Source organism: Populus nigra, chromosome 1 (assembly GCF_951802175.1).
Source record: "Populus nigra chromosome 1, ddPopNigr1.1, whole genome shotgun sequence".
In the NCBI taxonomy this organism is placed as follows: Eukaryota; Viridiplantae; Streptophyta; class Magnoliopsida; order Malpighiales; family Salicaceae; genus Populus; species Populus nigra.
The window spans coordinates 45,594,907-45,662,354 of record NC_084852.1 but is presented as its reverse complement, the minus strand read 5'-3'; the positions used below and the strand labels follow the sequence as shown (position 1 = coordinate 45,662,354).

The 67,448-nt window shown below is 35.1% G+C and overlaps 12 protein-coding genes and 1 non-coding gene across 20 annotated transcripts; 4 read left to right on the top strand and 9 right to left on the bottom strand.

Moving 5' to 3' along the window:
• Positions 1–2,397: 2,397 nt before the first annotated feature.
• On the bottom strand, positions 2,398–4,411 carry LOC133681117 (GATA transcription factor 1-like). Of its 2 annotated transcripts, none has more exons than XM_062104224.1 (2): positions 4,035–4,411; positions 2,398–3,409 (listed from the first exon to the last, which is right to left on the bottom strand). In XM_062104224.1, the coding sequence occupies exons 1-2, from the start codon at positions 4,224–4,226 to the stop codon at positions 2,822–2,824; spliced, it is 780 nt and encodes a 259-aa protein (XP_061960208.1). In that variant the 5' UTR covers positions 4,227–4,411; the 3' UTR covers positions 2,398–2,821. The 2 variants fall into 2 exon arrangements, with proteins under 2 accessions (XP_061960208.1, XP_061960209.1); XM_062104225.1 differs by lacking the exon at positions 4,035–4,411 and adding an exon at positions 3,652–4,028.
• A 4,110-nt stretch (positions 4,412–8,521) lies between these two features.
• Positions 8,522–14,053, top strand: LOC133683716 (protein PAM71-homolog, chloroplastic-like). Of its 2 annotated transcripts, none has more exons than XM_062106794.1 (10): positions 8,522–8,735; positions 9,547–9,706; positions 10,376–10,559; positions 11,940–11,987; positions 12,359–12,455; positions 12,564–12,727; positions 12,923–12,988; positions 13,298–13,374; positions 13,470–13,574; positions 13,666–14,053. In XM_062106794.1, exons 1-9 carry the CDS (start codon positions 8,606–8,608, stop codon positions 13,534–13,536), a joined length of 993 nt encoding a protein of 330 aa, XP_061962778.1. In that variant the 5' UTR covers positions 8,522–8,605; the 3' UTR covers positions 13,537–13,574; positions 13,666–14,053. The 2 variants fall into 2 exon arrangements, with proteins under 2 accessions (XP_061962778.1, XP_061962777.1); XM_062106793.1 differs by having other exon boundaries at positions 8,527–8,735; positions 13,324–13,374.
• An 833-nt stretch (positions 14,054–14,886) lies between these two features.
• Positions 14,887–15,963, top strand: LOC133680855 (uncharacterized). 2 transcript variants are annotated; one of them, XM_062103868.1, is made up of 4 exons: positions 14,887–15,348; positions 15,430–15,487; positions 15,580–15,701; positions 15,792–15,963. In XM_062103868.1, exons 1-4 carry the CDS (start codon positions 15,049–15,051, stop codon positions 15,852–15,854), a joined length of 543 nt encoding a protein of 180 aa, XP_061959852.1. In that variant the 5' UTR covers positions 14,887–15,048; the 3' UTR covers positions 15,855–15,963. The 2 variants fall into 2 exon arrangements, with proteins under 2 accessions (XP_061959852.1, XP_061959853.1); XM_062103869.1 differs by having other exon boundaries at positions 14,890–15,348; positions 15,451–15,487.
• A 661-nt stretch (positions 15,964–16,624) lies between these two features.
• Positions 16,625–20,193, bottom strand: LOC133680854 (beta-glucuronosyltransferase GlcAT14A). The gene is made up of 4 exons (XM_062103866.1): positions 19,562–20,193; positions 19,347–19,422; positions 19,129–19,244; positions 16,625–17,318 (listed from the first exon to the last, which is right to left on the bottom strand). Exons 1-4 carry the CDS (start codon positions 20,133–20,135, stop codon positions 16,801–16,803), a joined length of 1,284 nt encoding a protein of 427 aa, XP_061959850.1. The 5' UTR covers positions 20,136–20,193; the 3' UTR covers positions 16,625–16,800.
• A 1,901-nt stretch (positions 20,194–22,094) lies between these two features.
• Positions 22,095–23,165, top strand: LOC133682348 (hydroxyethylthiazole kinase-like; the record flags this gene model as incomplete). The annotated part of the gene is made up of 2 exons (XM_062105653.1): positions 22,095–22,241; positions 22,436–23,165. Coding segments are annotated over 2 exons (537 nt in total), but the record flags the coding sequence as incomplete, so codon positions are not given.
• Positions 23,166–23,453: 288 nt separating this feature from the next.
• Positions 23,454–24,469, bottom strand: LOC133698740 (dirigent protein 16-like). Its single transcript, XM_062121777.1, has one exon. The coding sequence runs from the start codon at positions 24,377–24,379 to the stop codon at positions 23,636–23,638; it is 744 nt and encodes a 247-aa protein (XP_061977761.1). The 5' UTR covers positions 24,380–24,469; the 3' UTR covers positions 23,454–23,635.
• A 1,579-nt stretch (positions 24,470–26,048) lies between these two features.
• LOC133698730 (dirigent protein 18-like) lies at positions 26,049–26,987 on the bottom strand. The gene has a single exon (XM_062121767.1). It carries the CDS (start codon positions 26,924–26,926, stop codon positions 26,168–26,170), a length of 759 nt encoding a protein of 252 aa, XP_061977751.1. The 5' UTR covers positions 26,927–26,987; the 3' UTR covers positions 26,049–26,167.
• A 1,296-nt stretch (positions 26,988–28,283) lies between these two features.
• Positions 28,284–28,355, bottom strand: TRNAT-UGU (transfer RNA threonine (anticodon UGU)). Its single transcript has one exon. It is a non-coding gene; the product is annotated as a tRNA-Thr (tRNA).
• Positions 28,356–36,358: 8,003 nt separating this feature from the next.
• Positions 36,359–41,169, bottom strand: LOC133680853 (chaperonin CPN60-2, mitochondrial). Its single transcript, XM_062103865.1, has 16 exons — positions 40,925–41,169; positions 40,608–40,632; positions 40,349–40,480; positions 39,725–39,884; positions 39,232–39,503; positions 38,885–38,989; positions 38,663–38,749; positions 38,403–38,573; positions 38,250–38,318; positions 37,951–38,028; positions 37,719–37,814; positions 37,464–37,563; positions 37,277–37,380; positions 36,952–37,057; positions 36,780–36,858; positions 36,359–36,686 (listed from the first exon to the last, which is right to left on the bottom strand). The coding sequence occupies exons 1-16, from the start codon at positions 40,960–40,962 to the stop codon at positions 36,584–36,586; spliced, it is 1,725 nt and encodes a 574-aa protein (XP_061959849.1). The 5' UTR covers positions 40,963–41,169; the 3' UTR covers positions 36,359–36,583.
• Positions 41,170–44,508: 3,339 nt separating this feature from the next.
• LOC133680850 (NADH dehydrogenase [ubiquinone] 1 alpha subcomplex subunit 13-A) lies at positions 44,509–47,707 on the top strand. Its single transcript, XM_062103863.1, has 3 exons — positions 44,509–44,831; positions 47,023–47,094; positions 47,197–47,707. The coding sequence occupies exons 1-3, from the start codon at positions 44,617–44,619 to the stop codon at positions 47,339–47,341; spliced, it is 432 nt and encodes a 143-aa protein (XP_061959847.1). The 5' UTR covers positions 44,509–44,616; the 3' UTR covers positions 47,342–47,707.
• Positions 47,708–48,605: 898 nt separating this feature from the next.
• LOC133680849 (laccase-17-like) lies at positions 48,606–51,402 on the bottom strand. Its single transcript, XM_062103862.1, has 6 exons — positions 51,088–51,402; positions 50,778–50,929; positions 50,438–50,682; positions 50,188–50,316; positions 49,114–50,085; positions 48,606–48,978 (listed from the first exon to the last, which is right to left on the bottom strand). Exons 1-6 carry the CDS (start codon positions 51,202–51,204, stop codon positions 48,848–48,850), a joined length of 1,746 nt encoding a protein of 581 aa, XP_061959846.1. The 5' UTR covers positions 51,205–51,402; the 3' UTR covers positions 48,606–48,847.
• A 933-nt stretch (positions 51,403–52,335) lies between these two features.
• LOC133692432 (uncharacterized) lies at positions 52,336–59,566 on the bottom strand. Of its 5 annotated transcripts, none has more exons than XR_009841890.1 (8): positions 59,250–59,566; positions 58,080–58,335; positions 57,202–57,320; positions 56,869–56,965; positions 56,223–56,498; positions 55,216–55,553; positions 54,183–54,629; positions 52,336–52,868 (listed from the first exon to the last, which is right to left on the bottom strand). XR_009841890.1 is itself a non-coding variant. In XM_062113388.1 (7 exons), exons 2-7 carry the CDS (start codon positions 58,228–58,230, stop codon positions 54,414–54,416), a joined length of 1,197 nt encoding a protein of 398 aa, XP_061969372.1. In that variant the 5' UTR covers positions 58,231–58,351; positions 59,250–59,566; the 3' UTR covers positions 53,962–54,413. The 5 variants fall into 5 exon arrangements, 3 of the variants coding, with proteins under 3 accessions (XP_061969372.1, XP_061969355.1, XP_061969381.1); XR_009841891.1 differs by having other exon boundaries at positions 52,336–52,865; XM_062113388.1 differs by lacking the exon at positions 52,336–52,868 and having other exon boundaries at positions 53,962–54,629; positions 58,080–58,351.
• Positions 59,567–63,830: 4,264 nt separating this feature from the next.
• On the bottom strand, positions 63,831–67,185 carry LOC133681168 (cytochrome P450 78A5-like). The gene is made up of 2 exons (XM_062104327.1): positions 66,116–67,185; positions 63,831–64,595 (listed from the first exon to the last, which is right to left on the bottom strand). Exons 1-2 carry the CDS (start codon positions 67,160–67,162, stop codon positions 63,972–63,974), a joined length of 1,671 nt encoding a protein of 556 aa, XP_061960311.1. The 5' UTR covers positions 67,163–67,185; the 3' UTR covers positions 63,831–63,971.
• Between the last annotated feature and the right edge of the window lie 263 nt (positions 67,186–67,448).

The following is a 67,448-nucleotide window of genomic DNA, read 5'->3' as shown; positions in this document are numbered from 1 at the left end:
AACTTTCACATAGCCGTTAAATTATCCCCTTACAAAATCCTATACGATTCGCTCCACCTATCTACATTCCCTACTTCCCTAAAGACCCCCCCCCCCTAGAAACAATAGACAATTACCTCAATAAAAGGGAATAAATGCTACAGATAATCAGGCAGAACTTGGTCAAAGCACATAATAGAATGAGGCAATTAGCAAACAGAAAGAGAAGTGACAGTTTTTGAAGTGGAAGACTTGGTCTATTTAAAACTAAAGCCCTACAAGCAGTACCACAGCACAACCAACAAAGTTATCAGCTGAGTATTATGGTCCATATACAATTATCGAGAAGATTAGAGAAGTTTCTTATAACAAGTTAAATCTTCCTTCCTCATCGACAATCCACCCTGTCTTCCATGTCTCCCAATTGAAGAGGAACCTGGGAAACAAAATGTTGCACACTAAATTGCCCGATTGGCCCAAGGAACCCACTCTGCACCCTTAGGCTATCTTGGATCGAAGACCAGTCAGAAGGGGTCAACAGGCTGCAACTCAAATCTTAGTCCATTGGCAAGGGTTGTATCTCCCTCTGAGGCAACATGGGAATTCATTGATGAAGTGAAACTCAGATTTCTATCATTCAACCTCGAGGACAAGGTGTTTCTGAAAGGGATTGCCAACAAGAGGAAAACAAGCCGAAGGGAATATTTGAAAAGAAATGACCGTTGCTAAGTGAATAGTTAATGGCAACGCACCGTATCAGCCCAATCCTTCCTTCTATTTATGCGCACTGTTTCAATAACAAGTAAATTACCTGTACTAAGAAGAATGCTAAATTAGCATTCAATTATTCTGATTAATTAATTGCTCTATATATGCTATCAGTCGTAACAAAATGAATATCGACAAAAATAAATAAGAACAAGAATTAATCCAGTTATGGGTTCTTCTCCTCCCTCCTCTCCCTACCTCTCTCCAACTTCTCTGGCATCTTCTTCCTTCCTCTCTTAACTTGGCTAACCAAACACGAGCACAATCACTCCACTAGATTCAACCCAGATAGGAGATTTCTTAATTGAGTTTTCTCAAAGAGGTAGAACTTTTACACGTGCTTCAATAGATTCTACCAAGTAATTGTGTTATCGAAGTCTGCTCTTCCTTTTTTCTATTTCGATTGGAGTTTAGGGCAAAAGTTCCCTACTTTCTTTACCCCTGTGGTTTTCTGCAGCGGCTAGCTAGTGTCCATCATCAATCATTGTGTTAACTTATTAGCACCAATTATTTAGTCCCTTCTCATGATCACCGGAAAAAATCAGCGCCCTCATACAGTACCTCCCATGTGGCATGATCAATCCAGCTACAAGCCAAAAGTTCAGTCCCCTGTTAAAATATAGGTGCAGTCTCTCCCTTATCACCAGAGGAATGTCATGACAAATTCAAGTTAAGGAAGATTAGTGATCTAGTCATGTTCATTAATTAAACAATGACACTTCTTACTCTAAATCCAAGATTTTTTCAGCGACAATGCCATAACTACGGTGGACGTCGCAACAACCTGACCCATGTGATGTGAATATGCCGATTATTGAATTATTGCTCAAATCATTGCAAGGATGATCTTTCTAACATTCCAAATTGCTCTCATCTCATATTGTAATGACAGATTTGATTGAAATTCAATCAAATCTGTCATTCCTTAGCAAGATCATCCCAGATCACCTTTGTGCTTGCAGTACAAAAGATAGAGCTCGCATGCAATCTTGATCAGAATAGCAACTTTCACAACCTGAAATTTCTTATATCCTGCTGTTAAAACCCTTAAATGGCGGCCAAACCTCACATAGAATCACTGCCGCCTAACATTCCAGCCTTGGAAAGGTCGTCTCCACAACATAACATGGAACTCCGAGTCTCATATCAACCAGTTCATTTCGGGTGTCAAAGTCATCCAAACAAAGCGCCCTCCCTGTCATCAGAGTCATTTATTTACAAACAAAACCTCCAAAGCAATAGCTTCTTGGCGGCACCTGCATTCAGCTTACTACTTGTAGAACGCTTTCCATAACCTAGAAATTCGAAAGTAGAACCCCCGAAGAAGGCAAGAACAAGAGCTCAACTAGGGATCCATCTTTGGTCAAGCACATTCTGTAGAGCTCTCCAACCATGATAGATTCAGGGATCTGAAACCATGATAGATTCAGGGATCTGAAACCATGATAGATTCAGGGATCTGCAACCACACGACAAGCACATTCTGTAGAGCTCTCCAACCAGTTCACTTGAACTATATATTTGCATACAAGTCGCCATTCAAATTGAGGAAACAAAAAACAATATCTGACCAAGAATTTCACTGAGAAAAAGAACCACGAAGAAAAAAACTACAAAATCAGTCATGTCGACTACAATAACACAGAAAACTTCACTGCAATACCCATGTCTGTATTTAGGAAACTCAAGGAGGATTCTCTCTAAACAACCAATTTGAATTGTGTTACAGCTCATAAAATTGCCACTAACCATAAGAAATTAGTTAGTTCAAAGCAAGCACAACCTAACCAAAAACCTTGCTCTTGCACACCGCACTAACCCTAAGTCTCATCATATCCTATCCAAGCAATACAGCAAAGAATTAAGATACGAAAAAAACAAATAGCACGGCCTTGCTTTCTATTTCTAAGAACACAACCAACCAACCAAACTAAAAGTCAAAATTCCCCTGTAAATTTCCTCCAAAACAAACATCATCACTAATCACCTATCCCATCACACCAAGCCCCCCCTACTCCCTAACCATGCTAGTAGTAAAATAACTCTAAAAAACAAAAATCGAATTGCCACTATCCTACCCTTTATCCATCGGCTTCGCAACAAGTAACCCCATCATCTGCTTCTGCCTCCTCATCTCCACAACCTTCCTATGCGAATTCGAGTGCAATTTGCTGGAGAACGTTGGACTATTTGCAGGTCGGTACTCAGGCACCAATCTACCAGACTTGTATCTCACCCCACAAGCATTACACAATGTTTTAGGTCCATCTGGACCTGCCCGCCATTGTGGAGTCTTTTCAACACCACAATGCTGACATTTTCTCCCCAATTTTGCTACTGACACAGCCGGTTTCCTCGTTATGAAATTTTCCTGACTCCACCAACACTCTTGCTCTTGGATTTCTCGAGGGTGTCTATGGTGGCGCTTGCTACGAGCCTTGACAGGCACGCGAAGTCGACAGTAACTCATAATAATGTTACTATTACTGCTATTGCCACTGTTGCTGGTGCTGCTAGTAGTGCTGTTTTCGAGCACGGAAACTGGGCTGTGGTGCTTGGGAATGCTGCCCGGCTCACCGGAGAGGAGGCTACCGAAGCAAGTTTCGACTGTTGGGAACGCATCTTTGTTCGATAACCATTCCAGCTCTTCCTCTGCAAATTCCTGGGATAAAGCGAAAATGTCAACAAATAATCAGTAACTCAAAAGTCAGAACCCCCATATTTTGACAACATAAGAATGTGTCTGAGTTGACTCAACTGGTCAACTCAAGGACTCGGAATTAAACATGGTAAGAAAATTATAAGGATGCTGGGGGCCATGTTGTCTTTTCAATAGGAGTGGGTGCGTAACAAACTTGCAAGACTGTAAATGACAAGGATAAATTTATTGGCTACAACTACAACCTTGTGAAAATACAGCTCATAACGATAAAGACTACAAGTTGGCATTAAATGTCCAAAACACCCTTCAAACTGCCGTCCTGTTTGTGAATAGAGAGTCAAGAGTTCAATGCGGTCAAAATTCTCCTTTGCAAAACTGTTTGAACAAAAAAATTCAACTTGCACCATCATTCGAGGCCATCCAGTTTGACTCAGCTGAGCCACATCATACCGAGTCAAAAAAAACTCGGCCGCTATCCCGGACAGAATCGCCCGAGTCGACTCATAACAACCCTGAACCGAGCCGAGTCAGACAGGGTCTAGCCTTAGAGAGGGCGAAAACCGCCAGAGGCCGCAACTTTCGGCCTTAAGAACCCATAAAAGGAACACCCAGATAAAAAACTTACAGGTAACGAACTATGTTCCAAAACGTTGAAAGAAGCCGGGTGAAGGGCATTAGGGTTAAGGGAAGGAAGTGCCCTTCTGGATTTTTTGCTGTTCCTCAGGTGTTCTTCACCATCCTCTTCCTCTCCTATATCAGAACAGAAGTCCAAAAGGTCATCCACCATGAAACAAGCAGCCGTGTCTAGAGACTCCATTTCTTCGAAGAAAAAGAAGAAGAAACCCAAAAAGGATTTTGTTTTTGGTTTATTTTCAATAGAGAGAGGGATTTTTGGTGTTTTGAGGGAGAGAGAGGAAGTCTCTCGTTTCGTTTGGCTAATATTATCTCACGATGAACTCGAGGATTTTTCCTTTTTTTTTTTTTCTTTATTGGTGGGAACGAGGGGACTTTTTTTTTTTTTTTTCTCGTGTGTGTGTTTATTTCTTCTTTTTACATTTCTTAATCATTTGGGTTGATTTTGTAACGACTAGTGGGTTTGGTTTGGTAGGGTAAGGTATTCATTGTTTTTTTATTTTTCAATAAATATATTAAAAAAATATTTTTTAAAAAATATTAAAATAATACTTTATTAGATTAATTTTTAATATTAACCTATAAAAAAATTCAAAAAACAAAAAGTATTATTTGAAACTAAGAAACAAATTTCAAAAAAATTTAAAAACATGGCTAAACAGAATCACATTTAAGATCTAAATAAATCTTCTATGCCCATTTTTATAAATAAAAAATCCTTTGAAAAAGTTATCACACTCCTTAAAATAAAAAATAAAAAGCAACTAAACGATTGATTCCGTAAAATGATTTGAAATTAGATTAAAAACAATAAATTAGCAGGTTAAGTTAAAAATTCAGGGTGACCTACTAATCCAATTCACCTAATTATACTCTGATTAAAATTCAACCTTTTGATATATATTTTTTTTATCAAGACAGCAGAGTTTTAGTGTGTGTACGCGCGCGCGGGTGTTTGTGTGAGGTTGACTCTAAAATGTGTTTGTTTGTGAAGTAATTTTTGTGATTATGATTTTAAAAAGATAAGTGTAAAAAAATATAGTTAGACGTGGTTAGTTAGATTTAGATGTTTGTTTAGTAAAAATTATGATTGAGATTTATATACACCAAAAAACATGTATAAAATATTTGGTTGTGATTGCTTTTTAAAAAATACTTTTTACTTGGAAATGCATAAAATAATTATTTTTTATTTTTTTTTGATATCAGCGCATCAAAATAATCTGAAGATATAAAAATATAATAATTTGAAGTAAAGAAAACAATAAAAAAATTCCAAATTTTAAAAAAAAATGATTTTGAAATACAAAAACAAATAAAATTTTACGAAACTCGGTTAAAAAAACAAGTAAAAACTGTTTTACAAAAACTACGTTTCAAACTTAATTTTTTAATAGGTTTCGACAAATATGAAACGCAGTTTAATATATTATTAAATACCTAACTGTATTTTTTACACTGTAAATACAAAAGCTAAGGCTAAATAAACACATCCTTATCATGTAAGATATCGATGAAGTAATTTTTACATAAAATAACGCATTTCTATTTACCTCGTATAAAAACAAAAGTATGTACAAAAAAAAGGAAACATGCACGTTCAAGGTGATAAGCATTGGCATTGGAAAATAAAAATAAATATAAATTTAAGAATCATGAAATTTATCAACAACCAACTGTCCTTTACAATTTATATTCCCTACGCGTCTAGCTGTGCAGTAAAGGTGTCGTTATTACATATTCAATGTAACTGGCAAGGGAGTTTGCTCCTTACACTATCATTTAAGACTTTGTTCTTAACAAAGTTTGCTAATAAAATAATTTTCAAGAATATATAATTATATCTTAATCAAAGAATATTTTAGTTTTGATATAAAACTATATTCCTAAAAAACACATTAAATTTTAATGCTTTCCAGATTAGCTTTCAATACGGGCATAAACGTAAATAAGGTAAAAAGAAAGTGCGTTAGAGTAAGAAAAGATGCTTTTTGATAGTTAAAATGATACGTCCCTGTTTGGATTGCGTCCAGGATAAAGGTCAAATTTTATTTTTTTTAATATTTTTAATTTATTCTGATATAATAATTTTAAAAATAATTTAAAAAAATAAAAAAATATATTATTTTAATAAAAAACACTTTAGAAAAAAAAACACTAAAAAAAAAGATGGGGGGCCGCTTACGCAACGGGCAGGCGTAAAAGGGGACGGTCATTACAATGCGTGAAATGCATGCCTTCCAATAAGGTCCGCCACCCACGTCACTGGACCAATTACATACTGACACGTAGAGACATGGAAAATGAAAAATCCCCCAGCTTTTGACCTCCCAGACACCGCACGTAGCGGCGATGATCTTGTGATCCCTCGACCAGGCACCTGCTCTGTACTAGGTACTGCAGTTGAATGGGTTTAGTGATGTACTTAGAAAGAAGTTTACAAATAAAAAAAAATTAAAATTAATTTTTTTAATAGTAAAGTAGAAGTTGTTTTTAAATTTTTTTACTTCAAAATATATTAAAATACTATTTTTTATTTTATAAAAATTATTTTTAATATTGAGACATTTTAAAAATAAAAAATAATTTAAATTAAAAAAATACAGTTAAACTGTAATGACACAAGTACAAATGGTATGATTCTGAGCCCTTTGATTTGTTTTTGTGGGACCCTTTTGCATGTGCATAGAAGGGGTCCACCCATTGCGCGTTACCCATTTGGGATGATGACAGGTGGGTAAGGAGATGGGGGTTGTCGTGCTCTTTCTTTCATGAACGCGAGAGTCACGTGCTATTAATGAGAATCACTGAAAAGCTAGAACATAAAAATGATATTTGTAAATGCAATGGAGATTTTTTTTAATAAAATATTATTTTGTTTTGAAATGTATTAAATTAATATTATTTTTTATATTAATATATTAAAAAATTTAAAAATTCTACAAATTTTAATTTAAAATAAAAAAACCTAATTCTTATGAAAAACATGTTAAATATCAATTCTAAACGCTCTAGAGATTCAATGAATTGCCTCTGTTTTCGTTTTTCAGAAGACTTGGACTCATTTCTCTGGTGCTGCACGGATGTAATTACCAAATGTTAACTTTAATATTTGAAACTAAACCCATCTTATTAGTTATATAACCTTTATCGGAAATTGCATTTCAAACCATTTTTTTTTATAAAAAAATATTTAAGATTGTTTTTATATTTTTAAAATTATTTTGATGTGTTGATATAAAAAAATTTAAAAATATATTATTTTAATATATTTTGATACAAAATATACTTTAAAAGCAGTTATTATAATATTTTCAAACTCTCCCTGATGTGTCCTAGCCAAAGAAGACAATTGAGGGTTTTTTTTATTAATACCTAAATTAAAATTCAAAATAATTACTCAACCAATATGAGGATATAAATTTCATACCTGAACATAACTTGATTGGGTTTTAAGTATCCATCGAAGAACTATAATTAAGAGTTGAATTCAACTCAAACCCTGAATATTATAATTAATTAATACATATTTACCAAAATTTTCGCTTTTATTTTTTTTTTAAAATCCTACAAGACTTGGGCACTTTTAAATTTGATTAAAGAGGGCTTATCACGTTGAAATAAAGGGAAAAGGAATATTAAGAAAAATTCCGTTTGTATCAAAGTGCTTTAGGTCTCCGGTGGCCTGCCTGCCCACACAACTACTGGCATATAGCCCAATGGACTCGGCCACCTTATAACTTTCAAGAGATCCATGATGACTGGGGCCCAAGTACCATGGTCCTCAATTTATGTCCTCCTCATGTCCCGCGGGCTTCCTCCTGTATTCAAAGTCATTCTTGACGCAACTAATGTTAAAAATATTTTGATATACTAATGTTAAAAATAAATTTTAAAAAATAAAAAAATATTTTAATATATTTAAAAAAAACATTTTAAAAAATAATCTGTAATATTAAATAAGAATTTAGTCAATCAATTCTCAAATTTTCTTTTTTCTTGAATGCATCTAATTGAAATGAAGATATGTTTTAAGACCACGGTTCTAGGAAAAAAAAAATAAATCTCAATTAGAATATGAATTATTCAAAAATACCCTCAAATGGTGAAAAAATCCCTATTGTACCCAACATAATTCAAATTTATTAATGTATGAATTAGTAATAAATCTAACATAATCAAAATTAAAGTAGAGCCCACATCGAAATTTATCAAGACCAATGGGCTTTCCTCAATCGAGCTAGAACTTGAAAAGACTGGACCACTAGGCCTATTCCATTCAGAGTTCAGACTCTTTAGCCGAAATAAATAAAGCCTGGATATCCAACGTCGTCGTTTTGTGATAAAATTTATCATTTTATCTTATTAGACACGTGGCATACAGTACAACGTCCACCCTGTAAAAACACAGAAACAAAAATTCAGCTGAAAGTTTTTACCGTTACACTGATTACAGCGGTAGAAGGAATGAAGAAGCTTCGCATATATAAACCAATCTCCATCGAAGACTAGAGGAGCTAATATGAGTCTGTGAAATTTTTTTTTGAAGAAAAGGTGTAAAAGATGCAGGGACTGACCCTTTCAAAAACACCACTAACTTCAAGTGGTAGCAGCACCAAACCTCCATTACTGCCTTTGGTGGATTCATTACCATGTTTTGCTGGCATTTCTAGAAAACCCATTTCAACTTCGTGTAAGCTTTTCTGTTTATTCATTTCCGTATCCCTTCGTGCTTAAAAAATTGAATCTTTGTTAAGAGGAAATGATAAATCTACTTACTTGACTGGTAGTTTCTGTTCTTTTTCAAATGTGTGTTACCAATTAAGTGTTATAAAGTGGAATTTTGGCTTACTTGCTGCGCTAAATAGTTTAGCTGGTATACCTAGGAGAATGGATACACAGTGAATTTTAGTGGAGCTTAATTAGGTTAAGAAACAAAAATAGCTTAGATTGTGCAAAGCTTTTATCTTAGGATGAGGTAGAGGATAAGAACTTAGCTTGGGGATACTGGGTTTATTCTGTTGTTTTTATTGTCTTGTTTTTTGGATGTTTGCTGGGATTAAAGGGTGGGTGTATGAATAAATGCTGGAACATAAAGGGTGTGGAGTTGCAATTGAATGGCTCCATCAATCATGAATATTTGATGGTTTTGTTCATCTGAATGAATGATAAAATGTAAAGATTCCAACTAGCTAGACCCTATTGTAACATGAATGTGCTTCAATGTTCATGTTTTGTCTCCTGTGCATTGTGTGCTATTAAGTAAAACTCTCCAACTCATACGGTCAGGCTGAAATAATATCGAGGTATAATTGTGGAGGCTATTGAGTGCCCCCTTTGGGTTTTAAAGTAGTTCATGGAGAAGCATTCTTCGTTGATGCTTGTACCACTAAAAATTGCCATGCATCTTGTTAATATATTTTTATTTCTTTTGTATGTATTTACATCATTTCTATTGTCAGTTATTTTGGTGTTGAGTTAGTGGGTAACATGTTCTTTAATAGTAAGACGCAGAGAGATCTCAAAGTTGAATTCCAGATCCGGCACATTCAGAGCACAAGCATCCAATGTTGGTATAGGATCTGGGGGCTATGAAGGCAAGGAGGAACTAGACAACCAGAAAAGTTTTGTCAATGGTCCACCTGGTGATAACTTACCTGAAATGTAAGTGATATGAAGAAATACTGATTCTTATAAAGCTACAATCTGGTAAACATTTGTGTTGTTTAAGCCATTATGATGCACTATAAATTTCTCTTCTGGAGATATCCAGTTTTTATGGCACTGCCAACTTCATATAGACATCTATGATGAGTGATTTTGTATTTAGCAACATTTGCATGCACAAATGGAAGGAGAATCCTTGAGTGTTTCTATTACATAGTTACTCTTTAAAGTGGAGCCGGCAACCGTTTTCAGTTGAAGAAGTTATCTAAATCTGATTTATGAAGATTTTCTGTTGGTACTGTATGATTCAAACCCCTCTTTCCCACCTCTAGGAAGCTAAAGTGGTCATTCACTGTCAGAAATATGAAGAAAAGATGTCCACACCTCCTCTGTTATTCTTTATGCAAATCACATGCTGTTGACATCAATAAGAAAAAAATCTTCTGGGAATATACCTACTTGCAATTTTGCTAGTCATTAGATTTCAAACCCAAACTCTTTTTTTTTGGTTCAACAACACTCATCAGTCAACCGGCTGTTTCTGAATTTGTTTAACATTGATGATCTTAAAAATCTAGTCAGTGCATCTGAAGTCTAAATTGCCAGAGGCCTAGGATGGACATATTTTAAGTAAGACGTCACTCATAATTCTTTCATGATTTGCAGTGTAAAAGCACCCAGCAAAATTCCTTATCCTCTATCTATAGCTATTGTGCTACTTGGATGTACTTTGGTATTTTCACTTATTGCTTTCGTGAGAGGTGGGCCTTCATCAATTTTAGCAGCAATCGCCAAGTCAGGATTGACTGCTGCATTCACATTAATATTTGTTTCTGAAATAGGGGACAAGGTAACCAGTTTACAGTTAAAACTTTTCTCTTCAAGTGCCAACTAATTCTATGTCCGTGAGACTTTTTTTGATATATGTTTTCTAATTTACTCTGTTCAGTTCATCATCTCCTTTACTTTATTGAAGTTCTGCACACAATGGCTAGATGGCTTGACTTTTTCAAAGTATTCATTTTACCTTTTCTCTTGGTAGAGGTTTGTCAAAAAAGCTTTTTTCTTATTCAAATCTTGCCCTAAGGGAAAAATGTAGAGGACTTGGGGAGTACAAAATCTTCCCAGGGAAATGAAACATGAAGTATGACCTAAAGCATGCAATCCAATTGCTCAAATTTCTTGTGAATTAAAGCAAAATATCAAGCTATTTATTAACATACTAAGGGCTTAAGGATACTTCTGGCATGCTTTAACTGTTGCTCTTTTCAAGTTGATTACAATTGCTTTGTCTTACATGATTTTTGCTGACCAAATAACCACTACTATCTCCAGATTTCTCTTCCATTATCTGCTCGTTCAACATTGTAGGGGAACTTCTTACTACTGTTTACATTCATTCAAGAAAATGGCAGAAATCTTATGAACTTCTATACAAAATTAAAGCGAACAAACTTTTGGAGCCTCCCAAAATGGTTAGGTATAAAAAAATATAGACAGAGGAAATAATTTTTTATCACATCAATTTTCCAAATTGAAGAGCAAAGGAAAGCCAACTGTAATTTGGTTGCAACCATAGGTAAATGAGAACAAATGATAAAAAAAGTGTACACTCTGGATGTTTTTCAGCAGTCAGTGGCAACCTTTAAAGTGTAACAAATATGTGCTACAAATGCCTTTGAATTGTCAAAAAATTAAATAAGTAATTGATGTTTAACTTTGCACATTTCCATGCTTGTGGCACCCCAAGCTCTAATGCCCTTTTGCTTGATCTGCATTCCAGCAGCCAGGCCTGATAACTGCCAATCTGCTATTCATTATGACCTCATTAGCTCCGGCTGGTGAGATAGATTCATTGGATTTGATCTTGTAGTCTTCATGAGTAATGAATACGACAGAAATATCCAGTTTGTTTTTCTGTTTACAGGTTCACATTAACAAATGAATGGTGGAAATCTTATTCTATGAAGAACCTTTTGTTTTTCTAATTTAATTGAAGGCATGATTCAAACATAAGCAGAATGGTGATCAGGAGTGGTACAGACTGATGAGTTAGATTCTTTTAGCTGATGTGTGAAAATAGAGACAGTCCAGGTCCAACTGGGATATGTTTTACTTATTTGAGGATTTTGTTTCCTACAATGTGAACCCATTTGCTTGCTGAAGTTGACTAATTATCTGCACTTCCAAATTTCTGGAGCCTAAAATTAACTCTCTCATGTATTGACAGACATTTTTTATTGCTGCACTCTTGGCCATGCAATATGAGAAAGGATTGGTACGTTTCTCCTGAACTTTCAACCCCTATTAATTCAGGATTGCTTATGTTATGTTCTGGTTCAATTTTCTTAAATGTGGGTCATAAATGTGATAGTTTTATTCCATGGGGGTGAATAAAAATCTGAAAACCCTTAGAAGCTTGCAGCTTACTCCCACAAAGAATTTGAAAAATGAGAAACTAACAAGTGGGAACTTATTGGCATTGTCATTCATTTATAATCAGCAAATAGAAGTAGTCATTTTCAAGTTAAGATTGCTGGTCGTTCATTGCAGATATGTATTATAGTATTTAGATATGATGATCCCATATCAGTTAATGCTTTCTTTGGTGACTAAATTTTTCTTTTAATCTCTCAAATCATTGACCAGGTTCTTCTGGGATCAATGGGTGCTCTTTCACTTATGACAATCTTGTCAGTGGTAATTGGACGAATATTTAATTCAGTGCCTGCTCAGTTCCAAACAAGTAAGCTATTTTCTTGGTAACTGTCCACTTAGCTGACTTGCTTGTGTTCTTTATTAATGACTTTAGTGAAACAGAAACATGTGTCTTATCTTGTTAGCCCATGAACAGCCCTGCCAATTGGAGAATATGCAGCAGTAACTCTTCTCATGTTCTTTGGGCTAAAATCAATAAAAGATGCGTGGGATCTTCCATCAAAGGACGCTAAGACTGGTGACAAAAGTTGTCCTGAACTTGATGAATATGCTGAAGCTGAGGAGCTTGTGAAAGAAAAGGTAATCTTGTAACTCAGAAGCCTGAGCTTTTGGGGAATATATTCAGTTCATTCATTCAGAGTGAGTTGCAAAAGGCACAGGCATGGTTATTCTTGTTTGATGATTTTGGGAGATTTTGCTTTGTGTTCTTGGAATTTGTTTCATATGGTGTTTCCCTAAAATTCATCGCAGCAGATACTTTCTTAATGACTACAGGTCTCAAAACCGCTCACCAATCCATTTGAGATTGTGTGGAAGTCATTCAGCCTTGTCTTCTTTGCTGTAAGCATCCATACTTTTATCTTCTTTTTTCAAGTTTAATAGTAAGAATTTCTTTTTCCTAATGGCATTTTGGTCTCACTAAAAGGGCCCTTGATAGGGAGAATTTAAACGTGGTCCTCTGTATGGTTTTTGCATGAAATGTTAGCTCTCGAAACTCCAATTGCACCTCGCTATTGTTATTAAAATTGCAGCATAAACATTTGGATACAGTCGAAGATTTTCATTTTCATGCTGTCATATCTTATTGGCAACTTCACTGTGAGACAGTGAATGTTAGAAGGCATTATTTAATGAACCGAAAGTTTCCAGCTTCACCAAATTGTAATTGCTTCTAGGAATGGGGAGATCGCTCAATGCTTGCAACAATTGCTCTTGGTGCTGCGCAGGTGTGATTTCATGAACCGTTGACCATATGATATAGCTATTCTCTTCATAGCTGAGAATCAATCACAGCATTGCTTCCCCTTTTCCCTTTCTGCAGTCTCCATGGGGTGTGGCAACTGGAGCCATTGCTGGGCACCTGGTTGCAACATCCATTGCCATTCTAGGCGGAGCCTTTCTTGCAAACTACATTTCAGAAAAGCTGGTGAGAGCCGCCACCATGTATAATGGGTTATTATAAAACATCTCAACTCATATTCTGTATTCTATGCAACTCACCCTGCCTTTTCAACCAGGTTGGCTACTTGGGTGGAGTGCTGTTTCTTGTTTTTGCTGTTGCCACTTTTTTTGGCTTCTTCTAATGAGTTGGGAATCAAGAGAAATAGTTTTCGGGCAGCCATAATGGAGCACAGTTGCCTGCGGATGTTGGACAGCATTAGTTATTAGAAAAAAGATAGTTAATGAAGAAGAGCAAATTATGTGCCATGCAGCTCCATGAGATAGTCATATCCATACCAAGACCCCATCCTAGGTCAGGTGCAAGTTATGTTGTGCGATAATTGAGACATTTGGAAGACAATTATATTAGAGAATTCAGTTGAGACTTGGAAATTCTGTATATTTTTTTCAGGATGCAGAGTTACATCCTTTGTTATGAGTAAGAAATTGACACTTCCACCATTATTTTTGTGACTCAAATTTACATGAAACGAGTGGTATGCTCTGTTTTGCTGTTTGGTCATCACAAGCTAGGCCCTCGATCCAAAGGCGCACACTAGAAAAGTACCAGGACCTCATTATTGTTCTCTATCCCAGCAGATTATGGCAAAACTATGTTCAGTGGATTCAGGGATAAATGATAAAGCTGGAATTGAAGAGGGTGTTGTGGAACGCCCGTTTAGAAATGCGGGTGAACTTGTTTTTTAAAAATATTTTATTTTAAAATTAATTTTTAAAAAATAAAAAATATTATTTTAATATATTTCTAAATAAAAATACTTTAAACCACCATCCTAACTCCAAACATTTAAAAACAAATTTGAATAGTTAGTTTTTAAATTTTTTGTACAACCGATAATTTAAATAATTATTCAGAATATAATTTGAGTAATTCTGGTAATATGGTAATTTTTTTTTGACAATGTGATATTTTATTAATTTGTTATCTTTTTATTTATAAATCTTAAAACTACTGTACTTGTAATTTTTTTTATCTAATTAGTAAAAACTTTTCGTTGGGTCTAATTTTGGATAATATTTAATTATAAATTTTTTAATATTGTAGGTAAAAAATATTAATGAGGTAAAATAATTCAAATGAAAGAAAAAAAAAAACTCCAAATTGAATAAAGGAAAAATCGAGTAATTCGAAATGAAAATTTTTCATATTCACCTTAAATGAGGAAATAACTTAAAATGAAGTTTATATTGAACGGTTCATATTGCTCTAAAAATGATCTAAAAATAATAATAATTATCGTTATATATTATAATAATGAAAAAAAAAGCATCTAAAGGAATTTTAACCAAAGCATCGTAGAAGCCACCCAAATGTGTGCGAGTGGTCGGGAAATGTCCACAACAGCGAAGCTATCCAAATCCATTTTATCACAACTCTCTTCGATCAAGATTACATCCCGCAACAAGATCAAGCAAGGTTGAAACACAGGCAAATTAAGATGTCAACAGAGGTGATGTTTCTTCGCAGTCACTGTTACCACGTACCAGAAAGAACATCACCGCTCCTCTCTCCTTGCACTTACAGTGTCTATGCCAATATCAGATCAGACCACCCAGTAAGACTAATGAGGAGAAGGCTGGCAGCACCTAAACTGTTAATGCTGCCACGAGTACAGAGACCAAATAGAAAATCATCACCATTAACAACAATAACAGCTGCTGCTGCAGGTGTGCCAGTGCCTCCACTTGATTTGACTGAAGAGAATGTTAAACAGGTGTTGGTTGATGCTCGAGCCGAGGCAAGTATAGTGATCTTTCTGGGATCAGACTTTCTTTGTTTTTCTCTTGTCTGTATGAGTTTGGCTAGTTTAAAATAGCAGGATGCGTGTCTGTTTTTGCAGCTTGGACAGATTTTTGACACTTCAGTGGGCATAACAGGTGACTCCTAAGGTACACATGGGCTTGATTTCTCTACTGATATACTCTCTCTGTAATGTGGTTTAAGGATGTAAAATTGAACATGTAACCAGGACAAGTTGAGCTTGCGGAATTGGATGGACCGTTTGTGGTGATCAGTCTCAAAGGTAGGTTTTGGCACGAACGTTCCATGGTTCTTGCTAGAATTGGCAACTACTTGAAGCAGAGAATCCCTGTAAGTTTATTTATAGCAATTGAGAAATAATAATAAAGAAATGATACGGTACTCGTTCGGTCATGCCTTCTGATGATCTCTTGTTTCCAGGAAATTTTGGAGGTAGAGATTGAAGATGAGAAACAGCTGGATGACAGCCCAGAAAATTTTTAAGGTGGTCGGTTCTAGTAGGTTGTAATAATCTGCTTTGTAGCTCTCCGTTCTGTGGCATTGTATTGGATTTCAGTGATTTCTTCGGGTGAAATTTAAAAAATTAACGAAAGAGTTGCGCTACTATTATGAATAGTGTAGCTACAGTGCTGAAAACGGCATCTTTTCCTTTTATATATATATATATATATATATATATATATATATATATATATATATATAAAAAAAAATCATAAGTGATTTCTTAAAATTTGAATTTGTTTGGTTTTTGGTGTTTGAGGTATGTATGACATGATCTCCAAGAACACGGATATTCTTATAAAAATGAAGAAACGAAATGATTTTTCGTTGGTTGGTAGCCTCATCAAAAAATTCTTCCTGGAAGGTTGCTACATTTTACTCTGCAGATTCCTCAATTAAAAAGGGCAATGGAAGTCTCTACAGGAAGTAACACACCTGGTGTTGCACAAGCAGTCCACCATCATTAACTAGAGTCATCATCTCCAAGGCAATTTAAATGAGCAACGAAAAGCAAGCACACTTAGGAGCATCAGCTTACGATCAATTAGCTGAGTCTATGCAGAGCATCTCCATGAACAAGCCTCTGTCACGACCAGTCCTTGAAATAGTGTCACTATTGGACTTGGTTCTCGTAGAAGTATCTTCCACTAGAGCAATGTAAATATCATCAACAGCTACGTATTTTTGCTAACATTGGGGTCAACTCCAACACCTGATGAATTGTAATTTCACTCTTTAACATATATCAGCTAAGAGAACCACAAAAAAAGTAATCATTTCTCAAAAAATCATCAGATTGAATTACACTTTTTTTACAAGATTTTAACATGGCAAAGGTTGGTCTCTCATTTTGTCACCCTCCTCTTTTTTCTATATTACTCCCTTTTACTTGGTGTTCTATTTGTTTCCATGTGAATGAGGGTTGAGGTCATTCAACTATACATTGACGAGAGTGAAATTCACCATTTGACAGCAATCTAACAATTAGTTTTTCAAGTCTTGCTGCCCCAGTGCCAGGCCTCAGAATATCAGCATCACCCCAAGCTGAGCATGTTATATTTCCAGGCTCACCACCCAAGCACCAACCACCAGGCACCACTTCACCAGGATTTCGTCCCAAAACATCTTGGTCAATGCGATCGAGTACAGGATCATCTAACTTGAATTGAGTGGCAAAGGCTGCTCCACTCTGAATCATTGCATCAAATTCACTAGAATTAAGTGTGCGGGGCACCTTCTTAGAAGGCTTCTCAAAGGCTACATATTGCAAGTTATGGTTTATGACAGTCCTATTGAACTGACGAGAATTGCATATGACTGTTGGCAAATAATTGATTAGGGATGAAGGTGTATTTGATAAATACATCATTAGGATCCTCGGAAGGTTGTCCACACCCAAGATGCAGTGCTCTATCAAATTACGACTTACAAAGGAAAATGAAGTTCCTGCAGGGAAAATAAACGCTTAAGTTGATGGGAAAAAAAAAAATTGTTTGTCCAACAAGCAAAAGACTTTCAAATTAAAGGGAGAATTATTTCATGGTCATTTGGCCCCGCCCAAGCTCATGCTAGGATATAATGCTTTTGTAAAAGAGAGCAGTAAATAAACTTCATAGCAAGAAGCATGACTTGAGGAAGATCACTAAGCTCCATAAAGAGAAAAATTTGACCATGTCCAAACTATTGAATTTTACAATTATATGGGGTTCCAAAATTAATATTTTGAGCTACGACTTTCTCTTTGCTCTTTTATACTACCTTCCTTTTCATTTCTTATCCCTTTCCACTCCCTTCTTTTCAAAAACATACAAGCAATTATTGGGTTCATCTGCACAAAAAAACCCAATCTCCAAGCTAGTTCCTGGAGATTTTAGACAGTTCTTTTTTTTTTATGATCCTATTGATTCTCTTACTCGACAAAAAAGTTTTATTGACACGCCTTCTATCCACAAAATAATCAGTTTAAATCTCCAAACTGGTTAAACTTAAGACTGCCAATTCACTCAAAACTCTTGATAGTTGAACTAATCCTCTTGCAAAACTCTTCATATAAATGACACATCAAACTAATTCCCCATTGGCATCAACTGAGGAATCAACAATGTTAGGGAGAAACTAAAAAGATCTTGTAGTTTTTATTCCATCTTCAGATATTGCAAATTCACCTAGCAACTAGCATTTTGGTTATTATTAACCAAAGTTTTCCCATCTAATAAGAGTAGACAGAATCCATCAAACTTAGAGTATCCACTAGGTCGATGGAAAATTGTAGGTTTTCTATACTACACCACAACAGGTGAGTTAGCAATGAGGAAATTGGAGTCATCACTGGTTTGCTAGTCAGAAAAGTATAACTAGAAATCAATGGTTGAGAATCTTTGATAAGTTTTCAACCAATTTCAATTGGGGAAGTATTTGTTTCACAAAACAAATTTGGTGGAATACAACATAAATGAATCTCAGTAATCAATTGTGAGGCCCTGAAATCAATGGTTGAGAATCCTTGATAAGAGTATCATATCAAAGTATTCAGTGCGCTATTCCAGTTTTCAATAAGGAGCATGATGATCTGAGCTTGACTAGGTTCTACTACCACTAAAATATTAAAGTAATCAAGTTGATGGCTCTCTGTATAACTCTCCATCAAAGAACAGAGACAAGAGGATTATTCTTCCCTTAATCAGGATTCTACAAAGTTAAATTCTCTCTAAGTCTAACCACATCAAACAGCGAGATGAGACTGTGCTTCTTTTTCCCTGAAAGAATCCTATAACCTTACACCTCCAGGCTAATGCTAAAACTGAACTTCTAGTCACAACTTATCTAGTCCATTTCACACATCACGGCACACAATATTTGATTGGGATATGGAGGAGTTATCCTGAGAATTTATAAGAGTGCAGCTTACATTGCCTGACCATGCTACTGAGCAATAAAACTTTCTCAATGACAAAAATGGGCAAGGAAAAACTGGAGAACAACGAAGTATAATCAATAACTTCCTTGGAATATTATGCAAAACCATCAAATTTTCATAATCTAACTCATCTGGTTAACTACAAATTTTGCTTCTAATCTGCTATTCCGCACTAATTCAAGCTATACCATGCTTGTTCCCAGTTCAAACTAGTTCATAGGCATTCAGTAAGCATGCTACACTGAAATATCTCTTCTTTGTCCATGACAAACAGCATATGTATTAGCTCAGTGCAAAACGCATCTAAAAGAACAATCAAAACAATAGAAGAAAACACACCTGTAAAAAGCCTGAAAGAATTAGGCAAATCTCGCTTTTGAGTAGCATAAAACATCTCAGATTTCTCCGACAAGTAAAGCCCCGGATCAACAATTATTGGCTTCAATTGTCTAGACCTGCAAAACCACCACATGCAACTTATAAATCCTTAACAAAACCAACCACATTAACATGACACCAAAAACAGCCAGTATGTCTTAAAAGTCAGTTTCACATACTCTCTCCAGCCAATGTAACTCGAGTGATTGACAAAGTTGAGATCTTTAGGCAAATATGATAAAATGTGAAGAAGATCTACAAAACCCACAAAAACAAAGACAAGAACTTTAATTTCAAAACCAACAAAAGCCCACATCATATAATCCAAGAACAAAACTAAAAATAATTGAAAAAAGAAAACACAAATGCCACCAAAAAAGTTTAAAACGTTTACCATCTGGAGTAACAAGTGGATAATCAGCAGCACCAAGATTAACAAACCAATCCCATTTCTTTGGCAACCTCAACAATATAGCAGCGCCATGAAGTGTGGCTGAAATGGTAGAAGACCCTTTTGGGTAAGCAAAATTAGCCTTCCCGATCACATTCACATTCTGTGCAGCTTTAAAAATAGGCACTGATTGGACACTAAGAGCTAATTGATCACGATCGGTTTGTGGAGCAGAGAGGTCCAGGTGGAGCAAGTATTGGTTTTTCGGGTGGTAAGTGGCATATAAAAGTCTAAGGACCCGATCCAAATCACCCTTGGACCCGGATATCAAGTAGGCGATGGAGGGTGGGGTTGGATCAGAAGGGATTTTTGTGAAAGTGGGTTGGCGGTTTGGGAAGAGATACGGGTCGGGCCGGCCATGGGTGGATAAGGAGGAGGTGTTGAAGGAGTAAGAGGAGAGGGTGAAGATGAAGAGGAGGGAGAAAAAGGAGGTGGTTAGGATGATGAAGAGTGTGGTTTTGGTGTTGTCATTTGTGGAGGAGGAGGGCGGTGGTGGTGGTTGTTGTGGGATTTGCATTTTCTTGGAAATGGAAGGGCTTTCTTTCGTCCGTGAATCTGTTCGATTTATATGGTATTTTTTTTTTTATGGTATTTTTATATTTGAAGGAAGTGAAGTGGGCCTGTGTTGTGCGTCCGGGGTTTCGGTTCCTGGGAAACAGGAAGAGCTTGTTTGATTATTGCACGCAATTTCAGTTTATAAATAGCTTAGTTTTATTAAGGTTTTATAAGGTTAAATCTTCAAGAAATCCCCATTTGAATTGAATAGCCTCGTTGCTGGCATTCTATTTAGTTACCTTTTGGGGTTTATTTAAAAGTTTTGGTGATAAAAATATATCTAAATAATTATTTCTTCCCTACTTTTGGCTCTCTGTTTCTTTATATCTTTAAATAAATCATAGAAAATAACCAGTAAAATATCACTGTGAAATTCCTAACTTAAGATAATAGTTTTTAGACTTGACTCGGTTCAAAACTTAAATTTTAGGTTTTGACCGGGCTATCCAGGTTATTTTTTTTTTAAATCAAAACAATATCATTAAAAGTGAATAGGTTACAACAAGGTTTTTAATTGGGTTAACCCGCAAGGTTTCACCGAGTTTTTTCTTCTTCTATTTTTTCTTCAATCTAGCCCGGTTTCAGTCTCGGGTTGGCCGGGTCCTGAATCGACCCACCAGCCCTAACCTTGTTTTAAAACTATGCTTAAAATGTTTATTAAGAAACATTTTATTAATAGAACTACTTAACTTTAATCCTTTTTTGGGGAGGCTCCAACTTGTTTTTGGTTATAATCGATCTGAGTTCAGAAAGATTTGCTTCCTCTTCTAACTCACCACGCTTGTACCAATCTTAAAACTTGAAATACATTACTAGAAAAAAACTGGAATCATCAGCAAAAATTTAAAAGGTATAGTGTTTTCATTGTATATACATGTGAAAACATTGTTAATTATGATAGTAATTTTTTGTTTTTTTTTTTTTGCTATTCAAAATTTTTTTACTCTTGTTATTTAAGTTTTTTTCTTTGATTTTGTTATTTTGCTTTAAAAAAATAAGGGTGAGTTGATTTTTAATTTTATAAAAAAATATATTTATAAAAAATTGAAAATAAAAGGACTAAGATGAAATGTGAGGGGAAATTGTATTTTTTTTTTACATGGTATTGTTCATTCAGTGCCTTCTGAGAAAAAAAAATACCTCAAGATTTTTTTTTGTTTTTATTTTAATTATTTTAGTTCTAAAATTATATATTATAGTCTGAATTTTTATTTATTTTTAAGTTTCTAGTTTAAGAGAGAAAAGAAAATGTTATCGGATGTTCACATTCCAATAATAAAAGAACTTGTTTTTTATGTTAATAAATTTAATTTGATGAAAAGAATTTTATTAAGATGTTTTTACTATTTATCCCGATGTAAAAAAATAGGTTTAAATTTAGAAATAATTTTTTTGTCTAACTTTGTATTTTTGGATCTATTTAGAAATGTTTTGAATTGAAAAATTGATTTATTTATATTCTAATCATATTTTTTAGGTACTTTAGATGGAAATGAATTTTTAGAATTCTCAACTCAAATCTTGATTTTCTAGTCATGATGATCGAAAACTTGACCTCTTTTTTTTTTATCTTTTTAATTTTGATTTTTTTTGAAGTTTTAACTAACACCTTTTTTATATATATTTTTTTTACTTTGCACTATTTTTTTATATTTAAATTAATGACCTCTCTCTATTATATTTAAATTGTTTAGTTTATTTGTTTTAAATAGCAGCTATATTTTTATAATATTTAAAGAAATTATTGTAATTTATTTTTAAATATTTTATTTTATATATGATATAAATAATTTGTATTTGCATTTTCTATTTATAAAAATAAAAATTATTTTTTTCTAGTAAGAAAATATAACTTGTAAGATAAAAAAATAAAAATGTGTAAATTAAAAGAAAATATCGGGAGTATATGCTCATAATATAACCCTGGGTTCTTGACCCTGTTGCTGCTGGAGCTTCTGGTTTCCGGTTAAAGGCTTGTTTGGAGCTTGTGGGTTTGAGGCCTAGTGTTATTAGAGGAAATGGGTCCGAGATTATTGCTCTTTCAAAGGCTTCTGTTGGAGCCACTAAGGTATTGGATTTTTCCTTACACGTGAATTTATAAAATATCAATTCAGCACCATTGTGAAAATTGCAAAACTAGAATTACCATGCTTGAAATTGTTTTTATTGGATTATTACAACATGGGAGTCCTAGTTTTTCTTTCAATTCCTTTTGGGGGTTTTATGTTCGTTTCAGCTTCATGATTGAGTTTCATTTTCAAGGGTGTAGATAGCTCTCATGAGTCAATGGATGCAATGGAAGCAGCAAAGACCTTGGCTCAATCAAGTGGTGCCATAATCGCAGTATCAGGGGCTGTTGATATCATTACATATGGCCACCAAGTTGTTGGTACTCATAATGGAGTTCCCATGATGCAAAAGATCACAGCAACAGGATGTGCTGTCACTGCCCTCATTGCTGCATTTGTTGCTGTCGATCCGTTGCATGCTTTAGAAGCAACAGCTTCAGCATTGTCCATATTTGGTATTGCTGGAGAGATGGGAATGGACATGGCCAACGGTCCAGCTTCACTGCGAATGCACTTTATCGATTCCCTGTATAATCTTGATCAAGCTTCTGTATCTTCTCGTTTAAAGATTACCAGCCTGTGAATTGTGATGGCGCTGGAGGAGCTCTATATATGAAGATGGTATGTCGGATTTTGAGCTTTTTATAGTGATCATAGAGAATTGATCGATCTTTACTACTTTAGCCACAATACATCTTTTGTATCAGGCAATAATCTGACCACTTATTCACAGTTTTCTAGAAAAAATGAGCTTCTGCATCTTGTGTAGATTCTAAAATGTTGGCTGGGACTGTTTGTCCGCTTCCCCTCCCTTTGGGGGAGAGGGATGCTAATTTTCTGTTTAAAACTTATACTGCGACGATCCTAATCTCTGGTTTGCTGCAATTGCTCATAAAGGAATTATTAAATTATTGAGAAAATAAGCTGATTTGATACTTCTTAGTGTGAAATCTGGCATATTACCATTACTTTTTCCTGAGGCACTCAGTCAGTAAAGAAAGTTCATGAATTCCCTTTTTATTTTTGTTGTCGCAAACATAAGCTTGGTCTTTCAGAAAAGCCTGGACTTTGTAGAGTTTTTCTTTAGATTTATACCCCCAGCTAACAGGTCGGATTCAGATGTCTCTATTGAACACAGATAAAAGTGTCATTTTAATGGTTTATGTTCTTGTTTTGCAATTTGTATAGCTTTTTTGGTGATATACAGATGCTGAAGTAGAAAATCTTTTATATTCGCAGGGAAAATCAATCAAGATTTTTTTCCATATTCACACCATTTCAGTTGCAACATCTGATACATCTGGCAGTATGAGAGCCCGTTAACCAAGAGAAACCACAAACCATGAACACATTAATTTCACACAACAAACCAGCATTTAATCCAATTGTATTTTTAGTATTTCAAATGGACAGTGATCCTTAGTAATGTCTGTGCACCATCGGTGCCTACTTGACCTGATGGGATAAGTCCTCGGATTTCAGCAAATCCGATAGCATTCTTAAACTTGCCTGTTCCCCCGGTCACTGACAAACGTGACATTGTGCTACCAATCTTGTATATTCCATAAAAATTCAGGGCATCACCAAATTCTCCCCCTTCGAACATGGCTGTAAATGCCATCATCTGTGTGGTCCCATCTGCAGAACTAGCCACATAAACTCCTTGAGCTTTTCCCAGTTGCTGCGACCCTAACTCAGGGCTGTTGGTCAAAATGTCATCAATGACAGTGATTGTTCCAAAGCCTAGCCCCAATCCGTCTGGTCCAAGTTGGGTTTGGATCTGACCATTTGGATTCTGACTTGCAAAAGTTGTACCAGACAAGCCAGTTCCTAGTGGAATGCCATTGAGACCATTAACAGTTGGAAGGGCACCATTGGCATTGGGGATGGCCACTCCGTTTGGAGGATTGAATCCTAATGGCCTTGCAAAGGGTACTTGACCACTATATATATTCCCTAGCAAGCCAGTGATTGGCCGTGCCGTAGGGTTACTGCCCCCTAGAATGTCATGCATGTACAACTCAAGAGCAGGTTCTTCTCCAGCCGGTGCTGGGTTGATGGCAGCCACACATGTTACTGTGTGTAGGGTAGCAATTAGCACTACGATGAAAAAACATGGAGAAGATAGCTTGAACATCTTGTGATTTTTTGTAGTTAATGTTCGTGGGAGTCTTAACAGATTTTGTAGATGAAATAATCTTGAAGGAGTTTGCAACTGATTTGTAGTTAAAGCTCTTTAAATAGAAGGATATGAGCAGACTGAGATGGAGTGGTTGCGAGGCTTCAGAGATGTTGAAGTTGTTGGAGTGTGTTAGTTATAGCCATATGGGAAGTTCAAGTCATTCTGTTTTAGGTATATCTTCATTTTCTTTATTAGTATAGCTAATACGCAGTAATGGAGTCTGATGTACAATAGGTTCTTCAACATCATGTTCCACTAACAAAATTTATTTGATCACATTACACCCATTCGAAATCGTTAATCTTTTGCCCTCAACTGATTTAGTTTTAGGTAGATACTGGTGGTAAATGATTGGTGTTATGCGAGTTTGTTCTTACTCTGAACTCTCTCTTCCAGGGCCCCCATTACAGGGAAACCATATTAGCAAGCCTTTTCATGCTAGTTGGACCATTTTTATGCCAAAGATGAAAATTTCTGCTGCCCAGAGTGCGGATAACAGGATAATATGTTAGTGCTTGTTTATACTGTTTGTAGCTCTTTTGGACTTCATTTCAAGTGAACCTGTATAACGCTTTGTACATTCTTTTCTGCATTGATCAAAATGTTTTGCAGATTATTTACTTACCAAATCCTGTCTCTTGGAAAGGTCGACAGTAAATTTGCTAACAATCACTCTGACAAATTCCATGCTTATGTTCGATTGTAAAATAGAATCTTCCCTCAACCTTTGATCCGCATCGAAAACTCTATGAGCCATTGTCAGTTATTCTCTAACGTATCTGCATATTATTCATTAAAAAAAAATCTGCATAAGATACAATCTTTGGAATCATGATCAGGTGCTCAATACCTTTTTAGAGTTTTTGTGTCATGCTTCATGGTTACATGGTGGAGTTGGTGCAAAGAGGAGATAGTTGTTCAGTTGAAGCCTCCTAAGGTTAGATCTGGAGTGGGTGATTGTTGAGAAATTTTCTCGAAGTATGAGAAAAAATATTCTTATTTTAGCTTTGTTATTATAGCTAACATTCCACGTATGTGCTGTAATATGTTCTTTCTTTTAAAGCTCCTTTTCCTCCTGTGGCAATGTTGGAGAGGGATGAAAGGTTCTAGTCCATCAACAAGCAGAAAGACATGTCTCACCGGCTTGTACAATATTAACAGGAACATTGAAGTAAGAGCTGATGAACCTCAGGATACTTGAATGACATGTACAATTTTAACCACCGTGTTGGAATGAAAGCCGATGAACTTTAAAATTCTTATGGCAGAGGTTCTTTATTAGTTGGATTGTTTTATGAATATTATTTTTAGCTTTTCTTTTCCTTTAAAATTCTTCTGGCATAAGTTCTTTATTAGTTGGATGTTACATGAATATTATTTTCCAGCTATTATTTCCCCTCTGGCTTGAAATATATATCCTTGTATCAAACACAGAACCTTGCATCTGTTGTTGAGGACAATATGTTTACCTCAGTAGGATATCCATCGAAGTCGTTGTTGGTTTATTGCTACACATAACTGGGGAGGGACTTCTTATGAATACGTGAAAACTGTCCTCTATATGCCATCAAATCCCTAGAGCACGCTTGCAAAGATTTTTCAAATAGAATTGCAAAAAGAAATATTGATGGAAATACATAAAATGTCTTTGACTTGATAAATTTTGACAGAAAATCATGACGCCTTGCTCACAAACACTTTAAGACAAACAACTCGAACATGTTCTTCAAATTTCACAAATTCTTAGTAGCTTAGATGGACTGTGAACCTTAGCAATGTCTCAGCACCATCTATGAAATGTTGACCAGAAGGTATAAGCGATCGGACCTCTGCAAAACCCCTAGCATTCTTGAATTTACCAGTGCCACCGGTAACTGACAGACGTGACATGGTGCTTCCGATCTTGTACGTGCCATAAAAGTTGATGCTATCACCGTACTCACCTCCTTCAAACATAGCTGTAAATGCCATCATCTGAGTGCTCCCGTCTGCTGAACTTGCCACATATACACCTTGAGCTTTGCCTACAGACTGTGATCCCAGTTCCGGACTAGAGGTTAGTATATCATCTATAACAGTTATCGTTCCAAAGCCAAGTCCTAACCCATCAGGTCCTAATTGGGTTTGAGGATTGCCATTGAGGTTCTGACCATTTGGTTGTCCTGCAAAAGTAGTGCCAGCTAAACCAGTTCCTAGTGGGATACCGTTTATGCCATTTACAGTCGGAATGACGCCATTGGCATTTGGGATGGCTACACCGTTTGGCGGGACAAACCCTATTGGCCTTGCGAAGGGCACTTGGCCACTGTATATGTTACCCAGCAAGCCGGTTATTGGCCTTGCTGTTGGGTTGCTGCCACCGAGAATGTCATGCATATATAAGTCAAGGATTGGTTCTTCTCCGGTTGCTGCTACAGGGTCAACCGCAGCGCAGATTGCTGCTTGATGTGCTAAAGCAATTAGCAATGCCAGTAGAATGGAAGCTGATGGTTCCTTGAACATCTCAATGTGCGTGTATAGGAATATACTGGAAGTCTAGGATATTGAGGATGAAGATTTTGGATGCATGTGCACTCCATGCTCTGTATATAAAGATAGACTGAATGGAGTTGTTATGAGACCAGGGAGGTGAACTGGTGAAGTTGTTGGAGAAATGGTCTTTCAAGAATATTTCCTTTCGATGCAAAATAAAAATGGCGGACAGGGAGTCGTTGAAAAGTACTATGATTTTGAGGTCCACTGGAGATCACAGGACCAGAACCTCACCAGACTGTGATGTATTCCATAACCACTATGACTCGAGCAATTAGCCAAGAACTTTGTGGATTAGATTGATAAATAAAAACAGTCTAAGAAGCTGTTTAAACAAATAGTTTGACTTAAAACAATTCAAATTTTTATTTGATTATTGAATTGGATTCAAATTTTACAATTGAATCTCTACAAAAAATTGAACTTTTATTGAGCTTTCTTTCACGTTCCAAATTCATTCGCTACATTCTTGCTAAATTCCACTTTAAATCCTCAAAAATTACCTTTGAAGTTTTTACCTATATTTTAGATTTTTTTTCCTTGTTAATTTCAGATTTTTACTTTTTTTTCAATTGATTGTTTTCTAGTTATTTATTGAATATTTTTGGTATTTAAATCTATCTTTTTAGTGTTTAAGAGATTTTTTTGACAACTTTAATTGTATTTTATCTCATCTAAAGATTTGTCCATGTGTTAAATTCAAATCCAACTAGTCGAATTGATAATATAATTTGATGGTCAAACTCCCAATCAAGTGACAAATTAGCTACGTCTCCTTCAGTTTAATCTCTTAAGTTGTTTGACCACCAAATTATAGATCACTTTGCTAAAAACAATTAAAAAATTGGTGATGTGATCGGGTAGTATTTTTTTTAAAAAAATAATTTTTTAATTGCATGAAACGCATAAAAGGAGAGAATTGAGTTTAAGCCGATTTCTGCACTATTTATTTATTTTAGCATTTCAAAAATATTTTTAAAAAAATTAAATTTTTTTAATGTTTGTAAACCATTTTGATGTGTTGATATTAAAAATAATTTTTAAAAAATAACAAATATATTATTTTAATTTATTTTTAAATAAAAAATACTTTAAAAAAACAATCATATATTTCCTCTCCATCATTGAGCGTTCGTTTTTTATGGGTAAGGTTTCGGTTCGCCCTTCATTGTTCTTTGTGAGCTTGGTTTTGGTGCTCATCAGAAACCAACTCTTTATCGGCTCTTCATGGTCTTGCCTAAAAACATGCGGCTGCTCGATCCTTGTGATCATGCTTTCTAGTTTTTATAATTTCAGAAAACAAAAACACTGAATCTATCAAGATGAATGCCCCCACGCAGGATCGAACTACGGACCTTCAGTTTACAAGACTGACGCTCTACCACTGAGCTATAGGGGCTGTTCATGACCCGAGTTTCCTCCATGAAATATTACGCAAGTAGTTGTTCTTTTTGGCTACACTAATCTGACATCTCAAAAGTGAAAGCAAATATGGAAAAGCTTTTGATATTTCTATTTTTATACGGAAGTGTATACTTTTCTGTCGGTTAAAAAAAGGATTCATCACAGCAACTTAACTACGGAAATAGTCTGGCATTGATGTCACTTTTGTAGGAAACAACATTGACAATCTTTAAATCAAACCACATACGAAGGAGCAAAGGAGGCAGAGGTGGATCTGAATGAACAAACCTACTGTTTCTGCAATTAAGCTAAGCTATGGGGATATGATTGCATGTGACAACCCAGATGTATGTAATCGGATTGTTCTTTTTCTACCAATGACGTAGTACTTGTTCTAAGAAGCTTTATGTGGCATGAAATTTGAGTTTTAATGGTGAACTATTTCCATGAATTCTGCCCGAGTACTTGTTACACGGACTGTTTGCATTATGCATCTGTACAACCCAAACATATAATTTGAGACTCTTTATAGTATACAGAAAATAAACCCATGTATCAATTTTCTGGGATTAGCTGCTCATTTCAGGGTTTTCTTTCATTGAACTATTACCATGATTTTTTTTCAAGTCGAACGTAGCTTCTGATTTGTTAAATGGCAGGAAGATCCAGAATATCATGGACCACATTGGTTCGATATGTGAGTGTATCCCGTGTGGCCATTGAAAAAAAACACAACGTAATGAGTAAACAGATAAGGAGACAATTCACCTAAGTCAGTATTCTGATTTTGTTTTGGCAAAGGCATTTATATGCCTGTGGTCAGGCAAGGAGCGAACTCCCCTGGCTATCATATAACTCTTCGTTTGTGAGGAGTTCTAAAATTTGTTTTTATTCTAAAGAAGTTAACTTGAGGAACTCTTCAATCGTAATCATGCCAAGCTCCCTTCTAAATTTTAAAATTGCATCACGCCCGAACTTTTTTCAGTAAGAAATCGAGTTGGTGGTATATAATTAGACATCCTGGCACTTTTTTCATGGATGAAATAATATTTTCTGGCACTTAGCGGATTGATTGTTGATTGGGATAATTAGAGCACCTTGATAAACAAAAGAAAGGGGAGATCAATAACGTTTCTAATTAAGCTTTCTGTACGCATGAGGGAGCCTGAAAACATGCAAGGATGGAGCTATAAAGAATCAATGACTGGGACTGGGATTTCTGATGCAGCCCGTTGTCAGTTTTATGCTGACCATTAGTAAACATAAAATTAAAGTTACGGTGCGTTGTCTTTGTGTTTCACCTTTTCTATTTAGATTAGAATTTTTAATTTAATTAGAATTTTATTAGTTAGTAATCCTAATACTAGATGGATTCAATTAGTTAAGTAACTTTTAAATAGAAATTCTTTTTTATAAAGGATTGTACGTCTATAACTAATATAAATAACACTGTCTAGTTTATTTTTGTTTGAAAATCATATTATTATTCAGACTTTCATAAAATATCATATATTTTCTCGTTAGATATGAATGCAAGAGTATTGTTTCATCTGTATAGAAAGCTCGGAGAATATCTTTCTTGCAGTTTGCCATCCTTTATCAAGATGTTATTTTCCAATCGCTGCAAAGACGATATTGGATTTGGTCAACCGGGAGTTCTAGAAGATGATAGGGTTATCATCGATGCCGTTCCTGATAAACTACCATGGCTACTCCTCCCCCACGACACGCAGTGTGAGTCCTTGAAGTTTTATGACCTATCGAGAAATAAGATTCATGAACGCAATTTGCCAGAGGTATTGCTAGGAGGGGTGTCTGTTGAAGTATCCAAGGGTTGGTTGGCTATTGCCAAGGAAGGGCAATATATTCGCGATACAAAGTACTCGAGTTATCTCTCTTTTAAACCAATTCCTGACACAGAAATCTACCTTTTCAATCCACTTTCAGGAGCCATTCACCAACTTCCGTCCCTATCAACTTTAGTTCCATATTACTATTCGTTTGTCACCAATTGTATTTTCAATATGGGAGGATTCAATGTCGCTGAGTTTATTCGTAGGGTTGAACTATCCTCTGCAGACCCTTCAAAATCCATCATTGCCTTGAGATTTAACGAGTTTGAAGCGAACAACTGTGGGAATTTGGCGCTGTGTAGACTTGGGGACAAGTGTTGGAGCATCTTTCCCCGTGAAACTAATCGCGACATAGAGTTCCGTGATATCTTGTTTTACAATGGAGATTTGTGCGTCTTATCACAAAAAATCGAACATGTTGAGACGCACATCTTTAAGTTGGCAGAGGATGATGAGGTGAGAATAAAGTTCATTCCAGTTTCGAATGCTGGTCGTAATCCGTTCATAGAGGTTGAACGTTTGAGACATGATATCGCCACCATCAAACATGTTTTCTATGAGCCGTATTTAGTCGAATCAGTCAATGGTGAACTATTGATAATTCTTGCACATAACGTTTGTTATGTTTATCATGATGAAGACGAGCTGGAGGAGGAACGTTTGGATGAAGATGAGGACGACTATGAAGAGGAACGTTTCGGTGAAGATGATGACGATCTTGAAAGTTTCTATGATGAAGAGGATGACATAGAAGAGGGTGATTTTGAGCGTTTCTATTGTAAAGTAGACAGCTTCAGTGTATACGAGGTGGGTCCTAACGCAGGCATGATCTTGCGTAGTGTGCAGAGCTTAAGTGACCAATTGATCTTTTTGACATCTGGTGGCCGGTCAGTTTCAGTTCCAGCAGAGAATTTGCCTTGCGGAATCCAAAGAAATTGCGTTTTCTTTCTAGAGAACGATAATTACTTCTCAGAAGTGTCTAGCGATGATCAGAAAAGAGAGGAAGTGTTACTTCGTCGTGTGTCTCGTGAATCAGGAATGTGCTACCTGGAGAGCGGGAGAGTTGAGAGATTATTTCCTAGTTTCAATCGTCTGCTAAAGTGCAAGGTGGGCTGGTTCACACCATCTCCTTGACTATCCGAAAGAAGGCAACGTACAGGTTTTTAATTATAAGAGCTAGTTGCAATCCCAGATAAAAACATTATATATTATGCATATTCAAATTTTAGACTTCACTGGTTCATTTATCTGTGATGCTGCAAGTTTGTGCATGAACATGTTCTTACACAACATGCCAGTTTGTTTTCAGAATTATTAAGAACGATAAATGTTTATTTTACATAAATATTATTAGACTCGTACGTATACGTGAAATTGAGATTTTGGCATTTATGAGTTTTATTTTATTCTTTTAGTATTTAACAATGTGTTTGTATTATTTATTTGAACAAGTTTGTCAACAAGGAAATCAAAATATCAGAAATAAATCGAGGAGTGTGAAAAGAGAAAAGGAAAAGGAACAATTAATTAGTTTGGAGAATTTTTGCACAAGAAACGGCATGCACGCATAGCATATAATATATGGCCCTTGCAGCAGGATTTTGTTACAGGCATGCTTTATTGTTATTTGTTAAAGCCCGTACTTGTTTTTTTTAATTGTTATGGTGATTTATCATCCTATTTTAGCTATTTCTATAATAAAATATAATATAACAAGGGTTGAGTTTATGTCAATTTTCCCAAATAACAGAAACGCAATCATGAACTTGCTGCCACCAAATGTAAATTTTTATTAAATTTTATTTATTTGCTGATAAGGAGTTTTTTTAAATGATTTTTATAAAAAAATAAAAAGAAATTTTTTTTTATGTTGGGTAGTATTTTGAAAACTAAATTTACGATATTATGATTTTTATATATAAAATCTCATAACTTATTTAAGATATGATCCAACAAAGAACCACAATTTAAGATTAAAAACATGTCGTACTTTGAATTATTTGATATATTTATTTTAGATAATATAAAACCTACAATTTTTTATTGATTTATTTGTTAAGATTCATGATATATAACAAATAATATCCAAAACATGTAAAAATATAATCGATATCTAAAAGAAAACATAATAATATCTAAAAAAGATGTTATATTCATCAAGGCAAAAGACATTAAATAGGCTAGAACTATTACTAAATATGATTATGTATTTGGATAGAGCATTGAAATTGGTGTTAGTCAATACAAAAATATAATTCTGAAGGCGTGGTTATTTTCAATGTTTTTTCTTGAATATAGAGTGCTTGCTAATCACTTCAAAAAAGTTTCATAGATCTTGCAAGGTAGGATTTTATCATGTAAGAATAAATATATTATATTTTTATCGATGAAATTGCTTATTGTAAGTATGAATCAAAAACTACTAATGGGTAACTTGAATTATAATTGTCTCATGTTGTTTGATAGCTTCTTTCATTTCGTCTTTAAAAAAAAAATAAAGCATTGAAAATCTTAATTTTTTATATTTTATATTAAGTATTGTTTATTTTTGTGTTTCAATCTATTTTTTAAATTTTTTTTCAAACTATTGTTTATTTAAAAATTAAATTGATATTTTTTTTTAGATATTTTTTAATAATTTTAATGTATTAATATCAAAAATAAAAAAAAAATCTTAAGAAGTCATTTTTAAAAACACTCAAAGCATTACCATACACAGTACAAACCAATTTCAATAATTAAGACTCGTTTGTAAAATAATAATAATAATAATAATAATAATAATAATAATGAAGACGTTAGCCAGTGAAATTAACTTTCTTTCCCGCCAAAATGCCGTTACATGAGATGCCGAGTAAGAATTAACAGCAGAATATTTAGAAGACCCTGCCATCTATCTTTAGCCACCTTGCAGCCTCAACATCACTCACATGTCAATTTAACAAACTCCTCTCTTACACGCACATTGATAACTCACCTTCATTAACATTTCCTTCTTCTTCAACCTCTCAATCTCCCTCTCCCGCACAGCCTCTCAAGATGTATCCCAAGAGAACAATTGTTAAATTTCTAAGCAAAAAGCAAGCCGATAGAATAAGGCAACCCAAAATCGACAACACTCCACCCTCAAACCGCCCTCGCAGATCAAGAAGATATTTGGGAGAAAAGATGCTTTTTTACATGCTTTTCTTTGCGGTCTTACTTCTCCTCTCAATTAATCCTGTATCGCAAGTTAACCTAGTTTTTACCGTTCTCTCTCTTCAGTTTATATTACATCCATGTTCTTTCCCTCTAACTTTTCAGTTTCTTTCTACAAAACTTAACGATAACAATATTGCAAGGCTATGATGGAATGAGGCGAGTTCTAGACAGTTTAATTACGGAAGAAATCAAACTATTAAATTATAAAGAAGCTATGGAATCAAGATTGAGTCTTCTTAACTCGGGCGATACAAATCTTGAAGGCAGTCAGAAGATTGGTAATGTGAAGCAATGCTTGGTGCGTCACAAGGCACTCGTCACTGGTGATATTCTTGGAGACCCACATCAGGGGTAAGTGCCAAAACTTTTACTGTCTTGAGATCGTTTTGCTCTTAAATAATGGTTGTTTACCATGAATTATGTCAGAGACCACAGTGTTTGCTATCTTTTCTATGTTTACAGGCATAATGTCTCTGTGTTTGTTGATGATTATTGTGCTGTTAGAGACACCAACACTCGGAGATTTAAGCTGTTAGCCAAATGACAACGGATGTTCAAGAGGCCACTAATGGACAAGAAGCTGTTTATCTTCATCTTGCTGGGTGTTCTTTTGATCTCGTTCTTATGGACAATCAAATACCCATCATGAGTGGAATTCAGGTATATGAACTTTTTTGACCAGCTTCAACTTAATTACTACTGTTTTTGAAAACCCCAGCCCCATTATAGTTTATTGCTAAAATCAGATTAAAGGATGATTCTTCTTTATTTTCTTGGCAACTCGTAATATAATTAGAGATTTTTACCAAGTCCTCCATGGGAACCACTAACTTGATAGAGTGAAAACGAATTGCAGCCGTCTGTCTGTATAATCTGATCTTGATCACGATGAAATAAATATGAACTGGATAGAATTGAAAGTTGAACCTTCATGATTCTAAGGCCATTAATTTTGGTTTATTCTTGAAGCATAGAAAATTAAATACATCATGATATTGACAATTGCTCCTGATCATATGACTTTCTTACCATTGTTTAGAGACCATATCTTTATTTTAGTTTCGAAGCGACATTATAGTACTAACAACAATAAAATATCTTGCGCTTGATAATGTCTGCATTTTTGTGAAGTTTAATACAACCTGTCCAATTCTATTCGCGCATGCATGCAATTTACGTGTACATCTATTAAAATCATCGTTGTATTAAATCTGAGACAGAGACAAACTCTGAGTATGATGAACAGAAAGCTCTCCAGGAAGCAGGCTCTGATAGCTGCTTTGAAATTCCAGTATCTGTTAAGGCCATGGAAACATCTGGTATGTCCGACCTTACAAGCAGCCGCACTCTAGTATTGCTGGGAGACATCATGGATTTCCTCCAGTGCTTAACTACTGATACAGAAGTGCTCACCAGTCACCGCATACCATTACTCTACCCTTCAAGGAGAATTAGAAAAACACAGGAATGCTACTCTTGAAGGAAACGAAACTCATTACGGTGCTTCGAAAGGCAAGGTAATATCATCCCCCTCATTTGATCCGAGAAAATCGAGGACGCTACAGCTGGTCAGCGTGAAAGCTTTGCAACACCAGGTAATTCTTTGAATAATTTGAACGTTAAAAATGGCGGACAGTTTTACTAGTCTTGTGCTATTGGCAATTGCTAACGTGATTATGGAATCATCGTCTTCTTAAGGGAAACAAGGAGCTCCAAGCAAATTGTCCTTGGAAGCACTGTCTTAACAGTAGAAAGACTCGCTGCAGCAGGCCCAACTGATAACTGCATGAAAGATCTGTTGATGCTTGACAAGATCGCATCCTTGCTCTTGTTCCCCCACAAAGACAAAATATCTGTTGTGCTGTTTTACGTTGTTTCTGTTCTTATGTTGATCATTCAGCTGGTTTTTAGATTTGACCGTGTAGATCTGGTCGTTCCAGGAATTGCAACTACGTCCATACGAGGAAAATAAACATTTTTTTTATTTTACCTGTAGAGATAAATACTGCATCTTTTCACATTTGATCAAATGATTGGTAAAATGGACAGGGAAATTTCGGTTCCTGTTTCATCTAACAAGTAACAGCTGCAATTTGGTCTGGTTTATAAGATATATTATAGTCGTGTACTTCCATTTTGATTGCTATTCTTGTATATGTTCCAAGACCTTTGATTTTGATTCTGGGGGTGCGGATCATGTCCCATGATCTATGGTTCGAGGATATTTATCCAATTTGGCCAAATACAATAAATCTGCGAGAAATGAGTTTTCAAACTGGCCCAACATGGTCTGGTAATCAACTTGAAGATTTTGTTGCTTGTTTATGTAAACACAATTTAGCTTTAGGATGACTGCGGTAATAACTCTGAAGCATGTATGCAGGTCATGTTCATTCAATTTTCATCTGCCTTCCAAATATACTTGTAGGCCTAGAAAAATATTATAGAAGGAAACAGCTCGGAGCCGAGGAAGCTTGTACAAATGAAAAGGCATAGAGGAAACCCCCAAGCCTGGTGCAGCCAAGCAACAGCATTGTGAGGAGCCTGCTACAACCAAGCAGCAAGATCTGCTCTGCAAGTAGCCTCTTCCTTAGTAGCCAAGCGATCAGCTGAGCTGGGCTCTCCAAGGTCCGTAGGCAACACCAGCATTGCGAATTCATCTGGTGAAAGAAAAACCCTCCTGGGAGCATCTTCTTTTTCCTCATAGCGGGGTCGGGTAAAATGTGTAATAATAAATATTAAAATTTGGTAGGGGATATCCGCAAATGACCACAAGGCTCCTTTGGGTTAGTTTGAGGTGGTACTGTCTTAGCCATCGCATTGTTGCATTTCCGCTTCTGTCTACAACTGGAAAGGAGGACTAAACAAAGACAGGTAGAAATGATTCGTGGGGATGGTATTTCTTGCAGGAGAGCAGAAGGAAGAGAACTACAAGACCGAGCTCTTGGTTTACAAAGATGAGGATGTTTTATTTTGAGGAAAAAGGCGCCTTACATGCAAGTTTTCCCTAACAAAAATCCATTATCCAATCATCGAACACTACCTACATGCCGCAACTTGCTCACTATGATTACATGCCTTTCGATCAGAAGAACAATGCTCACTGATTTGGGTACAAAGGGTGAAATGTTTATGTCAGGCAGTTCGGATCAATGTCTAAAAAACAACCTCAATAATCCATGCCCATGCCTGGACCCATTGCTGGAGCATCCTTTACATCCTTTGGAAGATCAGTTACAACAGCCTCAGTTGTTGTCATCAACGACGAGACACTGAAAGCAAAAAAATATAGTCAGTGCTTCTCGGCAAGATGCTAAAGATGATAATGAACCCAACCCCAAACCTAAAAGAAGTTAAAGAATTACCTGGCAGCATCGACCAAAGCAGTTCTAATTACTTTCAGTGGGTCAATAATTCCAGCTTTCACCATATCAACATATTCACCTGCAATAAATGAACGTACCAAACAAATTAGTTGAAAAATGGTTACCAGTGGATTAAGTAAACAACAAAATTAAGAAGAAAAAAATCACTGACCTTTGGCAGCATCATACCCTAGATCAGGGTTGTCCTGCTCCAATAGCTTACCAACAACAACAGCTCCCTCAACTCCCGCATTACTAGCAATTGTATGCACAGGAGTCTGCCATTGGAGGTTCAATTTTGGGATTCAGTGGTAACATAATAGTAAGGACATCAAATTCACATTAATGTTGTAATACTTCAAGCTTGGCTATACGCAGAATCATAAAGTGCATGGATCTTCAAACTTGCACCCAGATTCAATCTTGAAGAATAAATATTTATGTATACAGCACCCAATCACACTTATACACATGCACACACATGATGAAGGACAAACCTTAAGGGCATTCTGGATAATTTGAACACCAATCTTCTGGTCAAAGTTTGCAGTTTGAAGCTTATCCAATTCTTTTGATGCATAAAGAAGAGCAGCACCACCACCTGCAAAAGAAAACAGCTTGAGGATTTGATCGTTGATTTTAATTCTACCATATAACATGAGGAAAGATAGATGGAAAATTTACCTGGCACAATACCCTCTTCTACAGCAGCCTTTGTGGCATTTAGGGCATCTGTAACTCTATCTTTCTTCTCACTGACTTCAGCTTCACTAGCTCCTCCAATCTGCAATATTAGCAAAATTTTCATTAGTGACCCCAGTTTACAACTTTTAAGCAATAAATCCAGTTAGAAGATAGATGACTTGGCTAGAGTAAATGCCCATAATTGTATTTGTAAGTTAATAGGAGAGGGTATGCAAAGTGTGTAAGTAGGCAGACCTTCAGCACAGCAACACCACCAGAAAGTTTCGCCAATCTTTCTTGCAACTTCTCTTTGTCATAGTCAGAAGTGCTTGAATCTATTGCAGATCGGATCTGTAATTACAGAGCAACAGACAAAAATCATGGTATTCATTTGCGTCAAAGGATGCTTTTTTGTTCTTTTTTTTATTTGAAAGGAAAGATGCCTTGAGGATGGCTAAACATAGTCCAGCAATGAAGCAAAACTGACCTGTTCACATCTTTCTTCAATGGACTTCTTATCGCCAGCACCATCAAGAATAACTGTGTCATCCTTTGATACTGTAACCTATAAGACAAAACCCAACTAGTCATGCATCAAAATACACACTTTTTACAGACAACCACACCCTCGCCTTGATTCTAACTCTTCAATGTCTTGCCTTCACTACTGCCCACAAGATCTAAACTAAATTCCACCCAATCCCAATCCAGCCCATCTGGCTCCCCATGCAGTGCTTGTGCTAGTACCCGAGGTAAACTACACCACAGTCAACAATTTGAGCTCACCTTTTTGCAACTGCCAAGCATATCCAAATCCACATTTTCAAGATTGAGGCCAAGCTCTTCAGTTATAACCTGCAAAACAGAAGTTAAGAACTTGCTCAATGGAACTAGAGGATATGACACAAAAAATTCAATATTGTGCAGAAGTAAACTCACTTCGCCTCCTGTGAGTGCAGCCAGATCTTGCAATATGGCCTTCCTGTTCTCTCCAAAACCAGGGGCCTTAATGGAACAGACCTTGATTCCAGCACGAAGCTTATTTAAAATAAGAGTTGCCAAGGCCTCGCTTTCCACATCTTCAGCAACAATCAGCAAGGGCCTTTGTCTCTGAACAAATACAGTTAAGCAAAAAATGAACAGCGCTGCATTTGTGCTCCAGCTTCCAAAAACAAAGTAATTGGAAATAAAGTGTGAACCTTTAAAGCCAACTCTAGTACTTTCACCACAGCATGCAAACTTGAGACTTTCTTGTCGTGGATCAGAATGAGAGGGTCATCTAATTCCTGTTTGTGCACAGGTATAGAAAAGATAATAGAAACTCAATGACAGTAGAAGCAGTTACTTTGAACTATTCTATCATGTGGACACCCCCTAGATCTCAAGATATGTCATGATTGGAATCAGAAGTAAAAACTTACACATTTTTGGGTTTTCTGGTCTGTGATGAAATAAGGGGATATATAGCCCCTGTCAAGCTTCATCCCCTCGACAACTTCCAACTCATTAGATAATGTTTTCCCATCCTACAACAGTTTGAAATGGGATAAGAGCAAATGCATATTTTGGACACAAAAAATGAAAGAATGATTAATGGAATGAGATAAGCAGCCATTAGCAACTCACTGCATGTGTCAAGAAAAACAGTACTCAGAAACTTGACATCCTTCATAACAGTACCAAGACACTTAAAGAATAGCAAGAGACTATGGAGAAAAGTATCAATAACAGAACACAAAAAAATGTATCAAGACAATGCACAACTTACTTGAATTGTTATAACTCCCTCTTTGCCAACCTTCTCCATGGCCTTTGCTATCAATTCACCAATTTCCCTCTCCCCATTTGCTGATATTGTACCAACTTGTGCAATTTCCTCGGATGTGCTAATCATTCTTGCTCTGCTCTTCAAATTGGTTACAACTGATTCAACTGCCATGCTGATACCACGTCTTAGGTCCATTGCATTCATTCCAGCTGCAACTGATTTGCATCCTTCAGTAAATATTGCTTGAGTGAGAACCGTAGCACAAGTGGTCCCTGCAAACACATTGGAAAAGCTCTCATTGCCCAGTGAGACAAAACCAACAAAGAAGCAAAACTATGCAGTAAAATATGAAAAAAAATTTAAAAAAAATAAACACTAGATTTAGAACCTGTAGCATAAAATCCTAAACTAATGACCAAATGCTACAGCACCAATCTAAATCCCAGATGGTCAAAATATTTAGATAACAACTGTTAAGGGGAAGAAACCTTACCATCGCCTGCAGTGTCGTTGGTGGCATTTGCAACCTGCTTCACCAGGCTAGCACCAACATTCTTGACTTTATCCTTGAATTCAATGCTTTTAGCAACAGTCACACCATCTTTTGTCACTTTAGGGGCACCAAAGCTTTGTTCAATAACCACATTGCGACCCTGCAAACCACAAATTACCAAGAATAACATTCATTATTTATTAATCAACTTGCTCATTTTATCATATCAGAGACAAAGTTTGGCAAAAAATAACTATGGCCCACCAAAGAAACTCAAATGCATTAATGATTCATCATCCTCGATAAGATGTTGCAAGAGGAAAAGAAACATCCACATTTATCTTGGAAAATCCAAAGAATAAAGCATTTGGACAAGCCCTATTGTTGATCTATTAAGCTCCTGCAACACTAGTTTCTGCCAAGAAAAAACAGATTTCCCGTTGCAGTGTTGCCATTGACGACTATATATAGTTTCAATTTATGAAAAAGTCTAATAAAACCAGTCTGCTACAAAATTAAAATCTCACTGTACTTTATTGGACCAAAAAATGAAACTCTTAAGATTGTATTCAAGGGCATCAAACATCAGTAAAACATGATCAAACAGGCAATTGGTGTCAGTACCTTAGGGCCCATGGTGACTTTGACAGCATCAGCTAGCTCTTCAACACCCTTGAGCATCCCAGCACGAGCCTCCACACCGAATCTTATGTCTTTGGCAGCATAGTTTCTGCTCCAACTCAACCTACTTCCAATCTGACAAAAACACCAAAAGAATTGCTTTTGAGAGAGAAAGTCATTAGAATTTCAGCAGGACAGCCGGAATCAGATCGAACATGATGTAAAAACTGGACACCAAACCGATAAAAGTAACAGCACTAACCTGATTGGTGCTGCTCCTAACAATCCTGTGAAACCCACAAAAGGCAAAACCCATCATTATGAAGCAAGAGAAATCACAAAATTGAATCTTTATTAGGTTGTTTACGACGTGAATGAAAATAAAATCCAATTTCAAACAAAGCTCTTGATGGATCAGTTTAAGCTCCACTTAGCTAATGAACTACTACTGTGATCAAGAATATCCATCGAGTTCCGATCTTCCTTTTTTTTTTTGTGCATTTTCTCAGCAACCAAATGGAAAGCGAAGAAAATAACGAAAACCCGGATGTAAATAATGAAGGAGAAAGAGGAAAGTACCGAGCTTTAGAAGCGAGGCTCGAGGTGAAGCGGTGCATAGTAGTGTTAATAAAACTTACAAGAGAGAAGAAACAGAGAGAAACTTTTGTGGGATTATTGGGGAAGTATTGTCGAAATGATAAAGACAGAGCACGAGCAGGAGGCTGGGCGAGGGGAGAGCTTGTGCTTTTTGTAGAGGGAGAGAAGGCTCTAGAAGCAGCACGGCAGCTTCTAGTTATTGGTAGGGTTTAGGGTTTTGTGCTCTTGTGAGTTTGAGTTTTCACGGTTAATTATTAAACGAGGTTTACTGTTGGTTGGACCCGGCTTGTTTTTGGCTAAATGTTTTTTCATATCCACCCGATTGAGATTCGAACACAAGTTCTCTACCAGTAGTGAGTCCAAGTGAGAAAAATAAAAGGGCAAAGATAAAAGTAAAGTGAAAGAATTTGGGTCACAGGTCTAATAAACAAACTTTTATTAGGGACCTAAATGAAATATCTTTAAATATAAGAATGAAATTTCAATTTAAAAATTTAGGAAGGGTCATGACAATAAGCTCCATCCTGTTTAGCCTATGTGATAATATCATTATTCCGTATTAAGTACAAGATGAGAATCTTAGTCGCTTATAAGCACAAAAAACACCCCTCTTTAAAAAAGATATTTTTTAAAAGAATAAAACTCATTATATGGTTATAACGGGATAATACCTTTTAAGAGATCTAACATGTCCGGGTGTAGACATATATCATCATTGGAGTAGTATGTGAAAACGTTAGTCATGTGCAACTACCATATTTCCTTGTTTTGGACCTATGATAATATCAGTATCTCACATTGATTAGCAAACAAAGACCTTAATCACTTATAAGCATAAAAAACATCTTTTTTTTCAAGAGACGCATTTTAAAATGACAAAACTTACAATGTGATTCTAGTAGGACAATACTTTTTGGAGAGCTTACCATATACGGGTATAGAAATATATTATCATCGGTGTTGTTTGTGAGGATGTCAACAATGTGTGACTATTCAAATTTCTTGTCTTACGGGCTATAATGATGTCACTATCCCATGTTAGTTAGAAAATAAAGATCTTAGTTGCTTATAAGCACACAAAAACACCTCTTTTTCTAAAAGATGTTTTTTAAAAGGGCAAAATTTACTATGTGATTCTAGTGAGACAATACACATGAAAGAGCCTGCCACATATTGAATAGCCTACCATGTGAAAGAATGAACACTCATCATCACTATGTATCCGCGTATACTAAATGAATAAAAAAAATGTATTTAAGATTTTCTTCATCATGGTTGTGTTTTAGTGAGATTTTTTTTAATGAAAATGGAATATTTTAAATTTTGTTATGCTGCTTGGGACCAATTTTACTTGTGTTTTCTTTTTTTTTTTACTAGGAAAATAACTTTTTTGATACATATAAGAAATAACATTTGGGCATGCTGGTTATTCTTTAAAATCCTCTGGTCTTAATCTTAAAGAGAGCCAAAACATATCTGTATAAAATAGTCCTAAAAGAAGGGAACAAAACATTTTGAATCATTATGAGTTTAATAAGGTTAATCTCATTTATTTTTGTATTTTAAAAATATTTTTAAAAAAATTTAAAATTTTGTTTTTTGTTTCAAATTAATATTTTTTGATGTTTTCATATTATTTTAATATGCTAATATTAAAAATTATTTTTAAAAAATAAAAAAATATTATTTTAATATATTTATAAATAAAAAAACTTTAAAAAATAACCGTAATTATATTTCTAAACATGCAACGGTGTTTATCGAAGTGATATAAAATATTAGCATGCGAATGTCTTTCTCACCTTATCATTTAAGATATTTGAAGAGAAAATTTAAAAAATAATTTATTTTACATATGCATTAGTCTAAATATGGATAAATTTGAATGGAAAGCGACTTTTCAGTTTTTTTTTTTAAATAAGTTGTTATGTAAATGGTTAGATTTCAAAGTGTTTAGTCGAAGTTAATATATATGTAATATATAAGTGTAGATCATTAATTGTAATAAAATATCATGAAAAATCCTAATATGGATAAATTTAATAATTAAAAATGTTTGCTCTCTTTTTCGATTTCTTAACTTGAATTTTAAAAAAAGATATATCTTTAAAATCATTTAAAGAAATTTAATCCAAATTAATATGAAACTGGCCTAAAAATCCTCTTAATAATAAAAATCAAGATATCAATATATTTGGTTTCATTCCCGCCACTATATTTTATGCCACAACAATGGTTGCAGTTCCAGAACTTTGTAAATTGCAATTCCTTTATTATTTATAACAACCTTGGTGTAATTATTTTATTAATGACAAATCAATTACTATGTATAAAAAATATTGTAAAAATATTTTATTGACTATAATACTCTTTGATTATAATATTTTTAAATTATTCAAATGATCATAATTTTTAAACCCCGCCTGGTCTAAGATCCAGGTTCCGGGTTTTGACCGGGTCGTCCAGGTCAATTTATTTATTTTTAAATCAAAATAATATCGTTTTAGTAAAATAAAAGTCAACGGGTTGCAACCGAATCTTGCCGGATCAACCGAGTCATATCAAATTTTTCTTTCTTTTATTTTTTTTCAGCCCGATCCGGTTCTAGTCTCGGAGTCTTGGATTGATCCGTCAACCAAGACCGAGTTTTAAACTATACAAATTACCATTACACATTTATTTAATACATGTTTCATAATCTTTTAATGTAAAATCTCGAATACTTGTTTTCTATTTAATTTTTGTTCACTTTTCCCTATGTGTCTTTTATATAACTTTTTTTTTATTACACAATATTTTGTATATTATTTTTTATTTTCTGATTTAATACCCAATGCTGTATTTCCCATATAACATATTCAATAAATTTTTTATATAAATTTTAAAATTTTTTACAAACCACAAGAACTTTTCTTTTCATAGCATCATAATTGTTTTTTTCGACAACCAGCATAGAAGAATTTTTTTATTTTTTAACGTACATCAAACACCACATAAACATATTTTTTTATTCATATAATTTATAGAGTATGAATTTCAGATTTTTTTATTGATTCAATGAACAACAAAAACAAGAACACATTGCTTTTCTGTCAATCTATAATTTTTTTTTAAAGCTTCTATTGTATCTATAATATTATTAACCATTAAAAAATTAATGTTTTATTTTTCAAACATTTTGAGATCTAAATGTTATATTCTCTTTTTAATATGATATTATTTAAAAAAAACTTAATATTTATTTGTTTATTTAGTTATATCTTGTTTTTGTATTCTCTTTGCAAGAACTTTTCATTTAAAAATATATTAAAATATGTTTTTATCAGATTTTTTATTTTTTTTTGAAATAAACACATCAAAACTAAAAAATATTCATTTAATAATTTTTTAATATAAAAAATATTTTTAAAAAATATCTAAAAATAAAAATAAAAATAAAAATAAAAATAGCGTAAAACATTATAGTAGTAATAATACACGTGTAGTAAAAGCTAGTTGCAATGGGATGGCAAGCAACGACTGGCCACGCACGTGTGTAATCCTCTACGCACCATCGCATTTTTTCCTCCCAAGCTCTGTCCACTGTTCATCTTTCGGTCTTCACTTTCTAAAAACAAACCAATCTTTCACTAAAAAAACCACAGAGAGATAACAAAGAGCAACATCAAGAGAAAATGACGGAGGCAGTGATAAGAAACAAGCCAGGGATGGCAAGCGTGAAGGACATGCCTATCCTTCAAGACGGCCCTCCTCCTGGTGGTTTTGCTCCTGTCCGATTCGCTCGTAGGATCCCCAGCAAAGGTCCTAGTGCTATGGCCATCTTTCTCGCTGCTTTTGGTGCCTTTTCTTATGGCATGTACCAAGTCGGCAAGGGAAACAAGATCCGCAGGTAAAAACTGTTTTATTTTTCAATTTTCGATTTTTTGTGGTTTTCGATTGGTTTGGTATCTGGGTTTTGTTTGATTTTGAATTAAAGTTATAAATCTGAAGGATTTGGATTTTTTGGTGTGTTCTGGATTGGATTATTAGATTGAAGATTGTGAGGAACTCTTTACTTGGCACTTTAAAATTATCAAAATTAACGGTCCTGTTAGTGACAATACTTGGCATCTGGATTTTGTTTGGATTGTGAAATTAGCACTACAACGTGGCTGATTATCGCGGTTCATCATAGTGTTAGCATTATGAGATTGGAATTTTGTTAGAATTTTCCTATTTTGATTGTGGTGTTGAGTAGTAGCCATAATATTTTTTTTTGTGTTTTCAAGGGTGACAGGTAGAAATTATGAAGCCTTGTGAGTGAACATGGTTTCTTGTAGATGAATTTTGTTTATTTCTCAAATGGACATCAGAAAATTTCAGATTCTAGGTGGCTTGTGACCGAGAGTCTGATGGGTAAAGAATAGAAATCGGTTATTATAAGCACCAAGAGGCACCAAGGAACTTCCAAGTTAATTAATTATATTTGTATCTACCTTCACTGGCAAAATGCTCTTTAGTATGCTACAAATGTATAGCTTTTACTTTCAACCCAAAATCCTTAAAAGAGTTGAGAGTAGATTCTCCCCCCTCAAATACACCTTTACAAAATCTGCTCTAAAAGCATAGACAAGTACAAAAACCATAACCTTTCCAATCAAAATGCTCTATAGAAGTGAATTGCCGTGATAAAGTTGATTCTGTTCATTCACCTACATGGTGTAAGAGATGTGTTGTCTTTGATTTTTGAGAAGGTGAGTTAAGTATAATTTAAATGTTTTGGTGATTTGTGGTCTTTGCTTGCTAATGTTTTTGATGGAATTAGCAATTTTGCATAATTAATATAACATAATGAAAATGGTTATTATTTTGACATGGGAGAGAACATGTCTGGGATTGGTTGAGTTGGCAATAGGCATGCTTTGTGTCAAAAAAGTAGGTTTGTGCATGTTTTGTGACTTTTCCAGAAACCATGGTTCTGAAACCTCAAGGCATTTAGACCATGCTTTTGGAAACTCAATCTTGAACACACCTGAGCTAAAAGTAAATTGAGGTTTGTGAATGACAGTCAAAGGAAAAACTTTTAGTTTCGATGAGGAGACACTGATTTACCATGTTTTGAGTAAGTTGTTTGGTGTTGTTGTCTCTGGTACTGGTGGGAAAGTGAAAGATTATTCCTTTGAAAGAGCTAGTGTGTTGCTTATGGCTGTCAAAGCTGTCCAAAATCCAAGTAAACAGTTTGAACATAAAAACTAGCTTAGATGAATGCTTAGAGTAAGGTTTTTCGTTGTTATATTTACTTTCCGTTTGAAACTGTTTGTATTCAGAATGCGGCTGCAATGGACGCATCACCTGCAGATTATATTTTGCTCTTTGATGAGAATCAACCTGGGCAGACTAGAATTTGAAATGTTATGCACTTGGCCTCCTTGTGTTCTCCTTCTTAAGGTGTAGAAAAAAATCCCGTTTTTGGAAACCACAGCCGGGTGATTTCTTGACATTCCTTAAAGTTGTCATTTTAGTTGTCGTAGCCTGATTTCTATACAAGAAAGTTATTTCAGAAGATTATGGCTTATGGTGCATCTTATTTGAGGGGTCAATACCCATGTCAATGTTTATTTCCTTGTCGGATATATACATATGGATAGTCTCACGTGAGGAGTAGGATGTTGAGGCATCTTGAAAGACAAATATAGAAAGTAAGCATCATTTTGAATTCAATGTATATTCCATGTTTCCAGCTCTAAAGTAAAAGCATAATTTCAGTGCACGTTATGCATATTTGCCCATATACAAGTTTAAATCTCAATTTGAGCCTAGGACATGTCAAGAGGCTGGATTAGTTGTGTACTCGACCTTGAAGGTGTACATATGACTGCCCACCTCTTGTAAGAAACCCCGATTATTGTATACTGTATAAGAAAAGTTTTAATCACCATGAATTTGTACTCTATACTTTTTTTTAGTAGTTCAAGCACCCTTGTGCTCTTTAGCCTTGTATGTAGTGATCGGTGATGTAGCTATGCTGCAAAGCTTCCAAGTTCCTTTGTAGGCCATTTTAGCAATTGTGAACTTGTTCTTAAATCATTTGCACTCTGCAGGGCACTTAAGGAAGAGAAGTATGCTGCACGAAGGGCGATCCTGCCTCTGCTTCAAGCTGAAGAAGATGAAAGGTAGGAAACAGGTCTTTTCCTTCATCACTTCCTAATGTGTTTCCCACCTCTTATTTATAAAATATCCATGTCTTTCCTTTCTCCCTTCTTTCCTCTATTTAGATTCGTCAAGGAGTGGAAGAAGTATCTTGAATACGAGGCAGAAGTAATGAAGGATGTTCCTGGTTGGAAAGTTGGTGAAAGTGTCTATAATTCTGGGAGATGGATGCCCCCAGCAACTGGCGAGCTGCGTCCAGAGGTCTGGTGACACTTTTATCTGCATCTTGTTATGGTGCATGTCTAATTGTCAAGCAATATCGTTTTTTTCCTGTCATCCAAGTGTCTTCTGTCACTCAGTGTTGTTTCGTTCTCATGGAATAAAATTTAAGCCATTAATCTTCTGAGATGCCCTGAAAATACTGCCTACAGTAGTCTTGTTTCTTTCCTTTTCATTGTATCCTCATTACCAGAAAATCTTGAACATAAAGATTAAAAGACCTTTGGAGCACTGTCTTCCTGTTCAAACTTTGTGGTAAATTTGAACCTATTGTTAATGATGTGGAAGTAACAACACCTGAAGCCAGGATACTGGGATTATGATTCGCCAATTCATTGATTGGTTTCTGTTTGATAATGTTCTGTTCTGCGGTTTTTGGGTTTTGTTGATAATAATGCTCCCTTTCTTGGCTCTCTAAATTGTGGAGTAGATTCACTATGGTGGTTACTAGTGTGGAAGAATTTTAGCCTCTTGTTGTATCACTGATTTGAGTCACTTCGGTCATCTTGAAATCCCTCTGCCCCTTGATGATGAAAAGATAGGTGGAAACCTTTGAGAGTTTTTTCTCTCCTTTATTTATATGTTACAAGCTAGTAAATATAATTCAGTAGTACAGCTAAGTAGCTAACGATTACCAGACGCCATAATAAGCAGGATAAGCAGTACAACTGCATGAACTTTCATAAGCTACAGGCAAATGAATTCTCATAGGCACTTTGTAATGATGCATGCCAGTAAAAGAACAAGAAGCCATGTTCAATGAAATATGAGAAATCAATATTCATAGACATTTAATGGGAAAAGTTACTTGAATATTTTGAATACTTCTAACTTGAAAAAAAAAAAAAAACGGGACAAGTTTTGTATCAATATCTTCAAGATATAGCTTGGTTTCCATGGCTACAATGATAAAACCTTTCTTTCCACATTTTACTTCACTGAAACAGATAACACCCTCTAGGCATCTACATGTTCATGACTCCTCGGATTTCTTGCAAACCCATCTCATATTCAATTGCTACCTTGCCAGTTTCACACTTCACTAGACAGCAAGGACAGGATGCAGTTTCTGCAACTTTCAATTCCTCTTGGAAATCTTGACTCTTTTTTTATAGTATATGACAATGAGAAGGGTGATGATTTCATTTTACTATATTCAGTCATTTTGTATTTGTAATTATACATCCTCGATTGCGAGACTGCAATGCAATTGGAGTCCTTGTAGTGCTAGCTCAATATTAAAAACAAATGTAAATAATAGCAAAATGTTTTCTTGCAAATTGGTTGGGGAAAAAAATTGTACATTTGTTTCTTTTCCTCAATTCCAACATGGGTAATCAATGATCTCTGAAGATAAATGCTCATAGGACAAAAGCTGAAAATGAGCCGAGGAACAAAGCTAGGTTGCATAAAAAACAGTAGGAAAGAATCCAAAGAAAAAAAGAAGAGCATCTGGGCAGTTTCTGCTCTCTGTGTCGTTAAGAAGAAGCTTGCACGTCAACACCTGGGAAGATCAGCAGGTGGAGGAAGCAGCTTTTGATTGGGAAGCTTTCCATCCAAGACAACCCAAGCCATCTTCAAACCCCAGCTTGTGTGCACTTCTAGATGGCAATGCATGAACCATACACCTGCGGACACGCAAGAAAAATCATAAGAAATTAAAGAGGTTAGCAGAAACATAATACTATATTACATAGGTTTATTTTCCTGCGTAATCTAGACCATTTAATTTGCATTACTTGCAGTAATTGCTGATTACCAACCTGGATTGTCTGCTAGAAATCGTATAGCAGCCCACCCTCCAGAGGGCACACCAACAGTATTCCTTTCAATGGGGTCGATAAGATTGAAATTTGCGGGGTCCTTATTTGGATCGAAGTTCCCAAAACCTTGACCAACAACAAAGAAATTGAAGCCATGCAAGTGAAGAGGGTGGCTCTCTGCACCAAGTATGCTAGTGTCCTGCATAATGAGCTCCACAGTGGTATTGAAAGGGAGCACTACTAGCTTTGTTCCATTGCTCACTATGGTATTGTTCGGCGGATTTCCAGTATAATTGAAAGGAGTAAGTGGGTTGATTGGAAAATCAGGAGTATAGACACCCTTTGATTGACCAAAATGGTGGGCTTGGAGAAGAGCTGTGGTTGGCATTGCAAATGACACGTTATTAACTGAAGCTGCAAACATTGTTCCATTTGGTCCCTGGCAGGTTTGGTTTTGGGGGCATGAATGTGTTCCAAGGCCTACTGTGAAGAAAAATTGTCTGTCAACCTTTTGAGGCACATTGGCAGGGAATTGTGCATTGGCTAAGCTGCGGAGTTTGCTAGTGAAGTTTGTAGCAAATGAAGTATCATTTAGAGGTGGTAGATTTGGTTTAAAAAGCGGAAGTCTTTTAGTAGAGTGGCTTGATTGAATGGTTTTATGCGATTCTTCATATTCTAAAATGCCAGCAACAGTTGAATTATCAAAAGTTCCTTGACCAGTCACGTAAGGTCTAGCATTCATGAAAAATTTGGCATTTGGGTGGTGGGGTTTGGTCTTGAGAAGGACATTTGTGGTTTGTCCAGGGGCAATGAGAAGCGTCTTGGTATCAAATGGTTTCACATACACAGCATCAGCTTCCACAACCGTGAATGTATGGTTTGCTATGCTGAAGAAAAGCTCGTCATTGAGTGCAGCATTGATCAGGCGAAGAAGGTAAATCTTTCCTGGCTTTACCTTTAGCTTGAAAGTATCTGCCAAGTATCATTTACACAACGTAAATGAGAGAGAGAGAGAGAGAGAGAGAGATATGCTCTGTATTGTGGTAGAAGGCCTAATTTGCTAACATATTGTACCTTTGGCAGAGCAGTTATATAATGGCCCTGGGAGTCCATTAATAGTGTAGGCATCAGAGACATTTGGCCCTCCACCTGTTTTCAATGCCTGGTTAATGATTGCCTCTGGATCTGCATTGAACCACTCTCCTGCAAATTAAGTAATTAACCTTGTTACTTGTATTAGCAAATGGAGACGACCTCAACAGGAAAGAATAATTGTAAATTCCATTTAGTTCTTAAAAGTAGCTTTGCGTATATAGCTCATTACCAAAGATGATGGGAACTTCCTTGTAAGGTTTGACAAATGGATAAGGAGTGCCGAGTTTTGGAAGAATGATCAGGGGACCATAGAGAGTTGATCTTAGCCATGATATATGGGCATGCCACCAAAGAGTGCCTCTTTGTCCTACAATGGTGTAGTTATAAACATAGCTTTGTCCAGTTTGTATAGGGCACTGAGTTACATATGCTGGTCCATCAGCCCATCCACTTCGAAGCTGTCGAATTCCATGCCTGTTATCAATGAAAATATAGATAGAAATTCAGACCATGTTTTCGCAATATCAGGTACATTACAAAAAAAGAAAACTGAAAACGCTTATATATACCAGTGAATAGAGATATTGTTTTGGACATGGTTAACCACTTTAATAAGAAGTCTGTCACCCTCCCTAGCAACAATGCGAGGCCCTGGGAACTTCCCATTGACTGTCACCATGCTCTTGGTGTGGCAAAGGCGTGTCACATTCTGCAACATGACCTGCAATGAAGTAGAAAACTTATTTGTCTAAGAAAAACGGATGGAGAAAATTCGAAAGAATGTTCTTTTTTGGATAAAAATGTGAATGCAATGTAATGTGTGTGACAATATTATTATGACAAGTTTAGGTACCAAAGCTAATGACATGTAACACATACATCAAGTTTGTAGTGCCTAGTAGTGGCAACTGCAGGCTTAGGATGGAGAGACAAAGTGACGAATGAGAAGAGAAGAAGTCCCAAAAAAGCTGGAGATGGAAGAAAAGAAACGCCCATTTTATCTGTTTCTTCTTTCAGACAAGGCTACAAGCTCCAATGCTTGAACCTAAAATTGTTTTTTTCTGTCAAGACACTTGGACTATATGTTCATAAAAGCTTGGAATCCAGTATATATAGAGAGATTGTTCAAGGAAAAGTGTTGGTTGCTCATCAAAAAAAGTAAAGGGAAGGGCTTAACTGGTGATTAGGTGATAGAAATTGTATAGTTTTTTTATTGAGAAGTAAACTAGAACAATCTTCATGAATAATATATGCAGACATTTTCAGTCTATTAACAACTCTAGAGTACAGTCAAAGCCAATTTCCTTTGTCTCCTTTCATTTGAAGTAAAAACCAGTCCTTCCTTCCTACCAAATAATAATACGAAAATCCCAACTCTAATTGGCATGGCATTGTCCAGATTAGTCCCATGCAGTTGTAGTCTTCGGTATAGCAGACTTCCATTTTCAGCAACAAACTAATGGAGCTTTCATTTAACTATCTGCTTCGAAATACTATCCCGAGCAATATTGAAGTAACAGATTGTAAAACCACGAAGTAATGACTTGCTTTAGGCATATTTTTAGGTCACCACTCGTAAATTAAGACCTAATTTCCAATGTCAATTCTTATACAGTTTTTAATCCCATGATTAGATTAGTAAATGGAAGTTATCCTTCTTCAATATCGCTTTCATCTCAAATTTCACCTGGATAATTTAACCATATTGACAGTGTATGTAAGACATTATTAACTGTAATACTTGGTGATAAAGCTAACGATCAAGAGGTTTCTATCAAGGAAGTCATTTTTCAGTGTTGGATGAAGTACAGGTCATGGAGGAATAGAGGGGAGACCTCACCTGAAGCAATTTTATCTCAAGCAACATACTAACTACCAAATAATTCGGTTTGAATGTTGAAAAGGATGTGTGGTTGAGTAGCTGGTGATTAATGTAGTCGATCTTCCTAATGAGTTTAGGGATTCAGAGTCATCACTTAGTTGCTACTAATTTTTCTATGTAATGCCTGTTTGTTTGTGAGTGTGGTGGAGATTATTTTTCAAAGCATTTTTTTCTTTAAAATATATCAGAATAATATTTTTATTGGGAGGGCAAATTAATGAAAATCTTTCAATTGAAGGCTGATGCAAGCAGTACCATCATTCATCACATTTCAATTGTAAAATCGTTGGAAGTAAAATCTATGATGAAACAAAGATCATAATTCTCAAACACATGAATTTGTCTATTTCCGATAGATTTATGTTACATTCTTGTAAACCGCATTAGCTGTAGTGCAATTTCACTCTCCAGCTTCCTTGTATGAAAAGTTTCAGCTTTTTCACACGATCAAACCCGCGGTAACCTCCCTCCCTCTTTCTGGTTGGAACCGCACTTCAATTTCAAATATCAGGCTTGCAAATACATGCTTAACAAAAGAATCTGGTTCCTGACCAGCTTAAGGCTACCTTTCAAAAGGATCTTCTTCAATTGAACCCAGTTGATGCACACAGCAGCAGCAATTTCCTCTGTTAGATTGTGTTTCTTTGCCATCAGTAATCTCACACCAACTGCAGCCCGGCTCTGCCAAAATGGAAGTAGGTAGCTCTTGATCTGAGCGAACATCCAATCCCCTCCCAATTCTATAGCATTATTGTCTTGTTGGCAGCCAAAATGCCTTCTGAAGAAAAACATGGACCTTTTCATGGATTGAGATCACAAATAGAAAGCAATTCTTAACACTAAGCAAGTCGCATAAAACCACTAGCTAAATCTAGCAATTGCCTTGTCTTTTGGCAGCTAAACACAAATCCTAAACGTGACATTGCCATGAAATAAGGTGAAGCTATTCAGATGCCATGGCTTTTGTTTCCGGGAGGACTTTTCTCAGCATGTCATCAGTGAGCACTGCTACAGCAGTGAAGCATGAATAACATCCCATCCCAAAAATTCTAGTGCAAAAATTAACCAATAAACTACACAGTAGACACCAATGGAGTCCTTGCTGTGAAGACAGCTTTTGTCTACTTTATACAAATGGAGTCCTTGTTCAATGCAGTGAATTCTCAGTTGTCAAAAGAGACAAGGATGAGAAAACATCGGCGAGCAGAATAACTAAATACTCTAATTGGCAGGAAAAAAAATCTATTTAAGATATTGAACTGAAAAAAAAATGATTACAAAAATTAAAAACAAATCTAATTTTTTTCGTTTCAGTTTTAAATTTGAAAAAAAAAACTAAATTAAACCGAACAAAATCAATTTTTTTACATAAAAAATAAAAAAGCCAGAACACTCAGATTCTATTATATCAAAGTCTGTTAATTATACTAACTTGATATTTTTAAATAAAAACTGAATTCCTGAACTACTGATACTTCAATTCAATTCAGTTCAAAATAAAAAAAATTACCTGATTTTTTTAAAATTTTCAAGTTCAAAGTAGAATCCAATCAACGGATGGTCACCTCTGCCATGGACAGTAAAAGAGTGAAATATTTCAAAGCAAATTTTAATTATTTCTAAGTTTATACGTGTCATTCTTCATTGGTGTCTTTCAGAACGCAATTAAACTATACTTCTAAAAAAATTTTGTTTTTTAATTAAAATAATTTTTTAATGCTTTTAAATTATTTTAATATATTAATATTAAAAATAAATTTTTTTAAAAAAATAATATATTATTTTAATATATTTCACAATAAAAAATACTTTAAAAAACATTTATCATATAACGTCAAACAATTCAACATGGAACAACATGGAAGAGCAGATAGGAAAATTTTTGCTTCAATATTAATAATAAGGTAGAATTGCCATCGGTTTTTCACACCCTTCTAAATGCTCCCATAATCTAGTATAGTATAAATAACCTCTAGAGATTAGAGTTCTCAACTTGTAATAAAATTGAAGGAACAAATTCAATTACTTTCAAACTCATAACCGGGTTGACATATTAAACTGTCTATGAAGCTTCTTATTTCCAAGTATTTACCTGTGGTGCACTTTCATGCTCCAGGTTCCTACCATGAACAGTTTCTGACTCTCACACATGATTAAATCCATAAACACCTTCCTCAGTCTTTCTGGTTAGAATCGCACTTCAATTTCAAATCTCACCGTTGCAAAGACATTCTCCACGAAAGAGAATGTGATTTCCTTGACATTTTAATTCTGTAATTGCATTCCAACTCGAATATTTCAGAAGGATCTCGTCTACTTGAAGCTACCTTTCAAAAGGATCTCTACTTGAATTCAATGGAGGGTAAGCAGCTGAAGCAATTTTCCGCCAAAGATTGTATTTCTTTGCAATCACTGGCCTAACATCTTCGACCCCAACCAAGCTCTCCAAAAATGGAAGTAGTGAGAGCAATTCTTTATCTGCACGATCATCAAACCAGCTCTCAATTGGTATACCATTGTCTACTTGGAAGCCAAATGCCTGAAATGAAAACCATCGACCTAGTCAGCAATTTCAGCTCTAACAAGTTTCACAAATAGAAACCTGAACCCTCCTAAAAGCCTCAAGCCATTCCACTCCTTAACCTTGCCTCAATTCTCTTCCTTACCTTTTTTCCTTCAACCGATTAGTCAAGCAATTGTTTTTATCTTGGTAAATATCCATGGTTTCTAAAGACAGCTAACACCAACATCTAATGATTTGAATACAATGAAGAAAGAAAACAGAAATCTCATACAATGGCTTAGTGCCATTGCAAAGAATGGTTATTTCAATTCAAAGAGTGTTACTGATTAAACAGTGCAACATCTCCCAAAAATTCTAGTGTTTACGCAAATCAGCAACAAAATAGTAACGGTTTTCATATTAAGAAGATAGCTTTTATCAATTTTACATGGACAAAATATAATGCCAGATGTCCCAAACAACCCCACCCCACACTCCCAAAAACATTACTGAAAAGGGCAAATACCGAGTAAAAGTATGCAGTCTCTCTAAGACCAATCAAATTATGATTCAAGCCATGTAAATCAGAAAGCACTGAGAGAGAAGAATTCTGCAACAGTACCTGGGGAGAGTTGTCAATTATAATAACGCGTGCCAAATCACGACCAAGAACTGACAAATCCTTGAGGTAGTTACCCTCAACAAAAACACAGGATTCACGAAAAACACGATGTCGAAACACTCTCCTCTTTGGATCAAGCACATTTAGAAGCTGTTCTGCATAAATGCTTTGGCTAGCAGTAAATATTATGATCTCAAAAAGACTAGAAACTCTCTCCATGAAATCTCTGAGGTAAGGACGGCACCGAACAAAGACTGTGTGCTGCTGGAGGTTAAAGTTGACAGGAAATGTGAAGTCCGCATCATCACAAGGTTCAAGTGTGGAGTGCACCAGTGTTTCTGAAATTAAAAATGGCAATCAAGGCTTTCACAATCAGAAACAGATAGGATGCAGGTAGCCAATGGCCAAATATGCACGTTGCACAATATTAAATGGAAAACTGTTGCTTCATAAAACAAGTATGGCAGCTTCGGTTCCAAATTTTTTTCTGGTTAAACAAACTCCTACCTTCCAACAATAAGTCAAAATAAGTTGATGTTCACTTCATCATCATAATCAAAATTACATGCAGCAGATGAGCAGGTACACAGAGAAATCAGAACATTGCATTTCATGAGTCATCTGAACACAATAAACTCAAGAAAGCTCAGCCATTCACACCACAATTAATACAACTTGCAAATGAGAATTGCATATGAAATATTGTAAGAAGGCATTCTTTTATTAGAAACAAACAATAACATCAAGAGTCTCCAAAAATGTTTTACAAAAACAAACAAACAAAAGGACTCTGCAGCATCCCCTCCACGGATACAAAAGCCAAAAGATTATGAGACAATTACCTCAGCATGATAAAATGAGCAAAAGGAAGAGCTTGGCATCAAGTAAGTCATTAATAAATACACATAAATCACAAGAACAGAATATAAAATAATAAATTTAAAGATCACGTGTGATAAACATGTTTGTAAACAATTAACATGAAATAAACGTCTAAAATTCTGTACCATCCAGGTCCAAAACAAGAGTTGTAGGAGGACAACTCCGTGTCTGTTTAGGTAGCAGCATAGGCCGAAAAGTGGGGACTACTGATGACAACTCTGGCAGGTTCTTTATAAATAGATAAGGGTCAAAGTCATCAAACTCCTCGTGATCCTCCTCCTCCATGTAAACATCAGTCGACATAGAATCTTGACCATGCTCATCAACACATTCCAGTTTTGAGTTCTTCATTGCAAGATATATAGATGAAACTTCAGAAGGAAGACCAACTCCGTTTGAAACTGCAATACCACAAGAATTCACAGTAGTTGCATCAGTAGAGAGCACCTGATCACCATAGCTATCCACATATGAGTTTTTGGCTGATATATTTTTCTCCACTTCTATGACACTATGACAAGTTGTGTTGAGGGAAGTTAATGTGCTCCCATTGTGTTCTCCAAAAAAGGGTTTAAAGGTTTCACGTGTGAGATGAGCATCCAGCATATCAACCCAGGACTCTCCAGTCCGATACAGTTTGGTGAAGTCAACTAAACAGGAGATTATGCGGAAAAAAAAGGTATCGTATAAGAAGGAAAAGATAACAAAAGCTTAAATGAATATCCGTTCATGCATATCAGGTTTAAAACAAAAATACTGATTGTCACTCACCTCCATCAGGAATTTCTCCTCCAGTAATCTTAGATATGTGAAAAGCAGGAGAAAATATAGCTTGAACCACACATTGAGCAGCTCCTTCATTACAGCCCTGCAATACAAATTAGCAAATCATATGACAGAATCTTAATGCTTGACATATTGATTATTTTCTTGCTATTTTTCACTCTTTTGATATGCACTTCTGAGAGCTATTTAAAAATAACCAATAAAATTTGATTAGAATAGGAGCATGTCAAGTTTTATATATTCATTGTCAAACCCGAAAAAAAAAAATTCTAAAGCAGGGTTAGAAAGGTGCATAGCACACACAGTTGGTGCAGTTACCTCAGGATCCACCACATCACATTGAGTTGAAGCATCAGAAGCCTTATGATGCACCGAGTTGTATCTAGTATTCAAATTTGTTGCTGCAATAGGCTCCTGATTTTTCATTGGAAGGGTGCCTGCAAAGAGTGTTTGAGGTTGGAGTAAACACAATTAAAAAGATCAATGGTTCTTACTAAAATAATAAATGAGAAATTTAATTCTTAATAGCACAATTTGTGATGCTGATTTCCCTAATACTAGAATTTCCTCAGATGCTGATTTCCCTAATACTAGAATTTCCTCAGATCCTGACTTTGCAGCAGATACAATGAGGATGAAACTCGATGCTATCAGGAACACAGTCAAGTAAATTATGCAATAATAATAATACAGTTACATCTTCTTGAACAAACTCATATCCTTTATCACTAAATTCAATATCCTTAAAACGTAAGAGGTGTTATAAGAGGTTATTGGGTGAAGCAACAGCAAGTTAAAATGCTAAATTATGATAACTTAAAAAACAGAGAAACTTGGGAATTAAGCTTAATTCAGGGACCTAAATTCAATCTAGAATCTGCTAACATTGAGTCGAATTACATTTTGCTTGGGCAGATCAAATTGCTTGACACTGCTAAGTACCGCACAGGTGATGTCAGGTGTTGAGTAATGTGTTTTGTTGATTTGGAGTGTTAAGTTCAAAACGGTAGTAAACATTTCACTTTTTGATGCACATGTTTAATTGCAAGAGACTCTCGCTGCCCCACTCCTCGCCACTGCTGCAAAGAAAAAATCTAAATCTGACACTTTATTACAATCTCCATGAAAAAGTCAACCTATTGTGTTCTGTGCAAGCATGCATTAACTGGAAATATGAAAAGGTAGCAACATATTACATTTCTGCTTTCTAGCTGAAGATGTAATTAGTTCTGAAACTTTCTCTGCGACTTGCACATTTTCAGACAGTTTCTTCTGAGCTCTTGAAATCCTAGGACTTGCAAGCTCTCTTGAAGCATTTCTTCCACAAATTCTTTTCTTAGTTTGCATTTCCACAGGAAGATTGTCCCAGACTTGAAGCTATTCCACCTTACTCAGCTCCAGCAGAAAAAACCAAAAATTGGAGATACAGTCCTGACCGGAGCACCCTGTACTCTGAATCAGTCAGAGACTGTTTAGATTTTCAGGTCAAGGTCAACCAGCTATAACTTTATGCAAGCTAATATCTACAACTACAGAGTCTCGTGAAAAATGAAAATAGCAAAAAGAAAGATCAAAATGGATCTTCTTAAGCATGAAAAGAGTTGGTTTTTATCACTATATAAATATCTTCCAATGCAACACACAAAGCAGATTATTGATGGTGAAGTGGAAGATTCCCACTACAAATGAAAGGATACATTGCAGCCTTGTATACACAAAATATAGACTTTGTCATATTTTGGCAGCAAAATTACACTGATAACAGATTAAAGTAGGATTTTGAATTCAGAAAGACTGGTTAAAGGCATGATGTTAAACCAACATATCCAAATACAAATCACGGATTAAAGAAAACCCCATCAAAAATACATTTTCCTAAGTTTCAGACTATTTAGCTTTAAACTTTAGGTTAAAGATGAGTCAAAAATTAAAACTTTAGAATCTCAAACTCCGAAAAACCAGACGAAGATTGCATTCATTATACACTGAAGTCTATACAAACAAGATAACATTTTGAAATCTACACTATAAATAAGTGGGCACCTTTTATTTTCAATACATACAGTATAAATTCCCTAAATCCATTTCAAAAAAACTGCTTAAAATTGAGAATCAAATGCATGCAATTGCAGAAACTCAAAGCCCTGGACCCATCCACTTCAAAATCACCAAATTCCAATTCCAGCATGCCAAACTCCAAAACACCATCAGTAAACAAACTAAACCCCTAAAAAAATAAATCAGCCATTCAAAACATCAAGTTCATAAACTTAACGAACAATAGCAAAAAAAAAAAAAAACCAGAGAGAGAGAGAGAGAGACAAGTAGTTGAGAGCTAAAAAGGAGCAGTAATAAGAGAAGCTTACCTGATAAGTTAAAATCGAGCATGAACAGATTACAAGTGATGAACTGGCACCATTTTTTTTTGGCTGCAAATTAAAGAAATGAAGGAGAGCCGGTGAAGTAAATTAATTACCAGTAAAACCCTAGATTTTAAGAATCAAAGAAGAGTGAAAGAGTAGAGAAATTTGGCTTTGGCTAGGGGGGTTTGTTTTTATTTTAATTTTTGAACGAGTTCTTATTTCCCTCCAAGGATTTTAAAAGAGAGGGAAACCATGAAAGGTTGAAAAAACATTTTTTATATATATTATTGTCAGAGACCATACCTAGCTGCGAGTTTTTCTCTCCGTTTGTGCGTATATTCATCAGGTATTTAATTTAAAAAAAGAAAAAAATAGAGAAAAGGACAAAAACAGTGAAAAAGACAAAATATTATAATTTGAAGTTTGTGAGAGATTCCTTACTCGCGATAGATTGTGCAATGACTGTACTCGCTGTAAATAGGAGACAAGCGGGTGAGAGTTGGAAACTTTAACAGGTAAATTATAAATTAGGCCCTCTTGTTTAGATAAATGACTTGATTAGTCCTCCTTATCTTAAGAACTAGTCATTTATTTTCTTAACAATGTTGAATGTATTTAATTTAAAATTAATTTGTTTTAAAAAATATTATTCTATATTTAATATTTCAAATAATACCTATTTATTTTTTAATTTATATATTTAAAAACAAATTAGAAAATAATAAAAAGTAAAAAGGACTAAATAATTATTTTTAAGACAGGGGGATAATAAATAGGGACTAATTTATAATTTAGTCAGGTGGAGCAGCGCATGCTTTTCAATTTGTTAGTCTGAGATTAGGAAAGATCCTGCTCTTTTTCTTGGTTAGACTTTGCTAGCCTTACGACGGCGCTTGGGTTCCTAGGAAATTTATTTATGAGCGAGAAAAAAAAGTGGTGGGAGGGAGATTATTATTATTATTATTATTATTATTATTATTATGAGTTTTATTGGATTCCGTTTCTGGCCCGTGATGCACTGTGAATTTGCCTAAATTTATGAAGAAGGGTGTCTTTTTTTTTCGGAATTGTAAATTTGTTCCTAACTCGTGTGGTATTTCCCACTTGTATCCGAAATTAAAATAAGGTTTCCAGTTGTGGCCTTTTTTTTTTTTTTTTTGGAAGTTAGTGCCTAGCTTAATAAATATTGTATTTTAAAGTATTTTTTATTTAAAAACATGTTAGAATAATATTTTTTTTATTTTTTAAAATTTATTTTTATACATCATCATATTATTAAAATGATTTAAAAATATTAAAAATAAATAATTTAAAACAAAAACAGAATTCAAAAAATAGAGAAACAATTGTTATCCTCGATTATGTATTTCATTTTTTGGCATTTTCATTTAATTTTAATCCTCTCCTTGACCAAAAAAAAAAATGGTAAGCTTCTAGTATATTTCTTTTTTTGTGATTTTGTTTTCTTAGTTTAAAAAATTGATTTTTCGATATGAAACCGTTTGGGAATGCGGTGTAAACGGTGTTCCCAAAAAATTTATTTTTTTTTGTTAAAATTTAGTATGATTTGTATGTTTTGGATAGTTTTGATGTGCTGATATCAAAAATATTTTTTAAAAAATAAAAAAAATATCATTAACATATATTTTAATACAAAAAATTATTTAAAAAGTAACTGTTACCACACTATCAAATATATGCCCAGTGGAGTCACAGTATATAACTCATATTCTCTGCTCAATTGAGTTTTCTTACACCCGCTGTACTGTTTTATTTTGTTTTTCCCTCTCTAATTTCGTTGTTTATGAGTGGATTATTGCTGTTTCTAGGCTTATGACGCGGACAATGTGATAAAAAAAAGATACGTTTGAGGTAGACTAGAAGATGGAAATTAAAAAACTGCAGAGTGCAGGGACCAAATCAAGACATGGACTAGCGAGATAAAGGATAATAAGGTCACCCCTCTTCATTTTTTTTTTCTAAATCGAGACATGTTTTTTTACAATTAAACAGAATTGAGCCAAATCAAAACCAGTTAGTCTGAATTTGTTTCCGGTTTGATTATGTTCTAAATATAAAAAAAATAAATAGTTTGGTTATTTTTTTCAAATGAAAACTGATTCAAACTTAAATTATGCACCCTTGTTTATACTATATATTATTTATAAGTCTTGCTTGTGTTAAATTTCCACTGACCTTGCATCGACTCTACGTTCTCATTTATTTTTGTATTTTAAAAATATTATTGAAAAACATTATTTTTTTAAAAAATTTATTTTGTGTGTTTTTTATTGTTTTTGTAGTGTCGGTGTTAAAAATAAAATTTAAAATTAAATAAAAATACTATTTTAATTAAAAAATAACCTTACTAATCCAAACTGTACCACACGCCATTGCTTCGGATTTTTGAAAAATCAAAGGCGGATAGTGCCACAATTCGTAAGAAGGGGGTATGAACTTTGAAACGTTAGAGTTTTGGATTATGCAGTAGCAGCCCGTATTTTAATTACTGAAAAATCAAAGGGCTACCTTGCAAACACATTAACGTTCTGAAAGTTTTTGTGTAATCATCTCAATGCCTCGTGGGAAGAATCTTTTATGAAATTTTGAAACTGGAGTTGATGCCTTTTCAAGCACCGCTGAAGCCTGAAAGCTCCAGCCGTCCACAGATCAGCTTCGACTTTGGTGCTGCATTTGTTTTGCACCTGTTTTTATATTTGCACCGCAAAAAACACAGTAAAATATTTGGTAATTGTAAAAACTATATTTTATATTGTGATATCTATTAAAAAATTTAGTTTGAAATATATTTTTCGTCAAGTAATTTTTATATATTTTTTAATTGAGTTTTGTAAAATACTGTTTTGTTTTTACATTTTAAAAGCCTTTTTAAAAAAATTTGATAATCTTTTATTTATTTTTTTCTTTAAATTAATATTTTTTTGTGTTTTTAGATCATCTTAATGTGCTGATATCAAAAATAATTTTTTAAAAATAAAAATAAATTATTTTAATGCATTTACAAGTAAAAAACATTTTAAAAAACAACCGCAACCATATAATTACCAAACATTTTATACATGTTTTCTGTTATAGTAAATTTCAATCATAATTTTTACCAAACACATATCTAAATCTAATTAATTTCAGATAAATATATTTTTTTTAAACTACAGCTATAAAAGATATCTTAAAAACAACTACACTATGAATCGCAGACTCTCACGTGGCGGACGTGTCATGTGCCTCGCTTGATCCTGGTTTTTGTCACGCCATGAGCTCGTGGAGAAGAAATTCAGGCCCAGCTGGCCATTTGAGTTTAGCTCGGGCTAGAAGTTAGTCTACAAGCTCAAATTATTAAATGCTTCTATTAATTGCATCACAATAAACTATCTCATCTTTCAGTATTTTAACTCACAATTACCAATAATATAGCACAATTATGATTTGCAAAACACAATGCGTTTTTAAAAAGAAAAATAGATATTGTAGCTTTCTACAAAACAAAATATTAAATATTAAAAGAACTTCTCCTTAACATAGCTACGACAGCCTATTCTTCTTTTATTTATTCTCTTGTCTCTTTTTTTTCTCTTTCTCCCGTCAGTTTTCATGCCTGATCCTCTTAGGTAATTTTTGTTATATTATGTTTTATCTTTATCTTTATCTTTTTTCTTTTTTTAGTTGTTTTTTTTTAAATTTCAAAATTCACTAATAAGGTTTTTGGAAATTGAATTTCATTTGTTTTTCTGCTTTCCACCGGGTAATTCTTATCTCATGATAAAATTGAAAAATAAATAAGTTAAATTCGATATAATTAAAATATTAAGGATCACTTTATAATTTTACAAAATCAACACACCTTTTGAAGTGAAGGAGAAAGAAAAAATAAAAAAAAAATTATCTTCAGAGCTCTTTTGTGCTATGGATGTTGACACACGTTGTCTCGCCGTGTAAAGGGTGGCATGATGTTTCGATCACTGCTCCAAAAAGTTATTAGTGGTTGTCGGAAGGAGTTATTAATGGTTGTTGGAAGGTCTTGCATGTGCCACCTAAAGGGTGTGAGGCCTCTTACTTGTTGGCACCTCCTCTATATGTATTAGCTATTTTTTTTTTTGAATTGTAGAAAGACTACAATATTCTTAATCCCATGGGATAATTGTAAGAAAATCAAGGTGAAAAAAAATAAAAAAACACCCCTTTACCTTACAAAAACAAGTTTAATTCCAGGGGCCATGCGGGAATTACACTATAAAAATATATATAAAAATACCCCATAGACATTAGCTGTGATTTCTTTTTTAAAGCGCATGGACAAAATCGCACCGTGCAATAAATATATGAAAACACAATTTTACCCCTGAATGTGGGTGTCGGTTCTTGGGTTTGTAAAGGGTAAAACAGTTATTTTACTGTAAAATACACCTATCACAATTAAGGTAAAACAATGACTTTTAGCTTTATGTATAATGTAAAATGAAAAGGGGAAGCATAAAAAAAGCTTTTTGAAGTGCCTTTTGTTATTTTCCCTCGTTCATATTCTGCTCCCTGTGATTTGGACATGTTCAAGCTAGTCCTGATGCATTTTGTATTTTCTAAAAATGGTTTTATTATATTATTTAGTTGGATGTTTACAGCGAACACACAATCTAGGAGGGAAGTAGATTATTATAATTTACAAATAACCACACCACACGATACCATACGCCTAAAAACAACCATCCGCTAAGTTTTCTGATCAAAATCAGCAACTTTGCTCCATGGAACCACATGGCATTCCAGTGGCCTTTTCATTTCGAGAGAGAGCCTCAAACACTCGGAAAGATCCACAGGCTTGGCGGGTAGCCACTTGTACTCGTGTAAGAGCCGTGCTAGCCAGAGGTGCACCGTGGCTAACCCAAGTGCCTTGCCTGGACACACCCTGCGCCCTGACCCGAAAGGTGCAAGCCTCAAGTCTGAACCCATTATCAACACATCCTCTTCCATGAACCGGTCTGGATTGAAGGCCCATGGATCCCTCCAAATGGACGGGTCATGTGTTATGGCCCACATGTTGACCATTGCTGTTGTGCCAGCTGGGATAGACATTTTGTCCACGTGCACATCATGGATGGCAAGGCGGGCCCACGAGAGAAGTGGGCCAGGTGGGTGCAGTCGTAGGACTTCCTTGACTATTGCTTGGAGGTAGGGTAGATCAGGGATGTCAGAATCTTGCACTCGCCTGTGATTGCCGACGAACTTTTCTAGCTCTTGATGGGCCTTGGCTTGGATCTCTGGGTGCAACACCATCCTCGCCATGATCCACTCGAGAAGTATAGCAACTGTGTCTGTTCCTCGAAATATCATCTCCTGCGCATGTTGCCCGACAAAGTTCTTGTTGTGAGTTACTTTTGGCACATATTAAAATACGAGGTATATTTATTTTATAGTCATTTGTGCAGTTAGGAGCAAGCCTCCTAAGAAGTAAAAAGCAAAGGAAAACGTGGAACCACAAGTGGATTGATAATGTTCTGTGAGTCAATGGACCAAGAAGTGTGGATAAAAAGGGAGGTAGACTGAGACTCTAGCAGTAAAATGTTGTTTTTCAAGATCATAATGGTTGTTTTCAAATCTTGAAAAGAAGACAAGGAACCTTTTTAAATTCCTTAAATATAGAATAGTTAAGAATCTATCACATAAAGGGGACTGAGAAGGATGTGTAGTGCAGCGAAGGACCTCGCTCGCTAGCGGGGAGTCATTGGGGAATCAAAGAGGTGAGAAAACGATCGTCACTCATCATTTACATCGTTGAAGAAAAAAGACAAAACTCGGGCGAGGAGGGTTTTCAGATATTTTATATTGCAGAAATATTTTACCTCTCACGCTCGAGACATCATAGAATTTCAGCCACGCTGCATCTCAACGTTTAATATCTGCACATTTCCTCCTCGTTTTTTTTTTGTTTTAATAAATGCTAAAGTTTAATAAAATCGTATATTCTAGGAAAGAACATGCTTGCTTTCTTATTAGATTACAAAATTAAGAAAAATTATGGGCGTATTAAGTAGCAAAAAATTGCAAAACGTGTTTCATTTGTTGAAATAAAAACAAGTTTTCCATCTAAAAAATAAAAAAAAAAATACATCAAGATTATAATTATTCTTCGTAAAAAATCAAAATCATAATCTATAATATAAGTCCTCTCAATATTTTATATATAAGTATGAGTTTTATTCCATTCAATTAAAGAATTATCATGAAAAAGTTATATTGTTAAATTAAAAAAAACATCCATTCTAGATTTATAGAAAAAATTAAATTAATGACACTAACTAAATATAAAAAAATAAAAAAATAATCTTTTACAGTACTGCTAATAGGTGTTTGCATACAAAATAAATAAAAATATTATTCATGTCGTTTTTTAATTTGAAAAATAGTGAAAAAAATTTTTAAAAAAAAACTAAGAAGAACCTCTAAAATATATTTTTGAAACTCGTAAAAAATCTCAAAAATTGAAATATTAGTTTGAACAGGAAGTTCCAATTTTTTTTTCTGTCTTCAGACTGCAAAAAATTAAAGTATTACTACATCCCTTAGCATCCCATGTATTTCTTATAATATTCTCGCTGAGGTTTTAATTAGTTTAGAAACCAAACTTAATTAACAACAATTTATATTTAATTTACAGCAGCCTTTGTACTATTTAAAGTGTATTTATGGGGGAATAACATATAGTTTTACAAATGAGTAGGCTAAATGTCAAGATCACTATTTTCACACAAAATTAATTCTGGAACGGAAAGTAATTTGTCAGTTTTTTTTAATGCCAAATGATTAGTTTAATTTATTTTGAAAATTATGAGAGAGAAAAGGGAGAGCTTGTTTACCCACAAAAGAGGAACCATATCTGATTCGTCCAACCGCTCTTGCTCGGGCAAAGACAACAAAGCACTAAGAAAGTCACTACGACTCCTGAAGTCTCCAGCTCTTTTTCTTTCCCTCACAGTTTGACCCACAACACTATTGACCTTGCCAGCCAGCTTGTAACACCTTCTCTTCACCCCATAAAAGTCTAAAAACCTTAGTGGAAAATAGTCCTCCAAATTAAATCTTGACACCAAGTCAAATCCTTCTTGAGCCATGAACCCTAACTCCTCCCTTTTTACATGGACATCACTGCCAAGAACACTCTCCAGTACATTACTTAATGAACTTTTTTGTAATATCCCTCTTAGCACAACAGCCCGTCTCTCCTTCATCTCCCCACTCACTTCCGCCAACATTTCATTAGCTAAACGTTGCCTAAGTGGCTCTAGACCAGAGATTTTCTTAGGGGAAAACATATGATTTGCAGCAATTCTACGTAAGTGTCGCCAATAGTCCCCGGATGGAGCAAAGCCAATGGCACGCTCAAACATTAATAAACGAGCTGATTCCTTTACAGGACGGTCAGCGAAAGAAGACCCACATAGGATTTCCCTGGCCGTGTCTGGGTGGCTACTAATGATCACACGAGTTGTGCCTAGACTAAATGCCATAAGCTTAGTTGCACCTAACGAGGCAGCCATGCTAGCTAGCTTTCGATGAGCAAGTGAACCCATTTGAGGTAAAGTGCCTAATACAGGCCAGCCAAATGGACCCCGGAACTTTGAAGGGTTTTGATTGTCGTGATGGTTTCTCCATGCAAAACCTCCAGGGACTAACCAATAGTTTAGAGAGAGAGCAAAAGAAGAGAATAATGAGAGTAGAAGGACAGTGATAGGCCATGGAGTTTGGTGGGTGATGATGGCCAGGAAAAAGAGTAAGAAAGAAAGGTTGGCTAGCAAGGACATCATTTCTGAAACTGATAATTTGGAGGTGATGATTGATTGCCAAAAAAGGGTCCTTCTTTGAAGAAAAGCAATTAGAATTGTGTAGAGAAACGCGTTTGTCATGGGAGGATCTTGTGCAGGTCGATATGTATATATATAGCATGTGGAAAGTTGATTCTGGTTAAATCTTATGGCTGCTTTTCTACCCTTGATTAGTGGCTAAGCATGACTCGTGGTTATGAGCTAAGCATTTTTCTTTATTAATATCGGGCGCCGGCGAGCTAAATCTACCAGGGAAAAAAAAAAAGAACTCTTAAATATAAAACTTGCCCAAAATTATAATTACTTTGTGTTGAAATTTATTAGACCTCTCAATTTATTAAACAAGCAATGAATTAATAAGATTTAA

Coding starts and splice junctions, on each gene's coding strand:
- LOC133681117 (XM_062104224.1), bottom strand. CDS start 4,226: ATGGAGTCTCTAGACACGGCTGCTTGTTTCATGGTGGATGACCTTTTG. Junction 3,410..4,034: donor TGGAACATAGTTCGTTACCT/GTAAGTTTTTTA, acceptor GCTTTATCCCAG/GAATTTGCAGAGGAAGAGCT.
- LOC133683716 (XM_062106793.1), top strand. CDS start 8,606: ATGCAGGGACTGACCCTTTCAAAAACACCACTAACTTCAAGTGGTAGC. Junction 12,456..12,563: donor GCCTGCTCAGTTCCAAACAA/GTAAGCTATTTT, acceptor GCCCATGAACAG/CCCTGCCAATTGGAGAATAT. Junction 12,989..13,323: donor TCAGCCTTGTCTTCTTTGCT/GTAAGCATCCAT, acceptor AATTGCTTCTAG/GAATGGGGAGATCGCTCAAT.
- LOC133680855 (XM_062103868.1), top strand. CDS start 15,049: ATGTCAACAGAGGTGATGTTTCTTCGCAGTCACTGTTACCACGTACCA. Junction 15,349..15,429: donor TGGTTGATGCTCGAGCCGAG/GCAAGTATAGTG, acceptor TTAAAATAGCAG/GATGCGTGTCTGTTTTTGCA. Junction 15,702..15,791: donor ACTTGAAGCAGAGAATCCCT/GTAAGTTTATTT, acceptor TCTTGTTTCCAG/GAAATTTTGGAGGTAGAGAT.
- LOC133680854 (XM_062103866.1), bottom strand. CDS start 20,135: ATGCAAATCCCACAACAACCACCACCACCGCCCTCCTCCTCCACAAAT. Junction 19,423..19,561: donor TCCACTTGTTACTCCAGATG/GTAAACGTTTTA, acceptor TGGGTTTTGTAG/ATCTTCTTCACATTTTATCA. Junction 19,245..19,346: donor AGTTACATTGGCTGGAGAGA/GTATGTGAAACT, acceptor GTGGTTTTGCAG/GTCTAGACAATTGAAGCCAA.
- LOC133698740 (XM_062121777.1), bottom strand. CDS start 24,379: ATGTTCAAGCTATCTTCTCCATGTTTTTTCATCGTAGTGCTAATTGCT.
- LOC133698730 (XM_062121767.1), bottom strand. CDS start 26,926: ATGTTCAAGGAACCATCAGCTTCCATTCTACTGGCATTGCTAATTGCT.
- LOC133680853 (XM_062103865.1), bottom strand. CDS start 40,962: ATGCACCGCTTCACCTCGAGCCTCGCTTCTAAAGCTCG. Junction 40,481..40,607: donor TTAGGAGCAGCACCAATCAG/GTTAGTGCTGTT, acceptor TGTTTTTGTCAG/ATTGGAAGTAGGTTGAGTTG. Junction 37,564..37,718: donor GTGGTGTTGCTGTGCTGAAG/GTCTGCCTACTT, acceptor CTAATATTGCAG/ATTGGAGGAGCTAGTGAAGC.
- LOC133680850 (XM_062103863.1), top strand. CDS start 44,617: ATGACGGAGGCAGTGATAAGAAACAAGCCAGGGATGGCAAGCGTGAAG. Junction 44,832..47,022: donor AAGGGAAACAAGATCCGCAG/GTAAAAACTGTT, acceptor TGCACTCTGCAG/GGCACTTAAGGAAGAGAAGT. Junction 47,095..47,196: donor CAAGCTGAAGAAGATGAAAG/GTAGGAAACAGG, acceptor TCCTCTATTTAG/ATTCGTCAAGGAGTGGAAGA.
- LOC133680849 (XM_062103862.1), bottom strand. CDS start 51,204: ATGGGCGTTTCTTTTCTTCCATCTCCAGCTTTTTTGGGACTTCTTCTC. Junction 50,683..50,777: donor AACAATATCTCTATTCACTG/GTATATATAAGC, acceptor CATTGATAACAG/GCATGGAATTCGACAGCTTC. Junction 48,979..49,113: donor ATTTCTAGCAGACAATCCAG/GTTGGTAATCAG, acceptor GCGTGTCCGCAG/GTGTATGGTTCATGCATTGC.
- LOC133692432 (XM_062113388.1), bottom strand. CDS start 58,230: ATGCAAACTAAGAAAAGAATTTGTGGAAGAAATGCTTCAAGAGAGCTT. Junction 56,499..56,868: donor AGGAGAAATTCCTGATGGAG/GTGAGTGACAAT, acceptor GTGGTATTGCAG/TTTCAAACGGAGTTGGTCTT. Junction 54,630..55,215: donor TAATTGACAACTCTCCCCAG/GTACTGTTGCAG, acceptor TTTTCATTTCAG/GCATTTGGCTTCCAAGTAGA.
- LOC133681168 (XM_062104327.1), bottom strand. CDS start 67,162: ATGACAAACGCGTTTCTCTACACAATTCTAATTGCTTTTCTTCAAAGA. Junction 64,596..66,115: donor ATATGGTTCCTCTTTTGTGG/GTAAACAAGCTC, acceptor CAACATGCGCAG/GAGATGATATTTCGAGGAAC.